Genomic DNA, 64580 nt, shown 5'->3' with positions numbered 1-64580 from the left:
ACCCCCCCCCCGGGGCCCCTGGCGAGTCCCGCCACCCCCTCCCCCACCAAACACCCCCCCCCGGGGCGCCTGGCGAGCCCCGCCACCCCCTCCCCCACCAACCCCCCCCCCCGGGGGCGCCTGGCGAGCCCCGCCACCCCTCCCCCACCAAACACCCCCCCCCGGGGCGCCTGGCGAGCCCTGCCACCCCCTCCCCCACCAAAACGCCCCCCCCCGGGGCGCCTGGCGAGCCCCGCCACCCCCTCCCCCACCAAACCCACACACACCCCCGGGGCGCCGGGCGCGCCCCGCCACCCCCGCCCCCACCAACCCCCCACCCCCGGGGCGCCTGGCGAGCCCCGCCACCCCCGCCCCCACCAAACACACACACACACCCCCCCCCCGGGGCGCCTGGCGAGTCCCGCCACCCCCTCCCCCACCAAACACACACCCCCCCCGGGGCGCCTGGCGAGTCCCGCCACCCCTCCCCCACCAAACACACACACCCCCGGGGCGCCTGGCGAGCCCCGCCACCCCTCCCCCACCAAACACACACCCCCCCCCGGGGCACCTGGCGAGCCCCGCCACCCCCTCCCCCACCAAACACACACACCTCCCCGGGGCCCCTGGCGAGCCCCGCCACCCCCTCCCCCACCAAACACACACCCACCCCCGGGGCGCCTGGCGAGCCCCGCCACCCCATCCCCCACCAAACACACACACCTCCCCGGGGCGCCTGGCAAGCCCCGCCACCCCCTCCCCCACCAAACACACACACACCCCCGGGGCGCTTGGCGAGCCCGGCCCCCCCATCCTCCACCAAACACACACCCCGGAGCGCCTGGCGAGCCCCGCCACCCCTCCCCCACCAAACACACACACGCCTGGCGAGTCTCCCCACCAAACACACACACACCGGGGTGTCTGACGAGCCCGGCCACCCCTCCCCTACCAAACACATCCCCTTTAGTGCCTGCTCCTGGGGCAGGCCCTGCCGCACACACACCTCTATGGCCCTTGTGTGCCCCTACATTCTGGTGCGAACCCAGGCACTCCCCCACCCGCTTTGGGCCCCCAGGTCCTGGTACGTGCCTGGCCTTTAGCACCACCGCCTTTACTTGGCCACCCTGCCACCTATTCTGTTCTTTTCTCTCTCCCGCATACACTGTATATTGTTCTGCTCCCTTCTTGCCTCTTTTCCCTGTTTATAAATGAAATTTGGATCTAAACACATAAGTGGTTGGTTTGTTTTTTTGAAAAAAGAAAATGTGGTCTGTGGGGTTCTTTGTTTTGATCTCTCAGTCCAGTCAATAAACATTAATTAGAGAATGCTGATGCCTAAAATGGTACAGCTCAGAATTCCAGCTTGGATGATTTTAGATGTCAGCTGTTCTGAGAAACTAGGTTCCCAGCCAGTGGAGCTCAAAGAGCCAGGGTCCTTGCTCACACTCAACTTTTGACTTTGACAGGGCATGCCCCTTATAACCACTACTGGCTCTTGGCCCTATTAGCCTGTGTATTTCTATTGAGTTTCATGGAACTACTGTAACAGTAGTGCTGACACTATATTGGTAGTGTTTGCAGGTTTTGGCCCATAGCTTGTCAAATCAAAGAAACACTTGACATTATATAATCTTTGTATTGCTCATTTCAATAAAGACGTTTTAAAAAATGTGGAAGTAATATTTTTACATAAATAGTGGAAATGACCAGTTAAGATAATTTAGTGCTGAGGCTTGACACTTGTTTCAGGGAGGCTGAGTTACAGTTCTGTGATAAATGAAAGGTGGTGGTGGTGGGGAAATAGCTCCCTTTTATGAAAATCCATCCAGTCAGTTAGCTATAAAATCCCTCTTAGTAGTTTTCTGTACTTGCTTTACCTGTAAAGGGTTAAAAAGTCCCCCTGCATAGGTAAAAGGAAGGGAATGGACACCTGACCAAAAGAGCCAATGGGAAGGCTAGAATTTTTAAAATTGGGGAAAAAACTTCCCCTTTGTCTGTGTATTGTTCTCCGGGAGAAGCAGAAACAGGGCTGGAACTATGCTGTAAGAAGCTTGGGGCCAGGTATGAAAAATCATCTGACTCATACCTAGAAACCCCTAGATGTGTAAGTAGATCAGGAAATGTCTAGGAAGACGTGATTAGGGTTATTTCTTTTTATTTCTTTATGGCTTGTGGACTCCTGTGCTAACCCCAAATGCTTTTGTTTTGCTTGTAACCTGTAAGCTGGACCTCAAGAAGGTTATTCTCTGTGCTTCATTCTTGTGGGTTTTTTAAATCTAGCAATAGCCTGAGTTTTCAAATGTATTTTCTTCCTTTTTGTTTTTAATAAAATTTACTGTTTTTAAGAACAGGATTGGATTTTGTATCCTAAGATGCATGTTTAATTAGCTGGTGGCAACAGCTGATTTCCTTTCTTTTTTTCTTCCTCAGCTCTTCCCTGGAGGGAGGATGAAAGGGCTTGAGGGTACCCCACAGGAAGGAATTCCCAAGTGCTCCTTCCTGGGCTCTCAAAGGGGTTTTGCACTTGGGTGGTGGTAGCATCTACCCATCCAAGGTCAGATAAAAGCTGCAACCTTGGGAGTTTAATACCAGCCTGGAGTGGCCAGTATTAATATTTAGAATCCTTGCCGGCCTCCACCTTCTGCACTCAAAGTGCCAGAGTGGGGAATCAGCCTTGTCAAGTTTCCTTTCCATTAAGAATCTGTGAAGGCAGTTTTGCATGGCAGAAAAGTAGGTTACTTATAACCAACCAGTATTCTCTGAAAATATTGCCTTCCACAGAGAAACACCCATCCTCTCTACTTCTTTGCTTCTCCATAGTGTCTACGTTGAGCAGGTCAATAGAAACTAGGGATTCAGTCTGTGATCATTAGGCAATGAACCAGGACACCCCAAGTTAGCTGACTGCTTTTAAAATTGGTCCAAGTGTCTCTCAACACAGTTTGTGGATTCATGAGGACAGCATATTCATAGAAATTATTACTAGTAAGTAATATAGTTTGGGAATGTGGGAGTGGCTTTTTAAAGGAGGAATTTCAGATATTTTTCTCATTCTTAACATTGCTTTCTATCTTCTTGATTAAGTCTTGTTTATCCACATTGAATTCCTGTTTATCCACAGAATAGGTAATATACAGGCAGTGACTGAGTTCTTCCCCACCCTGTCTACCCAACATGCTTCAACTCTGCACTGGGTGGGGGCAGTATGTAGAGGGGTGAGTGGGAAGTTCAGTCTCAGTAACCAGTTGAATCCTTGGCCTGTCTGCTGAGCTAGCCAGCAAGGATGTCAATTACAATGGCTTATGCAATGTGGATGCCCTGTTAGCTAGGAATTGGACTGAAACTGGTTTTGTCTGTCTGCTGCAAGCTATCTGCAGAATTTCACCCATACAATGAGAGAGGTGTCTTTCTGTTCTAACAAAATGTTTTAGTTCTGTAGTATCTTCCCTCAGAGATTCAGTTTGAATCCCTGAGAGGTAAGTGCCTTTGAAACTCTTCTTAGGCTTTGGCTACACTTACACTTCAAAGCGCTGCCGCGGCAGCGCTTTGAAGCGCTAAGTGTAGTCAAAGCGCCAGCGCTGGGAGAAAGCTCTCCCAGCGCTGTCCGTACTCCACCTCCCTGTGGGGAATAACGGACAGCGCTGGGAGCAGCGCTGGGGCTTTGACCACACTGGCGCTTTGCAGCGCCGCAATTTGCAGCGCTGGAGAGGGTGTGTTTTCACACCCTGCTGCAGCGCTGCAAATTTGTAAGTGTAGCCAAGCCCTTATAGAGGAAGGGGTGTTTGTACCCTGCAACATTTTCACCCTCTGAAGTATCTCTCCCCCAGCAGGAGAGTAATACTTACTTTCTTCTTTCTCCTTTAGGAAAAGATGTTTTCCAGAGGCTACTGACCCCAGACTTCCCAAAGACCTGCTTCAGCAGGTAAATATATGGAATTGTCAGTCCTAAGAGTTTTTACATGAAAGCAAAGGACACTTTCCCAGTAAAACTGGTCTTGCAGAGCTGAAGAACCTCAGCTTTTCGGGAAAATTTCCAAAATTTCGGGAAAGCTACCAAGACTGTAAAGGTCTCTTTCACAAGTACACTGAGTTCAGGGGTCAGTGGGAATCTGAGACTGGTAGAGGCTCTAAGAACAGTTGATCATCCCTTGAGTGAGTGTTTCACATGGATGATGGTGACAGCATGGTTGCCAGTGACACCAAAAGGCCTGGGTATAGATTTGATTGCACCAGCTGAGATGACTTGTTTAATACTGTAATGTCAGAAGTATTGTAGCTGTACCTCTAAAGTAGTTACCCAGTAATGTTGATCCTGTTAATACTCACTGCTTGATCACTTAACAACACACCATTCGAATAAACGGTATTCTTTTATTTTATCCTTCCCCCAGAATTTATCTTGGTAATGAATATCTTCTTTTAAAAATTGATCTCCTTGCTTGTCTGTTCAGATGTTGTCCTTCCTCCTTTTAGTTTGACTACCTGCAGTTTTTATTAAGTATAATAAAAATTAACAAAATAGTCTTTAATATTGAAGCTTATTCATATTATTTTTACTTAAATGTGTAAACACGTGCCTTGTATGCAAACATCTCATCATGTTTACATAATCAAAATCAACAAATCCTACTTCCTATGATATAGACAGCATCAGTTGGCATCTTTAGAGAATGGAGGGTTGTCATTTGCCAGAATTCTTGCTCATGGGTTTTAGCTCCAGCAGCACTTTCTCAGCTCTTAAAGAATGTTCACCATGAAGGAAGTGGCAAAGTGTGAGCCAGGGATATTAGGCAGCTTATTTACATATCATGAACTACTGGAAGATAGGCCAGCGTCTCTGCAGCCCCTTGGCATCAGATTCATGCAAGGTTTGATACTTTTAAAACTTCTCATTAAGACTGCATGACATAGGGGTTTTTTTAATGTAGTTTTGACAAGCTGATGAAAGTTCCTTTTAAATCATTTCTGTGAATTTTAATCTCTAACATGGAATTTCCTTTGGTAGTAGTGATGCAAGCTTGTCAAGTAAGTTTCAGGGCCTAATGCTTGATCTGTCTGACACCAGATTATACAAGCAATAGGTGTGCTAGAGTCTCCTCTGAGATTCCTCTGCAAGGTAGTGCTGGGGTTCCTGTCCTGCTAGTGTTTCTCCTATGCCCACTTGCTCATCCCAGTGATGCCCTTCTCTATGCATTAATTGTTGAAAGGTCCTTGGGATTCTGCATGAAACGGACAAAGGGAGCATAGAAATTGTCTGACTAGATCAGACCAATGGTCTGTCTAGTCTAGTATCCTACTTTTGACAGTGACCAGTGCTTCACAGGAAGAAACCTTGCAGTAGGAAGATGTGGGATAATCTGGCACCAAGTAAAGTTTCCACCTGTCCCCCAATATTTAAAGGGTAGTTTATGCCCCCAAAGTTTGAGGGCTCATCTACATAGTAAAAGGAACCAAAATAACTACATCAGTTGTAGGTCACATCTTTAATTATATCAGTGCAAGTCCATATGTGCATATTCTTATTTTGGAAAAAGTTCCCTACTGTCCATAAAAATTGACATAAATTATGTAAAAATAGAAAATAAAAGTATCCATGCACACACTTGCACTATAAGTAATTATAGTTGTGACTTGAACCTTATTTTCGTTCCATTTACCGTTTAGATAAACCCTGTGGGATAATATTCTTTCCAAAACTCTTGTTTATTTTTTAATCCTATTATGAGGATAACAAGAGTTAATGTCCAGTTCTTTTTTGGATTAGTCACTCTTTCCATTATCTGGGTACATTTTTCTTTGGGATGTATTTTTTTAGTCATGATAAATCATTTTGCATTGGCTTATCCTGGGAGCTTCATCTCCTTTGAAACCAAAGACACTGACTAGCACTTTTAGAGGACAGCATTTATCCTGGCAGGAGTTGGCATGCAACAGCCAGTAGGGGCCTGGGCTTGTGCTTATGTAAATTGTTTAAGATCCAAGGGTATTCCACCAGTCTCGCACTAAGAAGCAAAAGCCCAGGAGCAAGAATCCTCTCAGAATATTCTCTTCTGAGAAACAGAATTTCAAGAAATTAATTTCCCCTTATTCACCCCCTAACAAATCCTTAAAAGGACACTCTCAATTCAAATCTCTCTTTAAGTAAGGGATTTGCGCAAACTGATGAGCCTTGTACTATGCCTTGAAATTCCACAGATGTATGTGACCTCCTAATTTCTTGGTTACTCGTTTTTCATGTCATCTCAATTTGTCATTTCTAGACCACCTAGAGCCATAATAAGGTCCTTTATTTTTCCTATACCTATGTGACTCTTGTGTCTAAGATCTTTGTAATCTCTCTTGGGAGTATAATAGCAGATAAGACATCCCCAGCAGATAAGTAAGAGGCATTCAGATACACCTCTACCTCGATATAACGCTGTCTTCGGGAGCCAAAAAATCTTACCGTGTTATAGGTGAAACTGCGTTATATCGAACTTGCTTTGATCCGCTGGAGCATGCAGCCCCGCCCGCCCCCCCGGAGCGCTGCTTTACCGCGTTATATCCTAATTCATGTTATATCGGGTGGCGTTATAACAGGGTAGAGGTGTATATGGAAAATGTAGAAAATCATGAATATTCTGGTCAGGCTAGCCAGCAATAATTATTTCACCTACTATGGCAAGCACTGGTTCATTTTTAGTGTCCTTCTAAATGATGGTATCTGGGATTGTTCTAGCTGTGCGATATGAAACAGAATCTTGATAGTATTTCTCTTGTTAGCTGGCAGTTCAGAAGCATGATGAGGTAATACATCTGCATTAACATGCCCCTTTGTGCGCTTAAATTTCAATGTCCTCTGTGTGCGCTTCCAAGAATAAAAGCCACTGTTGTAATTTAAGATGCTGTTATTTGTGATATTCCTTTATTGGGAAAGAAGCAATGGAGATTAAGTAGATAACTTGTGACCAATGTGAATTTTTAACCTGACAGTAATTAAATCAGCCTTGAAAAATTCTACTTGCCTACAGCAAATAATTCTTTGTTGATAAGAGAGTAAATTATCATTAGTTTTACTATCATCAATCTGAGTCACCATGATAAAGAGCAGGCAAGAATTTGTGCCTGAGCTGGTTACTTGTAATGACAATTTTGCCCAGATAAATTACATTTCTTAGAATCATAGAATATCAGGGTTGGAAGGGACCTCAGGAGGTCATCTAGTCCAACCCCCTGCTCAAAGCAGGACGAATTCCCAACTAAATCATCCCAGCCAGGGCTTTGTCTAGCCTGACCTTAAAAACCTCTAAGGAAGGGGATTCCACCACCTCCCTAGGTAACCCATTCCAGTACTTCACCACTCTTCATACCTTCTACCACCCCCAGTCCCTACCAATCTGCCTGTGTATAGTTCCATTCCATAGTCATTGAGAATCATGATGCAAATGCATCTGGTATCAGCTTGTCTGCTATTTAACCAAGTCCTGATCATACCAATTGTGACATAGTTGGGTCTCAGTGCAAAAGATAAGGTAATTCTTTCTTTTCTTTTTCTCACTGAAGAGCTCTGATATTTTGTATTAGAAACACCAGGAGATTAAAGAGGACTGGCAATTAAAAATCTGGTTAGTGTCCTTTTTGCTGCTTTTTTGATGTTTAAAAAGGGACTGAAATTTTTTGCTATTTAAAAAAAATGGCTGGTTTTTGTTTTCTTTTTTTTGTCTTTTGTAAGTTGATTTTGCTGGAGGATTGTGAGCTTTCTCATTTCTTAACTGAAAGGCAGTGTGGGAATGAAACTTTGTTAAAGAGAGAGTCTCCCAACTGATTATTCAGTTGGATGGATGTCAAGAAAAAACAAGTTCTTAAAAGTCTGAGTAAAAGTTACCTCTCCTCTGAATTAATAGTTTCACTCTCTTGTTTTTTTTCTGAAGTAATTTTATCAGTCATCCATAGTCTTCCATGAAAACTAGCATAAACAAGAATTTGTAGTATAAAAGAGAAGGAACAAATTAAAAAACTTTCTATCCTCCTTTATACATCATAAAGAAACAATGAGCACACATTCTTAACTCCGAGAAGGAAGAATGTCTTTTAAATGGATTATTCGGCATCTGAAAAACACATGGTCTTGCAGTTAGGTTGATTCAACTAAAATTGTTAAGATGAAAAGGTTAGGTAAATATAATTTAAAAAAAATAATTTGCATAAATAATGGAGCACGGCAAGAATTTCATAAAGTAGTTGAATACAAACCTTATTTACTTATGTCAACTCATTGTTGATTCTCTAGGAGAGCCCTGAGACACTTCAGTAAAAATAAATAAGTAGGAAGACAGAAATCCAAATTTAATTCAGTCTCCTACATACCCTTAATCCTTACCCACATCTATCTCCAATAACATACATACCTCACCTCCAAACAACATGTTAGTTTTAACTTGGACCATGTGGCGTTTAGAAATGGATGTTTCTCAGTTCCCTTCGTGTCAGCCAGTCTTCACAATGGGCAAACCCCTTCTGTATGGCAACTGGAGGCAACCAAGATCTTTGCTCTGAGCTTGGCTTTAAGGATGCCCCTCCAGAAGATCTCCACAGAATTTTTTGCCATCCAAGCAGTACATACAGCAGAATTCAAGTGTCTCTTTGAAGCAGAGCTTTCACAAGATTTTTGAAGTGTTCTTAACTAAACATGTGGCTTCTTCAGTGGCTTCAAGACTTTTCGGCTCAAAACTGCTGAACTTAGAAAATCTTTTGGCTTTCAGAAGAGGGTCTGAAGGACGTAATCTCTCCTCACCTCTGAGAAATGGCAGATGGACAGCAGGCCACAGAAACCCAGCTCCACAGCAAGACAGTTGAGCAGTCCTCAGTGAAGCTTCCTTCCTTGACACCTGGCCAGAATCAGTGGCATGGAACTAGAGGTTAAGATTTTCAAAGCCTCCCTGCTGCTCCCCCTGAATCCCACAGCTTGTAGAGCAAGCAGGAAAGTTTCACTGGAGTCTCCTGAATCTTGGGAGAAGGAATGATTTCCACCGTAGCAACCAGGACGAAGAAATGCCTGTTCCTGGCCAACATGTAGGCAAGGTCCATGCTGAAGTTGTTGAGAAGGCTGTAAAACAAGCCCATCCCACAAGCTGTTTTACCTGCAAGGCCACAGCTGCCTGAAAGATGCCAGTTACTGCCACCTTTCTGATGCCAGGTAGTCGCTAGTGGCTGCCGCGCAACACTTATTCTGTGCAATTGGTCCCTGCTCAGCCCAGACACAGCAGCAGGGAGCAGGGAGTGAAATAATTCAGATCCTTTTCCTTGTGAGATGGACTTACCTCCTCTCCTCGTCCAACTTCTCAGGGTCTCACAGAAGGTCACAGATTGGCTACTGTTTTCCTTAAGGACATATGCAGGATACAAGGATGTCCTTTTCGCTCGGGTCCTTTCATGCACACCCTAATTTTTCTCTCGGGAGTTTTTCCCCATTCTTACAGTCCTTAAAAATATCATCACTCATCCACTTACTGGGATGGCAGAATGCATTGGCTTCTCTTTCTTCACTGCTGCACAGAAACTGAAATAGGCAGCTCCCACAAATATAATGGAGAATAGCTCCCACAAATATAATGGCGACTAGCCTGTAAATTCCCCACAGTGATAGAAGACCAGACCTTCATGATCCACGTTGAGTTTTGGTGAAAAGATGTTTTTTGAGACTATCAGTAGTAGACTAGTGGAAATTTTGCCACAATAATGGGTATGCTTTCCTCTAAGTGTAATCGTATCATTACTGGTGTACACTAATCTCCATGACTTTGGTGTTCTTTCTTTCCATTTAGTGTATATTTAGGGCTAATTAATAACTTCCTGGCTGGCATTTTTCAAACATTAAGGGACAAATTCTGAAATGATTTATTATATAAGGAGGTATCAGCGAGTCCTAAAATGGTGGTGTGTGTACTGAGGGGGGTGGAGAGAGAGGTAGAAGATTATATAAATTATACAAATTTAGATTAGTCTCATATTTTGTCTCCAAGAGTCCATATTTATCATCAAGGAAAAATATTTTTAAAACTTTAATTGTGATGGAACACAGTTTCAGCATGATATTTTGTAAACATGTCACTCCTTTCCCAAAGCCAGCTTCATTTTCTCTGGTTGATTTCATAATGTTCACAGCTGTGATTCAGAGCCCTTCTTGATTGCCACAGGAGCCCTTTAACAGCTGGTTGCAGCCAATTTTATTTGGTTTACCTCTCCCGCTCCCGTAGTTTAGCCAACGTTATCTGATATTTGCCGATATGAAGTTAACAAAAAACCAAATGTTATGTTAAAGGTTAGAATGGGGTAGGCAACCTATGGCATGCGTGCCAAAGGCGGCACGCGAGCTGATTTTCAGTGGCACTCACACTGCCCAGGTCCTGGCCATCGATCCAGAGGGCTCTGCATTTTAATTTAATTTTAAATGAAACTCCTTAAACATTTAAAAAACCTTATTTACTTTACATACAACAATAGTTTAGTTCTATATTATAGACTTTTAGAAAGAGACCTTCTAAAAACATTAAAATGTATTACTGGCACGCAAAACCTTAAATCAGAGTGAATAAATGAGGACTCAGCACACCACTTATGAAAAGTTGCCAACACCTGGGTTAGAACAAGAAGTAATCTGAAAATGATCTTTTCCTTCAAGGCTTAGCCCAGAGGCTTCCAAACTGTGCCCTGAGGAGCACTTGCTGTTTGTCTGAGGAAAGTGGCTGGGTGTGCTGTGCTAAATCTCTGTTTCCAGCAGATGGAAATGGAACATGTAGGAAGGGCAGATACAATGAAAAGCAAGAGTAGGAGGCATGATTATCTTTTCCCCTATCCCCCATTAATACTTCTTAAATATTCTTTTGTGTAAGTAAATGCTATAGGGTGGATTTCTCAAAAACTCCCATTGACTTCAATAGTAGCAACGTTAGGCTAACATTTATCGCTTACGAAAATCCCACCTGTAGTTGCCACAGATAGGGGATGGTCCAAAAGACTGTTACAATGTGGTCTACACTATGAAAAAGTTTTAGAATCCCTAGCACTTCAGACCGTGGATGCATACTCGATGTAGATAGGCTGTATTTGGAACACGTGTCAAATCAAGCAGTGTCTCCTGTCAAGGATCCCCAGGTAGTATATCTGACAGAGTCAAAAAAATCTTGTTTAATTTTAACACTTCAGGCAGCAGCCAATCATTTAAAACTTTTGCTGGTATTATAATGATATTAGTTCCACCCCCTACAACAAGCTGTGTATATATGGTCAAATTCAACTTCTTTTTCCCACTTTGTTTTTTTTAGTATATATTCCAACCAATAAATTATATATAGCTTCAAGAGTTGTGTGTGTGTGTATATATGTGCATATATATTATATATATGTTCTTTTTACGTTTTAGACCTGGAATGGCCAGTCAACAAGCAGAAGTTCAGAGTTTGAAACTAGATAATGATTCGGTTATAGAAGGAATAAGTGACCAGGTACTGGTGGCTGTTGTGCTCAGTTTCACTTTCATTGCTGCTCTGGTGTATATGCTTTTAAGGTGAGACAATGTTGATAGGAATTGATCAATACATGCATTCCAACATTACTGTGAAGTTTTAACTTTTTCTATTAAATTGAGTAGTTGCATTAAGGTGCAAAGTAATTATGGTTCCATGCTGTTGAAATAAATTGTTGACATCTCAGTCTAGATATCTTGTTATTTAATTGAAGATTGCTTGACACGGTTTGATGTTTAGTCCATAACCATAATGAAATGACAAGTTTTCCAGGGATGATGCCAAACTCTTTTCTGGATCTTCAGCTGGTCAAACTGAATATGGTCCAACATTCCCTGAGAATGGAAATGACTGAATTCATGGCCTGCATAGTTAATATCACAATCACTTGCTACTTATACAGATGTTAATAGTGACTCTGTAGTTCAGGTTGCAGTTACACTTCTGTTATAAATCCTAGTTTTAGTTCCCTTAAACTTTTGAATGGATTGACTGATTTGTTTGTAAATAGTTGGTTTGCAAATATGTTTCAAATACTATAGGACAGGAGGAGATTTTTTTTGAAAAAAAAATACACCTCTACCCTGCTATAACGCGGTCGTGGGGAACCAAAAATCCGTACTGCATTATAGCTGAAACCCCGTTATATCGGGGTAGGGGCAGCAGGGCTCCGGCGGTGATTTAAAGAGCTCTGGGCTCCAGCCGCTGTGAGGAGCCCCAGGCCCTTTAAATTGCCGGCGAGCCCCGCTGCCGCAGCCTCGGGGTAGCAGCAGCAGGATTCCAGCAGTGATTTAAAGGGCCCAGGGCTCCCTGCGGCAGCCGGAGCCCTGGACCCTTTAAAGCGCTGCCAGAGCCCTGCTGCTACTGCACTATATGCGAACCCGTGTTATATCGGGTCGCGTTATAGCGGGGTAGAGGTGTGTCTATACATTTAAGATGAAAGAATTTTGTGCGCCAGGTAATCAAAATGTATCGATTTTCAAAATTGCTCTATTCAAAGTAATGAAGTTGTTATTGATTCTTCAGCAAATTAATTGTCTACGATTCAGATTGCATGCCATTATGCAGGTTTGTAGACATTTGAACATAGCAGATGTTTCACAGCCATGGAAATGTAGGAGAAGAATTTTAAATAAACTTAATCGTGCACTGGATTTCCATCATTGAATTCTGCATAAAAATATGTGCATGCTGGCAAGGGAAGCTGTCTGAGGGGCCAAGCTGGAAGTAGGGACACCTATGGAGCATGCCTTAGAGGAACCTGAAAGAACTAAGGGAGTAGACTAGATGGTGGGGCTTAGCAGTTCTGCAGTAGCACATGGGGTAGAACAGGCACTCTACAGTCTCCTATATCAAAGGAATTCTAGAAGAGGGGTGCATTTTAGCTCTGCGTCCCTCCTGCAAAGGTTAGCTCTTGCTCCTCAGACCCCCGAAAGACACTCTCTTGTCTTCATCCTGTGTCTCCTCAGTTTCCTTTTTCCCAGTCCCTTTGGCCTCTTCTGTGACTTGCCCTATTTAAGTTTTTAGTTTTAGAAATTAAATGTATAAACATATAAATATGGCTTCTGTTTTGGGGATTTTTTAAATTTCATTTTTCAGGGTTTATTTTTAGCAATTTTTGAGTTTTATGTAGATGTCCAAAATTGGGGGGGGTTCTGGGATTTGTTTTTATGTATACTGTAATGATCATCCAACAAAGTGGGTATTCACCCACGAAAGCTCATGCTCCAATACATCTGTTAGTCTATAAGGTGCCACAGAACTCTTTGCTGCTTGTAATGAGTATATACTGTTAGTAATCTCTTTGTAATATTCCTTAGTGTGCTTTCACATAGTACTGTTTCAAACAGCACTGCATTAAAGCGCACTAGGGAACATTTAGTGTGCACCAGCAGGGTCTACATGGACCAATTGATGTGTGGCTCATTACTGTGATTTAAAAGTCTCACCCCCGTAGTCCTCATTACTCCTTCATTGGGGATAAGCCCTTAGAGACAAGTCACTGTTTCCTGTGTTTACTGGATAAACACCATTTTTATTTATTTATTTTGTGTGTGTTTACTGGGTGTCTTTTCAGTGTTTATTGTTTAAAATCTAAAATCAGAAATCCTACATATAAACAAATATTTAAATGTTTAACACCTAAAAGGTTTATATTTAATAAATTAAACATTTTGATAAGTTTAATTTGGAAATGTTTTTAACTTTAAAAAGGAAGGTAATAGGAGTATGAAGGAGGAAAGAAGAATGGAAGCATAAGGAGGCATGCATAGAATAAGGGATTTTGATGAGCAATATTGGAGCAGGCAGAGTTTTCTTGGAGTTGGAGCTTCAGGGATACATGGCTACAATGAGGGTTGCTGATGGCCTGGGTAAGGGAGCTAGTCAGCTTGATACCTTTTACAGAGCAAAGGGCTACGTACAGAACGCACACACTGGATCTGCCTTCATGTCCTAAATGGTTATTTGCTGGAGAAGCGAACTGGATTGAAACATAGAGCAATTCAGTGCTTTTGTGCTTAAGGTTGTCTTTAAGACAACATAACTCTTTAAAGGGTGAATCATAGAACTGGAAGGGACTCATGGCAAGACTAAGTATTATCTAGACGAGGGGTCGGCAGCCTTTCAGAAGTGGTATGCCAAGTCTTCATTTATTCACTCTAATTCAAGGTTTCGCGTGCCAGTAATACATTTTAATGTTTTTAGAAGGTCTCTTTCTATAAGTTTATAATATATAAGTAATCTATTGTATGTAAGGTAAATAAGATTTTTAAAATGTTTAAGAAGCTTCATTTTAAAATTAAACTAAAATGCAGAGCCCCCCAGACTGGTGGCTAGGATCCGGGCAGTGAGAGTGCCACTGAAAATCAGCTTGCGTGCCGCCTATGACACACGTGCCATAGGTTGCCTACCCCTGATCTAGATCATCTCTGACAGGTGTTTGTCTAACCTGCACTTAAAAATCTCCAATTATGGTGATTTCACAACCTCCCTAGGCAATTTATTTCAGTGCTTAACCACCCTGACAGTTAAGAAGTTTTTCCAATGTCCAACCTAAACCTTCCTTCCTGCAATTTAAGCCTATCCTTGTCCTATCCTCAGAGGTTAAATAAGAAAAACAATTTTTCTCCCTCCTCCTTGTAACAAGCTTTTATGTATTTGAAAACTGTTATGTCCCCTCTCAATCTTCTCTTTTCCAGACTAAACAAACTCAATTTTTTCAATCTTCCCTAATAGGTCATGTTTTCTAGACCTTTAATCATTTTTGTAGAAGCAGCAAAGAATCCTGTGGCACTATGCTGCTTCTACAGAACCAGACTAACACGGCTACCCCTCTGATACTTAATCATTTTTGTTGCTCTTCTCTGGACTTTCTCCAATTTGTCTACATCTTTCCTGAAATGTGGCACCCAAAACTGGACATAATACTCCAGTTGAGGCCTAATCAGCGTGGAGTAGAGCAGAAGAATTACTTCTTGTGTCTTGCTTACTACACTCCCGCTGATACATCCCAAAATGATGTTTGCTTTTTTTTTTTTTTTTTTTTTTTTCAACAGCATTACACTGTTGCCTTATATTTAGCTTGTGGTCCACTATGACCCCCAGATCTTTTTCCGCAGTGCTCCTTCCTAGGCAATCTTTTCCCATTTTGTATGTGTGCAACTGGTTGTTCCTTTCTAATTGGACTACTTTGCATTTGTCCTTATTGAATTTCCTCCTATTTACTTCAGACCATTTCTCTAGTTTGTCCAGATGATTCTGAATTTTAATCCTATCCTCCAAAGCACTTGCAACCCCTCCCAACTTGGTATTGTCCGCAAACTTTGTAAGTGTTCTCTCTATGCCATTATCTAAATCAGTGGTGAAGATATTGAACAGAACTGGACCCAGAATGGATCCCTGGGGGATCCCACTCATTATGCCATTCCAGCATGACTGTGAACCACTGATAACTACTCTCTGGTACCGGTTTTCCAACCAGTTATGCACCCACCTCATAGTAGCTCCATCTAGGGTTGCATTGCCTTAGTTTATGAGAAGGTCATGTGAGACAGTATCAAAAGCTTTACTAAAGTTGTTATACCATGTCTACCGCTTCCCCCCAGCCACAAGGCTTGTTACCCTGTCAAAGAACGCTATAAGGTTGATTTGACACGATTTGTTCTTCACAAATCCATGCTGATTATTACTTATCTTATTATTTTCTAGATGTTTGCAAATTGATGGCTTCATTATTTGCTCCATTATTTTTCTGGGTACAGTAGTTAAGCTTATTTCTTTATTGTCCTTATTTTCTTTTTTATAGATAGGTACTATATTTGCCCTTTTCCGGTTTTCTGGAATCTCTCCCGTCTTCCATGATTTTTCAGAGATAATCACTAATGGCTCAGATATCTCCTCAGTCAGCTCCTTGGGTATTCTAGGATGCATTTCATTAAGCAGCATCCTTGGCTGATTCAGTTCCTGAGCTTGAAGGATAGTAGGCACCCAACTCCCTTACCCAGACTCCAGCATTGTCCCCACCTAAATCTGTAAACCTCTTGGATACCACTCTCCTTATCCACCAAATACTGGAGGGGAGGAGGAGCATGAGCCTCGTATTCTTTCACATGTGTCTCAACACCATACCCCTCCATGTTGCCATACCATGCATCTGTTCCCCTCCCCACAGTCTCCTTCTCATCCATACCTCTGTCTCATGCACCTATCCAGTTTTACAGATTTTATTTTAAAATATTTAAAACTGGGTATAGGCATGTGGCAAGTATAGAATGAGAAAGAGGAGACTGGGAAGCTTGGAGTGTGGTTCATGACTGTTAAAGAGGGGTGCCAGGGAAGAACAGCAGACAGTAGGAAGCAGTACAGGATGGGGAGCAACAGTGTGTTTGAGTGTGGCCTTGAGGGCAGAAATGGAATGTGAAGTGGAATGTGAAGGGGAGGGTCTATTGAACTTAAGGGATGTGGTGGTTTCCCACTTTTTATTAAAGAAAAACAAATCACAGTTCAGAATCAATGCATGAATTCAAAGTCTGAGTTGTTGAAGAAGCTATTAACAGTAAAAGATTAAAAAAAATTAAAATCTTCCAAGAGTTGCAGCTATTTAATTCAATCATTATAATGACACTTTTGTTAAGTCACTTTGCCTTTATAAGTAACTAAATCTTGACAAATTAGTCAGTTTGCTGCCATCCTCTTTAAAAGCTGAGAGTTAGTTGTCACAATAGACAGAGCTGAGATGGTGAAATCTTAGCTCATCTAACAAGTTAAAAGGAGCCAAACAATCTAGAATATATCAGAAACTACCTAATTGTCCCTCATTGCTTATCTAACCTGCTTTCCAGTATCTTCGTTATCTAGTCATTGCACATCAGTAGTCTAGTCTGTCGCACACTTTTCACTTTGATAGGTACATCAGTGTTTCCAAAAGAGGTGAAACCTACAAGGAGACTTACTTTTTAACAGTGGAGATTACAGTGTTACCATATAGGTAAATTAAATTCCATATGAGCATTTTCTCATTTTCATTGGAGGAAAGTGCATGTTGAATGAAGCAGGAGCTCTTACCTCATTTAGATCCACACTTCGTTTTGTGAGTCATGACATTTGGTGGTGGCTACTGAATCATTCCAGATTATGGGCATTTTTTAAAACAAAATAAGGTTAAAGCTGTTGTGTGGTGAAGCACTCAAAATTCAAGAAATTTAAAAGTAAAGATTGTACATCTAATCTTCACTCTGCTTCCTTGTATGCATACATTATAACAGGCTTTAATTACATAGTCACATACAATTTCTTGTCTATTCCAATATAATAGACATGTTTTTTCCTGTGCTCTTATAAGGCATGCTGTGAACAAAGCAGGCTCCTCAGGAGCTCTTGATGTATTTTCTGTGGACATTGCACAGTGAATGTCCTTTTTCTTATGCACTGAGCATCTTGTGTATAAGGGACAATAGGCTATATATGTATATCTGATGTTGTAAAACAATACATTATTGTATATTGCCAAGCATGCAAGTACTCTGCAAGCCATTTTCATTTATTTTTTAAAGAATACATAAGCTATTAAATGCTAAAAACTACACTAATAAGATGCTAAAATTGCAGTCAGGTATGCAAAACTGCAAAAGTTCATAGCGCCATTGGGGAAATGTCCACTTTAAAGAAATATAAATAAAAATTAGAGTTCCAGAATGAGTATTTCCTGGGGAAAAAAATTGGGTGTATAATTATATTGTAAACTATTCATAGATTCCAAGCCCAGAAGGGACCATTGTGATCATCTAGTCTGACCTCCTCTGTAACACAGGCCATAGAACTTCCTCAAAATAATTCCTACAGCATATATTTAGGAAAAACAGCCAATCTTGATTTTAAAATGGTCAGTGATGGAGAATCCACCAAAACCCTTAATAAATTGATCTAATGGTTAATTACCCTCGCTGTTAAAAATGTATGCTTTATTTCCAGTCTGAATTTGTCTAGCTTCAACTTCCAGCCATTGGTTCTCTGCTGGATTGAAGAGCCCATTATTAAATATTTGTTCCCTATGTAGATATTTATCGATTGTAATCACGTCACCCTCAACCTTCTCTTTGTTAACCTAACTAGACCGCGCTCTTTAAGTCTATCACAATAAGGCAGGTTCTTTAATCCTTTAATCATTCTCTTGACTCTTCTGTGAATCTTCTCTAATTTACCAACATCCTTCTTGAATTGTTGGCATCAGAACTGGACACAGTATTACAGCAGCAGTCACACCAGTAACAAATATAGAGGTAAATTAATCTCTACTCCCACTCAAAGTTGCCCTGTTTATATGTCCCAGAACACGTTAGCTCTTTTGTCAAGAATCACACTGGGAGCTCCTATTCAGCTCCATAATCATGCCAGATTCAATTATTTTGATAATTTATTTCAAAATACCTGTCAGCAAGTATGTCTGTAACAATACAGACACACACAAATTCCCCCAGGAGTAGAGCGTTAAAGAAACGTCTCTGACAACCCAGTTCCTGTTTCTCTTTCCCTTCCCCCCCTGCCCCCTCCAGAGTCCAGCCGGGGAGCCAGACATCCACAACCCCTTTTCCCCAGAGCCCAACCGCAGGGGCTCCCCAGCCCAGATACCTGCATCCCATCTTCCCCCAGAGCCCAGCCGTGGGACCCCCTTTGCTCAGACACCTGCTCCCTCCCTGCCAGAGCCCAGGGATCGAGAGGGAGAAACAGCTTGATACTCGGTCCCAGGCTTGCAGGGAGTTTCCTGCGCTGCACTTGCCTTCCCTCAAGGTATGCTGAGAACGGCAGCTGCTGGGAACCCTCTATCTCCCCCTCCTCTCACCGACAGTGTCTTCTACATGCAAGTTAGGTTCGGCCAAGTTCAGTGGCCCCTAGTGGCGGCTAGCAGCTAACCCCATTTCTGTGGGGGAAAGGTAATTCTGCACACACAATGTTAATTTCTGCAAGATTCTGCATTGTGCAGTGGTGCAGAATTCCCCAGGAGTATCATAGGACAATAGTCCTGTCCCTTCCAGCCCATTGTGCAGGGAGAATAGCAGTTCTGCCAGGCCCCTCGGCTGGGTGATGGTGCACTAAGGTGTCAGAGATGGAGTAGCTCTTTGTTAGGCTCAGCTAAAAATCTTAGCAGATTCCTATGTAGCATGTTCACTAGCAATATTTCAGTTGCTTAGATTTTAGTTTGCTTTAATTTTTCATCTTTTTCCAAAACCAAGCAAAGGCACTACTAAAATGGGATAAGTGTGTTGTTTTTCAACATGGCCAAACTTAAAAAAAAAACACACCCACAACTGAGAGAATTTTGCTCAAACTTTCAAGAAAAAATTCACCTTTGAGTTAATACCAAACATGTCAGTTTCATCCCAAAAGGTAATTGTTTTAGAAAATACGGAGCAAATGAAAACAGACTTATAATGGAACTTCTTTGCAACTTCAACAATACTCAATATAATACTGAAAATTCTGTTATCTCTTGTAGAAGATTTTTAGCTGAGCTTAATGACACCACATTGATACAGAAAGATTTCCATGTGGCCTGCTCAAGTCTGGGAAAAAGTGATAAATGTTTATCTCCACCCATTTCTCATCAGTGCTCAGTGCAGCCCTTTCTTCTGATTCTCATTTTAAGTATCGTATATACTCAATCATAAGCTGGTTCATTTATAAGCTGACACCTCCCCACCCAAGATGGATAAGTAAAAATGGAAATTTTTTATAACCCGTTCATAAGCCGACCCTATAATTCAGAGGTCAGCAAACTTTGGCTCCTGGGCCATCAGAATAAGCCACTGGTGGGCTGTGATGGCTTGTTTACCTCAAGTGTCTGCAGGCACGGAGGTAAACCTAAGTAAACAGTGTCCTGGTGCCGGCTGCTTACCCTGATGGGCCTGGACAGCAACAGGTGGGGAAATTGGGGGGCGGGGGGAAGAAGCTGGGAGTCAAGGGAGTAACCCCCCACATGACCCTAGCCCGGGACCCCCACACTCTCCCTATCCCATCCCTTCCCACCTTATCTGGGGAGGGCCAGGGGAGGATGTCTCTGGTCTGGTTGGAGCTGCTCCGGCAGGCTGGGCAGCGCGGCCGCAGCCTGCTCCAATGGGCCAGACTGGGTGGCGCGGCGTGGCCACAGCCTGCTCTGGGGGGCGGGGCCGAGCAGCACGGCTGCAGTCTGCCAGCCCCGGAGCTGCAGTTGCTTCGGAGGCTGGGGGGAGAGCAGCGTGGCCAGAAGCGGAGAGACTCTGGCCCCGCCTCTTCCCTTCTGGCTCTGCTGACTGTGCAGCCTCTCCTTGCTCCCTCTGTTGGGGGGAGGGGCTCTGTCCCACCTCTCCTCTCTATACCCGTTCATAAGCCGACCCCCTTCTCTGGTGCTTCCCTTTTTTATTTAAAAAAAAAAAATTCGGCTTATGAACGAGTATAAACAGTAATCTGTCTTTTTATCATGTCTGACCGCTACTCTTGTTGCCACTGGGGTCCTCAAAGGTTTATGTTTTTAATGCTGGGAGTAAGTTATATAAGATCAGTGTTCATAAACAAAGGAAAAGCCTGCTATTTCTTCTCTTGAGTGTTATTTCATAATCCTTCAGATAGCAAATAAAATAGATTTAAAAAAAAAGATACTTCAACTCTACAATAATAAGTGAGTATATGCATGCAGCGAAGGAAAAAATAATTGTCATAATTATGTTTCCAGCAACAAAGGACTTTCCAATGGAAAGAAAAAAATATTATAACTCTTCTGAGTTAACTAACATATATTTACAAGTAACTTGATTTTTTACACAATAATGATTTTGATTTCATTTATTAAAACTGATAATTTTCAGCCAAAGCTATTCTTGACAATTGGTCATAAGAAGGAAGTTTTCCTTTGACGAAAGATCACAGTGCCACATGGCTTTAAAATATCAGTGAAACCTTTTGAAACATATTAATCATGCAGTTTCCTTAATTATGTTAGAATTTTCTTTAAAATCCATTATACTGAGAGTGAATGATTTTTTTCCCCCCTCAGTTTCAGGTTTTATTTTTTAAATCACTTTGTTTTTAAAACTTTGTTCTTCTGTGTTCTGGCAGTCATTGTTCTTTCACTTTTTTTCCCTCTCACAGAAATGAGCACCAGAACATTCATCCAGACAACCAAGAGCTAGTGAGGGCACTTCGGCAGCAGCTTCAAACAGACCAGGTACCGTACTAGATGTTGGAAATGTCCATCTGTGTAATAATATGTGGTGTAGATCTATTGTTCTTTTACTGCTAAAGTTTAAAAAAATTCTGAAAGAGGTCATCTAGAAAAAGAAAATGTGTTCATGTCCATTGCATAAACTCCATTCGCTGCAGATGGACTTATTAAAACTAACTTCAGCTACTGGTGAAGTGACAGATTTCTTGTATGGATATCATGATATCCCCTTACAATTTTAGGTCATAGATAAATTTGAAAGGGCCTGTCAGATCTATCCCCGTGTTTCTCAAACTGGAATCCATAATCTCTTTCAGAAGAGCCTTAAAGAATCACAGGCAGGACCGGCTCTAGGCACCAGCATGCTTTCTTGCTTGTTTGCTTAGGCATTTACGCTCTTGGAGCTTGGGGCGGCAAAAAACCTAGAGCCAGCCCTGAGCACAGGACAGTTCCAAGTTTCCCCACCGGGGAACGTAAGTTAGATTACAGTGCGTGCTCCCTGCACAGTAACATAGAGCCTGGCAGTAGGGGGTCAGGAACTCAAATGTGGAGTCCAATTGGCAGCTATAGAGCAGGGACCAGAAGCATTTAGACTAACAAGCTAAGCTTCCTAGAAAATAGCACAGCAGCCAAGGCCCAGTGAGCTGTGGTTATGAGCCACTCAGGCCAGCTAAAGGCATTGGCCCCTTCCCTGGCACATATGGGGACAAGAGATTCTAGGCTGCGATGCCTGTGCTAGAACCATGGAAGGAATCCAAGGATTAGCCAAGCAGTCATCAACATGCTGGAATTGTTCAGCTTCAAAGTTAACTATCCACTGTCTGAGCTTGTCATGAAGAGGTACACAGACCCCTTCTACAACAGGGCCCAGGCCAAAATTTCTTCTTATAGCTAACGCTGATGCATTGCCTCTTGCCTAGTATAGACAGGCTTTTGTGAGTAGTGAATTGGAAGCTAGTTTTTGAGCGTCACTCTCACTTCAGTGCACCTAAACTAAAGGGTTCTGTTTGTTAAATATAGGATCGTAAGGTTTTATTTTCATTGTCCTTAATTAGATTGAAGTGTATGCTATATAGAACAGATGGAAGAAAATAATGTGCTTGTTACACAAGCACCTGCTTACTGAATTAATTTTTCTATTTAAATATTATTCTATTTCTGCTCTTATTTAGTTTTAAGTTTGAGTCATCTGTGTCTGACTTCTAGCAAGTGGAGAATATATCCTGGGTTTTTTAAAACTCAAGTAGTCTTCTAAATTGAAGTTAATTCCTGAACAATTTGTATCTCTTTTTTGTCCCAACAGGATGCATCTGCTGGTGATAGACATCATTTCTATACTGACATGTCCTGTCCAGTCTGTTTACAGCAGGCTACGTTTCCCATTGAAACAAACTGTGGACATCTTTTCTGTGGTAAGTAAAAATGATCAGCAGAGAAAATTAAAAATTCTGACATTTAAACTACTATTATCACCACTAGGTTAGAGAGTTAACATCCCATTGAGATGATCAGAGCAGATCACACCTCTCTGAGGACAGAACCTCCCCTTCCTTCATCATTTCAAAGCCCCTGATGCGGAGTTGCTGCCCCTGCAGTTCCCATTGGCCATGGTTCCCAGCCAGTGGGAGCTGCGGAGACGGTGCACAGGGAGGGGGAGAGTACGGAGCCCCCGTGGCTGTCCCTGCACCTAGGAGCTGGAGGAACATGTTGCAGCTTTCCAGGAGCTGGGTAAGGAGCCTGCCAACTGGACTTTTAACAGGGCTGACCGGAGCCACCAGGGGCCCTTTTTAATCGGGTGTTCCAGTCAAAAACTGGACATCTGGCAACCCTATGTGAAATTTTTCACAGCCCTGAGCAGCGTATCAAGGTCAACGTAAGTTTTAAGTGTAGACCAGCCCTTAGTCCACAGCAAGCTGGGGAGTTAATTTACCCCTCATTAGTGTGTCACGTAGTGTCCATCTGGTCACTACTGCCGTGCCCTAACAGTTCCCTAGTCTAGTCCACATTGATCTACCGTTGTTTCAGAGCGGGGTAGATCGGAAACACTAGGGAATTGTTAGTGCACGGCTGCAGCGGCCAGACAGATACTTAGTGTGCAGCACGCTAGTACAGGGTAGATTTACACTTCAGCTTGCTGCAAACTTAGTGTCCATGTAGACAAGCCCTAAGACTTGGTTTTGAGTAGAAATAGTCGAGTTTAAGTACATTATTCCAGCTGTGTTCTTATCAGAGCCACGTAGGGCTTGTCTGCACCTGAAATGTAGGTCAATCTAGCTACCTTGTTCCTGAGTGTGAAAAATGTCATGCTCTGTGCAATGTAGTGAGGTCGGCGTCCCTCCATGATAGATGCAACCTAACTGTCAACCTAGCTACCGCCTCTTGAAGAGATGGATTTATTACAGTGACAGCCCCTTCCGTTGCTGTAGTGTCCATGCTACAGCAGCACAGCTTGTAGACATACCCCTAGAGAGGGGCTACTGCCATCCTCCTTGAGGCCTTTGCGTACATATACGTATATAGCACAGACATATTACACTTTTCCTCCTTAACATGTTGCAAACTCATGCCTGATTTGTCACGGGTCTTGTTTAGTTATGGAGAGGCAGAAGGAAAGAGGCAATGGGGAAGGGTAACCCAACTCATATGTAGTACTCCAAAAGTTAATGAAAATTACTCTCCCAGTGACTTATTTCTGAAGAATATTTGTAAACTGAGGTTCTTGGGTAACAGTGTAGTGCATGAAGTTGTCTTGTTCACCTTAGTTTATTAGAAACCTTCTAGAAAGAAATTGTGATTGAGATTTTATTTGACATGCTTTAGAAGTAAAAGTTTGTCACTCACCATCTCTTCTGAATAGCCTCAGAACCTATGGGTTCTTCTTCGAGGAGTGTCCCTATGGGTGCTCCGCCGTAGGTGCACTAGCACCCCCCCGAGCCTTTGATCAGAGATTTCTCATAACTGTGTCTATTCGGCCTGTGCATGCGTGCTAGTCACCTTGTGTCCTTGTTGTATAACACTGCACAGGCGAACTGCCCTCAGTTCCTTCTCAACCGCTTCAGCCTGAGACGGAGCTCTGGCAGTTGTCCCCATTGAGGTTCCTCAACTTTGTCTTCATTTCTTATTCTAGTAGCTATTTGTAATAGTTCTTAGCAATAGTGTAATTAGTTAGTAAGTAGTAGTAGCTTTAGCTTCCTAGTCAAAAAAAATATTCTTATATATTTAGATAGATATTGGTTAGTAGATAAGGTAGTTCTTGTGCACTGGGAGCTTGAGTCTGGTTCTCCCAGTTTCAGACATGGTCTGTTGTGCCAGGAGGCAATCCCAGTAAGCAATGGGCACTCCCACTGCATCTGTTGCCTAGTGGAATTACTCATCACCCAGAAGTGGAAGTTCTGCCTGGAACTGAAATTCAGAGCCAGAAAAAAGAGAGATAAAACTTCATCTCCTCATGACGGAGAGCTCTCGATGCCCAACTTCTGACCCATGCCCAGGAGACCCCCAGTCCGCCAGTCTCCCAGCAATTCTATTGCCTCCTTTCTGTCTGAGCCACACTCCTCCAGGGCATCTACGAGGAAGACACAAGACCCATCTCATAAGTCCTCCAAGAACCATGTCTGAGGCTCACCAGGTAAAAAGCTGAGGTGGTTGGTGTCTTCAGCCACTTCACCACCATCTGCTCTCCAATCACGTACCCACAAGGCTTCTGGTTCCTCAAGTACCCAGGGCATCACTAGACCAAAAGACAGCAAAGCCTTGGGCCTGGAGAAATCATTGGTACCATTAGCATACCAAGGTGGCAAGAAGAGCTCTTCCTCTGCTTGATTGGAATCAAAGAAGCCCATTCGGGCTCCAACCACACTTCTCTCAGAGTGCCCAAGACCTATGGTACTGTTAGCAGCCTCAGCCACCATCAGCTCAGTGCAGATTACAGGCTTGGTACCGACAGCATGCTTGGTGCTGCAGGACTTCCATTTTCCCCAGGACCTGGCTGCATCTGAGATGCCCGATTCTCTGTTGCTCGGGTCCTATGTTCTTTTGGTACCGAGGACATCGAGATACCAACAGTTTCACCTCAGATGTCTTCAGGCACTCCACCATTCCAGAGTGGGTTTGAGGATGAGGATTCTGATGAAGACTTTGCCTTGGTGTCCCAAATATCAGTTCAGGGCTCTCCCCTCGCTTTTGTAGAGGCCCCTTTCCAGTGGTCTCTGATGAGCCTATAACCACTCGTGGCACAAGATTGCAAGCACCATCTTTCTGGTATGAGCACCCATGGGTGCTGTCTATGCCTCATGCACCACCACATTGGGACCCTTGGGCAGCCTATCATCAACAATATTCCAAGACATCAAGCACCACCCGTTGCAGAGAGGCAACCTGCATCGCCTGCTCCCTCTAGGAGACCTGACCCTCAAGAAGAAGCCTTTGAGGAGCAGGAAGCTCGATCTGATGATGAAGTCTCTCCTGTGGCCAATATCTCCTCTTCCTGTCCAGATGAAGCTATCGTTTGTCATCCTCCTTCCTTGGTGGATAATTTAAGCAGTTCTAGGATCTGGTCAAGAGAATTGCTGACTCCTTGAAATTAACTCGAGGAAGTTAAAGAACCTCATCATATGGTGCTTGGTATCCTTCGTTCGCCCTCATCTGCCCACATAGCTTTGTCTGTGAACGAAGCCCTTCTGTACCAGGTGCTCCTTTTTGGCTTGTCATCTGCCCCGACTTCTGAGGTTATAGATCTCTTCAAGTCGGGCCTGCAATTGAACGTTCAAAAATCCATTTTGACCACTGTGCAAAACTTAAAATTTATAGGAGCTTATCTTGATTCAGTAGCAGCAAGAGTCTACATTCCTCTGGATAGGTTTGTGTCCCTTTCCAAAAAAGCCAGTACAATTCAACTCAGCCCCCATACTGATCAAGCCCCCTGATCAAGAACTGTTTTCAGTTGTTAGGGCACATGGCAGCCAGTACAGTAACTCCCCACTTAATGCCCTCTCACTTAACGTTTTCAATCTTATGTCCCTGCTCAATTACAGAACATGCTCCGTTTAAAGTTGTGCAATGCTTTGCTATAATGTCGTTTGGCTGCCTGCTTTGTCCACAGCCGGCAGCCCCCCATCAGCTCCCCTACACCCCGTGCCCCCCCAGTGCCTCCCACCCACCAGCACACCCCACGTATCAGCGCCTTCCCTCTCCTCCCCCCGCCTCCTGCCCGCAGTGATCAGCTGGCTTGCGGTGTTCAGGAGGGAGGGGGAGGAGCGAGGACTCAGCGCGCAGGCTTCCCCTGCCTCCTGCCTGCAGCAATCAGCTGGCTTGCGGTGCTCAAGAGGCAAACTGGGTCACAGATCTCTTTAGGCATTTTTCACCTTCATTGATCGTTGACTCTCTTGTACGTATTCTCACCAATTCTGCTAGTTCTCCTCAAAGTAAAAAAAAAAAGACAAAACCAGAGTCATCCTAATAGTTCCAGCCTGTCCTAGACGAACATGTTTTCCTAGCCTGATACAGCTGGCATTTGCTCTCCGATCACTCTCCATGCTGCTCCTCATCTCCTCTCCCAGGAAGGCAGGATGATCCTTTACCCCGTCTTGCAGTCCTTTGTCTCAAAGCGTGGTTGGCCCATGGTTCATGGGACTAGAGGCAACCTGCTCAGAGGAAGTAAAAAGAATTCTATAACACTGCAGGAAAGAGTCTGCCTGCTACACATACTTTCAGAAATGGACAAGATTTCTTTCTTGGTGTGACCATAGACATATTCCACCAATGACCTCATCGCTGCTAGATTTATTGGACTAGATCCTAAAACTAAAAAGTTTGGAACTATTGCTGAGCTCTATTAGAGCCCATCTGGTCGCCATCATGGCTTTCCACTCTCCAATACAGGGTTATTCCATTTTTCCCCATCCCACGACAGCAAGATTTATCCGGGGACTAGGAAATCTCTATCTGCCAGTCAAACACCCTGCTCCTGTTTGGGACCTCCACCTGGTCCTTAAATGCCTTTCAAGACCACTGTTTGAACCGATGGCTACCTGCTCACAGCTCCATTTATCAAGGAAAGTGGCATTCCTGAAAGCCATCACATCAGTGCAATGGGTTTGGGAAATAGGGGCCCTTATGACATTCCCCCCCTTTCACAGTATTTTTTAAAGACAATGTCATGCTGTGACCCCATCCAAAATTTTTTACCTAAAGTTTCTTCCAAGTTCCATATTAACCAATCCATTCACCTGCCAGTTTTCCACCCTGAACCTCACCTAGATAATCAAGAAGCATTGTTGCACACCCTTGATGTCAGGCCTTCTGTCTGGTTAGGACTAAACCCTTCAGAAAGACCCTCAAATTGTTTGTCTCACTTGCAGATAGATCAAAACAGTCTTCAGTTTGTAGTCAAAGACTTTCTAAGTAGCTATCTGGCTGCAGTAATTCTTGCTACAAATCTTGTAATATTCAAACACTTTGAACATAGGTACTCACTCAAGGTCCATTTCCATCTCTGCAGCATTCCTCAAAAACGTGCCCATTATTGAAATATGTAAGGCTGCTACTTGGGTGTCTATACATATATTTGCCGAACACTACACAGTAACTTACAACTCTGCTTCTAATACTGTTTGGCTCAGCTGTACTTTCTTCTGTGCTAAATTTGACTGTGAAGCCCCTCGCCCAATGCTGCCTTAGAGGGAACTGCTTGGCAGTCACCTAGAGTGGTTGGCAGTCACCTAGAGTGGAGCACCCATAGGGACACTATTGGAAGAAGAAAAAATGATTATTCTCAGTATGCAGTAACTGAGGTTCTTCAAGATTTGTATCCTTATAAGTGCTCCAGTACCAGCCCTCCTTCCCCTCTACTTTGGAGTTCTCTGCTGTGGCGCTTGGTGGTAGAGAAGGAACTGAGGGCGGTTCACCCACCCAGTGCTATATAACAATGGCACAGGGCACGGGGCTGAGTAGCACACATGCGCGGGCCAAACAGACACTGCTATGAGAAATCTCTGATCAAAGGCACAGGGTGCACTAGCGCACCTCCAGTGGAGCACCATAGGGGGACACGTCTCGAAGAACCACAGTTACTATACAGGGTGAGTAACCATTCCTAAAGTATCCTTAACTTGATCTGAAGAGAAAAACTGTTTTTTGTAGAATAACACTATTAAAAACAAATAACTTTATGTATAACTTCTTGAGAAAGTATCTGGTAATAGGTTTCAGAGCAGTAGCCATGTTAGTCTATATCAGCAAAAACAATGACAAGCAGTGTCTAAAATTACATTCTAAAGTATTTTTTTCTTTGCTACCAGATTTGAAATCAAAATTTCCACTCATCTGCAAATATATTTGACTCTGTATCCTTAAAGTTTCTAAACTTGGGAAAAACAGAATTAACTGAAAACATTTTTTAAAATAAAACGAGGCGCTGAGGTGACAGTTTTGTAAACTGTAGTTTTCCCAGCTAAACTTTATCTTGGTAAAGGCTTTTAAAACTAATCATTTTCCAATTACAATGATGCAGAAGCTTTTTGACTTCTCAATTAAGAGATATGCTCTTGACCAGGATGGATTGATTTAAGTCAGTGCAATTTCAATGACCCTGTTTAATCATAATTCAAATCAGTAAGCTGAAAACCTTTACTGTCTATACTAATTGTGTTCTGCATTTGTACTTTTTAGTTATTTTCCTAAAGAAAAGCTGATTTTCATTGGTTGTTAGCTATTAAAACTTGTGAGGTAACTCCCTTCTCTTCATGTGTCAGTATAATAATGCCTGCATCTGTAATTTTCACTCCATGCATCTGAAGAAGTGCGTTTTTTACCCATGAAAGCTTATGCCCAAATAAATCTATTACTCTTTAAGGTGCCACCGGACTCCTTATTGTTTTTGTGGATACAGACTAACATGGCTACCCCCGATAATAAAACATGTTGATTTTCAGTTAACCATAGCCTTTACACTAAGGCCTTGTCTACACTGCTGCTTTACAGCACTGAAACTTTCTCAAGGGTGTGAAAAAACACCCCCCGAGCGATGCAAGTTTCAGCGATTTAAAGTGACAGTGTAGACAGTGCACCAGCACTGGGAGCTACTCCCCTCGTGGAGGTGGGGGTTTTTTTTTTGTTTGTTTGTTTTTACAGTACTGGGAGAGCTGTCTCCTAGCGACAGGGCCGCGACTACACAGCCACATTAAAGCACTGCTACAGCTTCCGGGAGAGCACCGGAGCGGAGCTCAAGGGTCGGCTTAAAATAGCTGGCGGGCCGGCACTTCGCCCACGCGGCTTAGCCAGTGACTTCCACAGTTCTGTGGTTTTACTTTCTTCAAAAAGTGGCAGCAAACGTACTGCTTAATATTATTTTTATGTTTGTTTTAAATGATTTTTAAAAGTTTGGAGTTGTCAATTTCAAATTTAATTTTAAACAGGTTTATTTTTAAAATATAAACTCAATTTTTTTATTTGTTTGTCCACCCTGCTATTGAAGTTAATGTTGAAATTGAATTGGATCAGAATTTATTAATTGAATTTGGAATTTGGATACATTTGGTTTTAGTTTCTGAAGTTAATAATATATAAAAACAGCCAGTTATGCCTAAAATACTTGAGCCTAATATTTTAATATTATATTACCGTTTTTCTTGCTGAAATAATTGTTTTAAATCAAAAATGTCTAACAATCTAAAATTTAAATCATTACAGCTTTTGATATTTACCTCCATTAGGTGCCTGCATTATTGCGTACTGGAGGTATGGCTCGTGGCTCGGTGCTATCCGTTGCCCAATCTGCAGACAAACGGTAACACTTCATATCATCAAAGACCCAATAGTTCTGATTCTAAATTTAGGCCTGGATTCTGAAAACATGCATGCTCATGCTTATCTCTAAAACTAAGTAAGGGATGGCAGAGAGGGAAAGTATGAATGGTAAGACTCTATAAGGGGAAGGGGAGGGATATAGGCAGGCAAGTGAGGGACAGAAGAACTGGTGGTGGGGAGTGTGGAGGGAGAATGTGAGTGGGACAAGAGTCTTAGTAGGGAAGTGAGAGGGAGACCAGGAAGGGGGTGGGGGGGCGAGGAGGCAGAATAGCTATAAGGGGAACGGAGGAGAGACAGACAGGATAGCAATAAGGTAGGGGGGAAGTGAAAGTCTTCTGTCAGCTAGACACACATCCACACCACCACCCAAGAGATTGGAAAGGGTTAGCAGAGTGTCTTTCTGAGCAACCAGCGGGGAGGTCTGCATTTCTGCATGTGCTTTAAGTTTGAATTTTGAACATGAAATGATCACTTATATTTTTGGTGGCAAATGCTTCCTCCAAAGGCTCAAAAACAAGAAAGCAAATTTTAAAAAAGCAACACAAGTCTAATGCTTTTTTTTTTTTTTTTTTTTTAATCTCACGATTTTTGGATGGTCTGACTCATGATTTTAAATGGTTAGGGTTATATTGCATACTTAAAGTTAGGCTTATAAAGTGTTTAAAAGTTCAGGGCCTTTCATTATTACAGACATGATGCTGTGGTATTTTTTAACATCCTGAGTTTGAGATGGCTGCACTACTCATGAGCTACGAGTGAGTTATATGGGTCATCCCAAACCAGTGCCAGTAAAATCTTTACAGCGTTTCACTATGTATTCTGTTTAGGGTGCATACTTTTCACAAAAATTGTCAGAAATATTTTAGAGAAGTTTTCAAGTATTATTTTGAGTATTTGTTGTATTCCTTCACCTGTTAAGCCAAAATGCCTCCATTACCATGAGTCCAATTATTTATCTTATTAGTGTTTCAGTGCTTCCCAAATACTGAGGTATTTATCCTCACCCCTGTGTTTGGGAAGTGATGAGATCCTCACTTCACATGTGGGGAGCTAAAGCACAAAGGCTTGCTGAAGGTCACATAGGAGGTCTGTGGCAGGGCAGGAATTGAATCCCCAAGTTTCCTGAGTACGAGGCCAGGACTGGAAGATTTTAACAGATTTGTTTTTAAAAACCTCTAACAGTGCCCTAAAAATGATTTCCCATTTGACTGTTTTAAGATCCAGTATCCTGAGCCCTTCCAGGGCTAGTAGCAAGTATTACATTACGTCACAAAACCTGGGAATCTCCTTATCATAGAGCAGCTCCACCTAGAGTGCCCACCCCCCATGCAAGCCATGGCATGTGTGCCCTGCCTCAGTTTCCCCTCTCAGGTAACGAAATAACTTCACTTCTAAGGCTCTTCTCTCTCAATAACACCCCTCCTTGGGATTGATTGATTTATTAAACCATGTGCAAAATAAAATCCATTCATTATTCCCAGTGCACATAATCATTATGATCACCCGACATCTCATCTCCTGATGCCCCATGTACCACACCACGGCATCTTCAGCCATATCCAGACACTGTCCTGTTTTGTCTCTGGACAGCCACTCCTGCCTTTCCAGCTGGAGTGCAACCCTGCTCTTCCCAGTGGGAACCCTCACAGCCTGACTGCTGAGAGATGGTCTTTACCAGGAGAGCATCCCTCACTCCTGCTGGCCATCTCACACTTCCTGTGGGTCCAGCTCTCCACCTCTGGAGATTACAGTAGATAAGCTTCTCTGGCGCTCCCCCACCATCAGCCCTCTCTGGCCCTTGGCTATGGCACTCTGGCTTAGAGGCAACTCCTTCTGCTGTTCCCTGGCCTTCAGGCACCTCTAGCCCTGCCTCTGACTTGGGGTTACCAGCCAGCTAACCCCTCTTGCTGCTTTTCTGCCTTCAGCCTTCTCCCAGAGCCATAATCAGTCTCCTGGCTCTGGCCCTTCATCTCAGGAAGGTCAGTCAGCCAGTCTTCCCAGGTCTCCACCCTTTTCAGCCTCCTGGCACTGGCTAACCCCTCCACTGGCTCCCTGATAATTCCTCCCTTGTTCCAGGGAGGGCTGCAGAGAGCTCTCTCACCAGATCTCTTTCTTCCCCAGGCATCCTCTTTTATAGCTCAAAGGGCCAGGATTATCCTGTATACTTCTCTTTCCAATGGACTAAAGCACCCATATCTAGCCATGGAAAGTGATGATCTATTTCATCTTAAGCAGGGATCTGAAACTCACGGCCCGTGGGCCATTTGTGGCCCGCAAACCTCCCCAATGTGGCCTGCAGGGCTCCAGCAGTTTTGGGGCTGGGTCTCTCCCTTGGCCCCACCTGCCACCCCCAGGAGCTCCCCCGCCCCCCAGGTGATTTAAAGCCTGGGGCCCCAGCAGTGCAGCAGAGCTGACCGGCGTCTGCCTTCTCACTCCGTGTGTCTACTGGCCCCTCCCTGCAGCCCCCGGGGCGGGGTGGGGCTGTGCCTCCACGTGCTGCCCCCACCCCAAGTGCCCCTGTGGCTAATGGGAAGCTGCGGGGACGGTGCCTGGGGGCAGCAGCGCACGGAGGCTCCCCATTCTGTCCCACCCTCTGACCCCCCACCCCAAACTCCCTCCCGAAGCCTGCACCCCTTCCCTATACCCCTCCCACTCCCAAACTCCCTCCCAGAGCCTGCACCCCCCCACACACACCCCCAACACCCAAACTCCCTCCCAGAGCCTGCACCCCTTCCTCACATACCCCCTCCCACCCCCAAACTCCCTCCCAGAGCCTGCACCCCTTCCTCACATTCCCACTCCCACCCCCAACCTCCCACCCAGAGCCTGCACCCCCCCCCCCACACCCCCCACACCCAAACTCCCTCCCAGAGCCTGCACCCCTTCCTCACATACCCCCTCCCACCCCCAAACTCCCTCCCAGAGTCTGCACCCCCACACACACACACACCCACCACCCAAACTCCCTTCCAGAAGCTGCACCCCTTTCCCACACACACACCCTGCCCCCAAACTCCCTCCCAGAGCCTGCAAACCACCCCCACCCCTGCCCCAGCCCAGAGCCTGCACCCAGCACCCAAACTCCCTCCCAGAGCCTGCACCCCTTCCTCACATACCCCCTCCCACCCCCAAACTCCCTCCCAGAGCCCCACTTCTCACCCTTTCTGCACCCAAACTCCCTCCCAGAGCCTGCACCCCAATCCCCTACCCCATAAGAACATAAGAATGGCCATACTGGGTCAGACAAAAGGTCCATCCAGTGGCTACTGACAATGGCCAATGCCAGGTGCCCCAGAGAGACTCAACCACATCAGCCACACCATCAAGGGCTCATTCACCTGCACGTCTACTAATGTGATATATGCCATCATGTGCCAGCCATGCCCCTCTGCCATGTACATTGGCCAAACTGGACAGTCTCTACAAAAAAGAATAAACGGACACAATCGGACATCAGGAATGGTAACATACAAAAGCCAGGAGGAGAACACTTCCATCTCCCTGGACATTCTATAACAGATTTAAAAGTAGCCATACTTGAACAAAAAAACTTCAGAAACAGACTTCAAAAAGAAACAGCCAAACTAAAATTCATTTGCAAATTTAACACCATTAATTTGGGCTTGAATAGGGACTGGGAGTGGCTGGCTCATTACAGAAGCAGCTTTGTCTCTCCTGGAATTGACACCACCTCATCTATTATTGGGAGTGGACTACATCCACCCTGATTGAATTGGCCCTGTCAACACTGGTTCTCCACTTGTGAGGTAACTCCTTTCTCTTCATGTGTCATTATATAATGCCTGCATCTGTAATTTTCACTCCATGCATCTGAAGAAGTGAGGTTTTTTACCCCGAAATCTTATGCCCGAATAAATCTGTTAGTCTTTAAGGTGCCACCGGAATCCTTGTTGTTTTCCTAACATCCTGTTTGCTTTTTTAATGGCCGCTGCACACTTCATGGATGTCTTCAGAGAACTATCCACGATGACTCCAAGATCTCTTTCCTGATTAGTTGTAGCTAAATTAGCCCCCATCATATTGTATGTATAGTTGGGGTTATTTTTCCCAATGTGCAATACTTTACACTTATCTACATTAAATTTCATTTGCCATTTTGTTGCCCAATCACTTACTTTTGTGAGATCTTTTTGAAGTTCTTCACAGTCTGCTTTGGTCTTAACTACTTGAGCAGTTTAGTATCATCTGAAAACTTTGCCACCTCACTGTTTACCCCTTTCTCCAGATCATTTATGAATAAGTTGAATAGGATTGGTCCTAGGACTGACCCTTGGGGAACACCACTAGTTACCCCCTCCATTCTGAAAATTTACCATTTATTCCTACCCTTTGTTCCATGTCTTTTAACCAGTTCTCAGTCCAGACCTCCTCTCCAGCCCAAACTCCCAGAGCCTTAGGCAGGTTGGGGGCGGAGTTTTGGGGGTCGGTTTTGGGTGGCATGAGTGACGTTATTGGCCTGCTGGGAGGATTTGAGGACTGGCACTGGCCCTTAAGCCTGTCATTGATCTGGGACTGAGTGTTGCTCAGCCTATGCAGTGGAAGGAGGATTTCATTTGGGGAGCAGGGGAGCAAACGGTCCTTTGGCAAGTTGCTGTTTTAAAAAAAGGAGGGGAAGTAGGTGTTTCCAACTGCTCGATGGATTAGTGGCAGAGTACAAGGTAAGGTTTCAAAGATGAAAAATTGCAAAGCAATGTGATACACTTTAGCATAAGGTTCTGCAGTTTATCACATGAATATCATCACCACATATGGGTAAAATTACAATAGTTTTCTGTATATAGATAAAATGTACACATGCGTATGTATGTTATATTGTGTAGTTTTAGATATTTGTAGCAGAATTAATTCCCCAAACTATATTTTTCTGTAGGAGGAGAATCCTCCATTCATTACTATTGCAAAAGCCAAGACTGTCCTTTTTTCTTGTCCTGCCCACTTTTTCTCCAGTTTAATCACCTTACCCTCAAAGCTTCCCATTGTCGCCACCAGCTTTCCAGTCAAGGGGAACCTTAATGAGATAGGGCTTGGAGACTCACTCTGAGCATTGCCATGATCACGAAGCAGGTGGCAGCGGACTCCCCCTAGGCTGGTGCACTTTGGAGGAACAGGGTTGGTGAAGGCACTCAGCCACTGTGCTGTAAGTGGATATACGAGCTCAAACTTTGTTGCTTTTATGCTTCAATGCAAGATCATCAGTAATGATGACAGAAGCATTTGTCTGATTTTTGGGATGAAAGTTTTAAAACCCCCAAGCATCTAAATGCCTAAGTCACCTCTGAAAATGGGACTTGAGTTCCTAAGTCACTTATGCAATTTTGAAAACTTTACCTCTGATCTACTTCAAAGACTGAGTTCTTGTACTTTGTCCTTAGTAAAATATTCTTGAAAATAGCTTTCTATATCCTTTTTATAGTATCTTAAAGTGTTAATTTTTAAAGACTTGGGAGCTGTATCTAAGTAAATACAGGGCAAATATTAAATACTGGCTTTTAGGTTAATACTTAGAAACAAGGCCATATATATCTAAAGTTGTACCAAGTTTGGTCTACAGTAATGAATTGTACTTAAAGAATGAGGTTTAGCACTGAATTACTATTGTTTCATTTATGAATTTGCAATTTCATATTCGTAAGAACTGTCAGGCATGAAGTGACTTCTTGCTGTTGTGCACAGGTAACATTGTTTTTACCACTCTTTGGTGAAGATCAGCAGGATGCAGCACAAGTGCTTCAAGATGTTAATGATTACAACCGGAGATTCTCAGGACAGCCCAGATCTGTAAGTAAGGTTGTGGATGCGTGGAGAGTCAATAAACTAGCAAAAGACTAACGCTGTTTTATACTGTGTGATTTTCTTGTAGGTGTTTATTTTCTGTTTATAATTCACGGGAACTACACAAGTTTTGTTTAGTAAATACAAGTTCCTGCATCTTAAGCATAAAAACATTTATTTTTAACTATTCCTTTAACCTTGCATTTCTGTTGTAATGACATGGTACTGATTAAAGCCCTGATTCAGAAGAGCATCCTTTATTCAGGAAGGGTGGTTAAACGTGTACTTATGTGCTTTCCTGATTCAGCGCCTAACTTGTTCATAATTAACAAGTAAAGAAATATGTGGCTTATTTTTCTTTACATTTCCCTTTTTGCTCCCAGTATATAAAGACCCAGAACTGGTTTGAGCATTGGCCTGCTAAACCCAGGGTTGTCAGTTCAATCCTTGAGGGGGGCCATTTAGGCAACTGGGGTAAAAATCTGGGCATTGGTCCTGCTTTGAGCAGGGGGTTGGACTAGATGACCTCCTGAGGTCCCTTCCAACCCTGATATTCTATGATTCTGTGAACTGATCAGGAGAATTTAGCTTTGTTTTTTTGTGTTGATATTGCTCCCTTTCTTTTGAAAATGTATTTTAAGTTCTACACTCCCTTGATTTCCTAATGAGTTGTGTGCCTTCTCTATTTTGTTTTTTAAACTTTTCTCTCTGAGAGTGTTATTTCTATAACTGAGGCCTTGGCTACACTTGAGAATTACAGCGCTGGTGGTGGCTTTATAGCACTGTAACTCACTCCCCGTCCACACTGGCAAGGCACATACAGCACTGTATCTCCGTGGCTACAGCGCTGCTTGTACTCCACCTCCCTGAGAGGAATAAAGAATATAGCGCTGCTGCTGCAGCGCTGGGGTGCCAGTGTAAACAGGGAATAATCTTAGTACGCTGTGACTGACCTCCGGAAGCTTCCCATAATCCTTTTAAGTGTAGATTATTCTCTTTGTTTTCTTGTGATGCCTCTCTTTGTTTTGTTGTGAAGTCCGGGCTCCGAAGCTGGTTATCAAAAAAAACAAACACAGCTACTGTTTGCTGTGAATGAGCAGAGGCAGGGGGCTCCCTTTGGAATGCCCACAGCTAGTGTTTACTTGAAGAGAGGGGGAGGAAGGGGGCTTGAGGAGAGAAGCAGCGCGGCGGGCAGAGGAGGGGGGGTCCGTTTCAGTGCGGCTGTTTATCTGGTCTGTGAGGGAGGAAAAACAGCTGCTGTTTGCTTTCAGTGAGTGAGAGAGGGGTGGGGGAGGGGGTCGGAACTTGCAAGGCAGCTGCTGACAGAGTGTCGGCTCCAAAAATCCACACTCTCTCTCCCCCACGCTCCCTGTCACACTCCACCCCACCCTTTTGAAAAGCACGTTGCAGCCACTTGAACGCTGGGATAGCTGCCCATAATGCACCGCTCCCAATGCCGCTGCAGATGCTGCAAATGTGGCCACAACAGTGCACTGGTAGCTGTCAGTGTGGCCAGACTGCAGCGCTTTCCCTACTCAGCTCTACGAAGACAGGTTTAACTCCCAGCGCTGTACAGCTGCAAGTGTAGCCATACCTTGAGTGTCATAATTAGAGTTGTAAGAACTTTAGAATGTGCACCTTGCAAGCTACTGTTGTCACACTTGCTAGGCACGGTTCGTAAACGCAGACCCTGATTCTACAAATGAGATGTGCCCAGGCAAATCCCAGTGATTTCAGTGGGGTCTTTCCTGCACATATCTCATTTGTTTCTTACTAGGGACCCTACCCCAAAGAGTTTACAATCTAAATAGACAACCCTGACAATATGAGAGAAAGGAAGAATTATCCCCATTTTACAGGTACAGAGATTGAAAGCCTGGTCCAAAGGCCATTGAAATTAAGAGACTCCCATTAACTTCAGTGGGCTTTGGATTAGGCCCTCAACGACTTGCCCAAGGTCACACAGGAAGTCCGTGGCGGACCCAGGAATTGAACCTAGACATCCTGCCTGTGGATGTTGAACACAGTCCATTGCCTTAATCACAAGACTACCCTTACTCTCTAAAGTATTTTTTTAAGTTCGGTCCATGTTTCCTTTTAGTCTTCTATTCTGTGGCTCTGTCTGTTTTGGGAAAGGAGCCATTATTGAAACAGTGCTAAAATTAAAAAATGGCTCCCACTGAACCATGGCTAATTAGTGTGGATGAAGCCACGGAATAAAAAATAAGAAGGAGCCATGACTGGATTTATTTTGTTTTCTAATCTTAAAGCTTGAACAGTCCCTTGAAAAGCCACATTTAGCCACAGCTTGTATATTGCATTATTCTTTTTCAGAGGAAATGTAATCTGTTGCAGCTTGATTATGGCATCTCATAGGAATTCCCAGTTTTCTTCCATATTCTTAGATTTTTCCATACTTTCTTCCATTGCATTCTGCTTTCCTGAAATCTGTTTTTGTTGATTTACCTTTTCTTAAATATATACCGCTGCATTCTGTGAGCCTTCTCTTTGCTATAATGAGTTCAAGCCCCTTTCTTTATTGTACTGAACTAATATAACTTGTAACGATTGATTCCAAACTTCTCTATTATTGTTATATCCTCAATCAGTTACTACTTATCTGTAAGAAATGGATCCAGAATAGTTTCTCCACTGCTTGCTCTTGCTACTTGGTGAATCATAAGTTATCTTCTGTGTCAATTAAGAACCTCTTTGATGCTAGTTTTGCTGTGTTTCTTGCCCAATAGGTGTCTTGGCAGTCAAAATCTTTCATGCATTTGTTATACTGTGGTTTCAAGTACCAGGTCTATAAACTTTGTTATGTGACATAATGGATTCCAAAACTGGTGAATGTGATAGTATCAATGTTGTGCTTTAAACAAAAACAAACAAAAAAAATCCCATTTAAGAAGTATTTATGTTGGCATTTTGTATGATGTTGCAAAGATTAATTATTTCTGTTTTGTTTGTTCATAGATTATGGAAAGAATTATGGATTTACCCACTTTACTGCGGCATGCTTTCAGGGAGATGTTTACTGTAGGGGGCCTTTTCTGGATGTTCCGTATCAGAATATTCCTCTGCCTTCTAGGAGCTCTGCTCTATCTGGCTTCACCTCTGGATTTTCTTCCTGAAGCCCTCTTTGGAATTCTGGGATTTTTAGATGATTTCTTTGTCATCTTTCTGCTGCTGATATACATCTCTATCATGTACCGAGAAGTGATAACGCAGAGACTAAATAGATAATGAGTGGAAACAACCATGACTCAGACGTTTGTGTAGAAAGCTGAACAAAGGGACCCATGACACAGTATGACGTAGTAAAGCACCTGTATAAACTTTCAGTTTTTGCAATTTAATAGCTTATAATCAATTATTTTATGCAAATGTGAGGGGTTAAAATGTGGTGATGCTTAACTGGAATTTTTAATTTGTGTGTTACATACGCTTAAATATTGAAGAGGTTAGATTTATGATGTAATAAATTACCTACATCTGCTTACACTCAATGAGCAATTGTATGTAATGCAGGATAATGCTAGTTATAAAACACCTCTTCATGTGTGGTTTGTGAAAGGGAAGTTCTATTTAAGTGATGTCAGGACTTAAAACAAAAAAGAATTCAGATTAGCTTGACGCATTAAGACACTTCAATATATAGTTTATCAAATTGCTTAATTCTCACTGTGGTGGGTCAGAGTATTTTTAAATAACAATAGTTTTTCATATCTGTCTATGCAGGAAGAAACCCAAAGACAGCATTACAGTTAACACAGTGAATTTTACTGCTGTACACAATTCATATTGCACAAATAGAGGAAAAAACACTTCAGTATTGCTTTAACTGCACTATGTATAATGATATATATTTCCAACTATTTTACTTTTCAGTTTTGGGAAAAAAGGCTTTCCATTAGGGTCAAGATGAAGAAACCAGGAACAGTCAACACTTTGGTGACCGGCGCTGAGTAATAATTTTTCACATACGTTTTGTGTACATTAGCAGTATTTGAACGTCAAGTAAGTTGCACTGTTGTAAGCCCTACTTTATGTACCCGTGCAACACATTTAAACGGGGGGTTTGCATCAGTGCAGCTACATCAAAGTAATTTACCACTGCAAAAAAAACCCTTAGGTTTTTAGTAGCAATTTGTTTAAAAGTGGAAATCCAAAGTGTATGTCATAACTGGATAATTTTTACACTTAAAATTTTACCTGAATATGGATGGTAATTAAAGTATTTAGATGAAACCAGTAACTATTCTTTCTCACAAGTTTGTACCCAATAAGTTTAAAACAAAACAGTAACATGGGGACATAAAAATCTGCTGGAAAATTCAAAATCTGTATGATTTTTTTTACCCCAAATGTTTGGAATTTGTGGATATTTTTAACACCAGATATCACAAGCTACAAGGTGAATTATTTGAAAATATTTTCATTGTATAAAATCAGTGCTGCTAGAAAACTCAAAATCCTCAAGCCATTCTGTGGGAATTCAGTACTTTCTACTTGGAGGAAAAATATTTTTGAAGCAAAATAGCAAACATTCTAACTTTCTGAATACTTGAAAATAAAATGAATAGAATAAGCGATCCTTCGTATGTTCACATAATGTGGGTTGGGACATATTTTGAAATAGCCTCCATTAATATAGTCTCCATTTTCTGATCATGCAAATATATGTGCATACAATTTTGAGTGCTTATACATGTGTAGGAAGATGATGGGATTTTTTCATTGAATGCTTTTGGTTAATGGGTTTTGCAGAGTCTGTCAGTTTTGTGTTGTTGTATCAGTGCTTAAAGTGCACATCACTGGTTTTGCCTTTATAAATATAAGATAGGGTTGGGTTTTGGGGGTGGCGGGTGTTGGCTTTTTTTAAATTTGCCCTTGAATATCCAAAGTCATGTTATGATTTAACTGGATTGTTGAACCTTTCTTCGCACGTATCTTCCATTTGAGATGGGTGAAAAGAGAAAATGGAGGCGATAAAAACAAAAAAATTAAAAAAGAAAAAGACATAGTGTATGCTACTGGCTTTGGCTGCCTTTAGTGTTTTTTAGCACCTCATCTTTTCCCTTCATTTTGTCATCACTAATATACGATGACAACTTGCTGGCTACCTCAGTTAAATGTCAACATGCTGATACTACAGTATGTGAATCTTGCTTGATATTCAAGGAACTTAAATCCTGCCTGATATATGCACATTTAAGATGACAGAGCAAGGTATTATAGAGAGTCAGGTGCACAGATCTGCGCATTGCTGCTGTAGGCAGAGCTCTCCAAGAGGTCCCACCTGCTCTTTTTAGCTGGTGGCAATATTGAAAAGATGATTGTAGGACTGATAAACTTATCCTCGTACATCTTTTGGAGCTTGGCCATCATGAGTCCTGTCGTCACAAATAACTTCCTCTTTATTTCCTGAGAGAACAGTCCAGACTAGTCATTCTGGTAAGAATGTCATCCTTTCCTAACCTTGATATCCCATTTCTCTGTTTCTCCCACAGATGTCTTCACATTTTTGCCCGTGCCACTCTTTACACCTAGAATGCCCTCCCTCCCTCTGATCCACAAGACACTCCCTGAATCTCCTCATTCAAAGCCCTCCTTAGACCCACTTCTGCCATGATGCCTATGCAAAATTATCCAACTAAGGAGTCTGTTCATAAACACTCTCTTTAGTATGTGAGCTCATGCTCAAGCTGTCACTGAGTAAGTGCATAATCTTATTGATGTTACTCTGTTTCCTCCCCTGCCCCTTCCTGTCTGTCTTGCCAGGCCGTGCCTAATTTTAAGCTCTCTGGGGCCAAGGATCCTGTCATCTTTCTGAGTGGGAGGCACTCAGCTCACCTTTGGGTGCCGATAGAAATAATATAGGCTTCAGTCCAGCAAAGCACTTAAGGATGTGTGTGTATGTGCTTGGCTGAATTTGGACTGCCTATTCTACCTGTAAAAACTAGGCCAATTGATGATATTCTCATGTGTAGTATGGACATTTTAAGTATGTAGTTTGACTGACAGTTTTCAGTGCTCTGTATGGTTAAGGAAGCAAGTGCTGTGCTCAGCTTGGTTATACAGGAGCAAAGGATGAGGCCAGTATGCTGAATTTGCTCATTTACTTTGCGTCCATGCATTCCTGCATAGATACCTTCCTTGTCGAGGAGAAAATTCTTCACCAAACCACCGATTATCAGTATTTATGGAAAGAATGATTGGATCATGCTGCCCTTATTTCAGATGATTCTGTTGTTGTGTGACAATGTGTGTATATAGAAGCAATGTATTTTTCATGCACTCAGTGCTGTGGTATCTGAGCACCTATATGGATGCTTCTGTAATTCTTCACAGTAAATGTAAATTGCACTTACAAAACAATGCTTAACAATCCTCCTCCTTTGACTAGATGCAGACCTGTGTTCCACTTAGGTGTGTGCATGCCCAGTGCACCGGAACCAGAGACTTTTGCCTAGCCTGTGGCAGTGGCTCCTCCTCTGGTGATATAAGGTGAGGTCAATCTGAGCCCCCTCAGTTCCTTCTCACTGCCAGTTGCTGGAGTCTTTGCTCCACTCCCTCTGTCTCCTTGTCCCTTTGGGTGTTGGCTGGTCCACTTTTACAATGCTTGGGACTCAATTACCTCCGACAGCTGAGTCCTAGATACTATCAGATCAGGCTACACAATCCAGTTCCTGTCCACGCCCCGTTCCCACCTCCCTTCCCCGTACCTCCTTGAGGATCCGTCTCACAAGACACTGCTCACCAAGCTGGTCAGCTCTCTGTTGAAGTTGGGAGTGGTGGAGAAAGTTCCACAAAAACATTGAGGCGATGGCTTTGACTCCCGGTACTATCTGATTCCTAAATCCCAGGGCAGGATGAGAGCCTTTCTCAACCTTTGTGGCCTCAATAAATTCATCAAGTACATGAGATTCCGCATTGTTACTCTATCGGCAATCCTTCCCATGCTGTCTCAGAATGACTGGTTTGCTGCTCTGGACCATCAGGATGCTTACTTTCAGATGGTGATTCTGCTGGGCCTTAGGAAGTTTCCGCATTTTGTGGTAGGAGAACACCACTTTCAGTGTACAGTTCTCCCATTCGGCCTCTCTTCTGCCCACTGATCTTCACCAAATGCATGGCGATGGTCTTGGCATATTTCAGGAAGAAGGGAATCCACACCTTTCTGTACCTCGGTGACTGGTTGCTGAAGGGTGGCTCCAGAGAGGAGGTTCTCAACCACATGGGCACAGTGTTGTGTTTGCTCGACCATCTGGGACTCATTTTAAATACTGCAAAGTCAACCTTGTCTCCCACTCTGAAAATTGAGTCCTTTGGTGCCCTGTTAGATTCAATGAGGTCGAGGGCTTTGAGGCAGTACAACAGATGTGCCTCAGTCTGCAATCTATAATAATAATTGGAGATATACCTATCTCCTAGAACTGGAAGGGACCTCGAAAGGTCATTGAGTCCAGCCCCCTGCCTTCACTAGCAGGACCAATTTTTGCCCCAGATCCCTAAGTGGCCTCCTCAAGGATTGAACTCACAACCCTGGGTTTAGCAGGCCAATGCTCAAACCACTGAGCTATCCCTCCCCCCATGACTGTCATGTGTGTCTGAGCCTGCTGAGCCACATGTCTGCTTCCACGCAGGTAGTCCACTTCACCAGGTTGCATCTTCTCCCTCTTCAAATGTGGTTCAGAAGAGCGTACCACCCTGAATTCTCTAGACAGGTTGGTGCGCTTTTCTTCAACAGTCCTAGATTCCTTGTGCTAGTGAGAGTCCCCACACGGTGTGTGCCAAGGAATCCCCTTCACTCGGCCCTCTCCGACCAAGTCAGTGGTTACCGACACTTCCCTTCTGGGTTGGAGGGCACATCTGGACTTGTTGAGGGTGCAGGACCTGGGGTTGGAACAGGAAGCCTCACTGTATATCAATGTGTTGGAACTTCAGGCCATCCACAGTGCATGTCATGCCTTCCAAGACCGCATCCAGACACTCAGTGTTTCACATACTCACCGACAATACCACCACAATGTACTATGTGAATAAGCAAGGAGGGGCACATTCTAGGTTACTCTTCCTGGAGATGATCAACCTATGGCAATTTTTCATCGAAGAAGACATCACCCCCATAGCAGTCCATTTACTGGGTATGTAAAATCGTCTCACGGACCATTCCAGCAGTTTTCTCCCAGAGCCTCAAGTGGTCCCTGAAGGGGAGTGTTCTCTGGGTCATCTTTGCAACATGGGGCATCCCTGCAATTAACCTGTTTGCAACGAGGGATAACAGGAAATGTCAACTATTCTGTTCTTGAGGGGGCCTCAGCCTGAGCTCCCTCTCCAGCACCTTCCACTGCACCTGGCAGTTGACTCTTCTGTATGCCTGTCCACCTATTCCGGTCATTCCACAAGTCATTCTCAAGCTCAAAGCCAATCGAGCCAAGTTCATCCTCGTTGCTCCTGCGAGACATTGCTGGTTCTCAGATCTCCTTGCTCTGTCAATTCAACCTCCCATTTCACTTCCTTTCCATCCTGACCTGCTCATGCAGAGCCACAGCCAAACCTTCCATCCTGCAATCAGTTCCCTGCACCTCACAGCATGGCTGCTGCATGCCTAATGAAGAGGAAGAGTGGTGCTCAGAGGCTGTCCAGCAAGTTGTACTCAGCAGTAAGTAGTTCTCCACTCGGATGATCTACTTAGCAAAATGGAAGAGGTTCGATCTGGTCCATGGTTCGCGGGACCCAACCAAAAGAGGTTTCCATCCAGGACATCTTGGAGTTACCTGCAACATCTTCAGAAATCAGACCTTGTGCTGTGCTCAGTTCACTGAGAGCGCATTTGGCAGCGATATCAGGGTTCCATTCCCTGATTCAAGGGAAGTTAATTTTTCCCACTGCCATGGTGATGAGATTTCTGAAGGGGCATCTCCCCTTACATTCTCCTGTCTGAGAATCGGTTCCCTGGTGGGACCTAAACTCGGTTCTGACAGCTCTGATGGACCCGCTGTTTGAACCCCTTGTGTCCTGTCTGCTGCCTCTCCTGTCTCGGAAAACCGCGTTCCTGATAGCCATCACTTCAGCAAGAAGGTGTGTGAGTTGCAGGCCCTAAAGGCTGAGCTGTCTTACACTCAGTTCTCCAAAGACAAGGTAACACTGTGACCCCACACACAGTTTTTATTCAAGGGGGTCTCTCTGGTTTATCTAAATCAGGCAGCGTATTTACCTGTATTTTTTTCCCTAAACCACTCTCTTCCCTGGAAGAACTGTGCCTCCACACTGTGGATGTCTGGCGATGTGTAGCCTTTTTCTAAATAGGACTAAACCGTTGCATGCTTCACCTCGCCTGTTCAAGTCATGTGGGCTGCATGAAGGGGCAGTCCTCTCTGCACAGACCATCTCTAGATGGGCAATACCCTGTGTCAAGACTGCGTATGAGAGCGCTTCGGTCACACCTCCCCAGCGGATACGGGCTCACTCCATGAGAGCGCAAGTGACTTCAGCAGTGTTCCTCAGGGACATTTCCATACTGGATATTTGCAGGGCTGCCACGTGGCCATCCATACTTACGTTTAGGGACCACTATGCTATTATCGCCTCTTCCAGAGCAGATGCAGGCCTTGGAAAGATGGTCCTGCAGTCCCTATTGCAGTAGACTCTGAGCCCCACCTCCCGATTGGGGTACTGCTTGCGAGTCACCTAAGTGGAATATACACAGCTGCATCTACTCGAAGAAGAAACGGTTACTGACTATAACTGTGGTTCCTTGGGATGTGATGCAGACATGTATTCCACAGCCCACCCTCCCTCAGCATCAGTCTCTCCTCTCAGGGGCTTCCAGTGCAAAGGAACTGAGGGGGGTCAAGGTGCTGCCACCTCATGTAGCCAGGGAGGGGCCGCAGCCATGAAGCACAAGTACTGCCCCTCTACAGGCAATGCTAGACAAGTCTCCGGTTCTGGCGCACCAGGCACGCACCCCTAGTGGAATACATGTCTGCATCTCAATTTGAAGAGCCACCATTACAGTTTTTTTCAAAACAACCACCAGTAGCCCATCAGTAGAGGGGAGTCTTTTTGTGAAGGACCCCAGCATGAACAGAGCCCTCACCCCCAAAGAAAGGGATGCACTGTTAACATTATTCATAGGGATTTTTCTCTCAAAAAGTCCTGGGCCCATGTAGATAAAAATCTGAAAGACTGGCAGCAGCAAAGCGCCAATGGAAAAAATGACAAGCCCTGAAAGATTTTCATAGCTTTCCAATAAGCCATGAACATTAACAAGGGAACAGCCAAAACAGCATGTCCTAGCTCCCATAAAATATCCTGCAGCATCCCTAGGCCTCACAATGACCCTTATCACAAGTACTGTATAGAATTGCTTGTTGCCGAGTTGGTTGTGACTTGCAGCATTGATGTCATTGGTAACAAGGGACTGGGCTAGAAGTTGGGATAAGAATATAGCCAAAGGTCTCCCAACAGCTGTTTGGGTCTAGGGTCTGTGTGCTGCACTAAATAAAGCCTCTAAAGCAAACACAATTCTAAACTGTCTGTTTTTTACTGATAATAAATCACTGTTAAAACAAGAGTCTCCTTGCTGATTTTTTTTTTTACTGGTTTTGTGGGTTCGACTCTGTCAAGTTTCCTTCCCCACTCTGAACTTTAGGGTACAGATGTGGGGACCTGCATGGACACTTCTAAGCTTAAATTACCAGCTTAGAGCTGGTATCGCTGCCACCACCCCCAAGCACTACTTCTTCCCTGGGTAGCCTTGAGAGACTTCACCAATTTCCTGGTGAACACAGATCCAAACCCCTTGGATCTTAAAACAAGGAGAAATTAACCATCCCCCCTCCTTTCTCCTACCAACTCCTGGTGGATCCAGATCCAACCCCCTTGGATCTAAAAAACAAGGAAAAATCTATCAGGTATTAAGAAAAAGGCTTTTAATAAAAGAAGGGTAAAAGAAAACCCTCTGGGAGAGATGAGCATACCAGCTACTCTCACAGACAACAGATTCAAAACACAGAGGATGTTCCCCTGGGCAAAAATCTTAATACACACAAGAATACCCAAATTTGATAATTCCCTTAATGGTACCAAGACAAGTTACAAAGAAAATAAACATAAGCCTATTTATCCCTTTCTAAAACTTACTACTCTGATAAGAGGCTGGTTCCTTGATCTTTTTCACTCCGGCTGAAACTGAAACTCTCAACAAAGGAAAACTTCCCTCCTTCCTTTTGAAACATCTTGTCCCCCCATTGGTTCCTCTGGTCAGGTGTCAGCTAGGCTAGGTGAACTTCTTAACCCTTTACAGGTAAAAGAGGCGTTAACCCTTAACTATCTGTTTATGACAGACTCTCTTCTGTTTTCTCCCCTCAAACTTGGTTACAGACACTTTTCTTTAAAAATACAGTCTTCCAAAGTTGTTCTTATTGGGTGTTAGGTCCTTAGGGCAAGACAGCGGGAGCTTGCTCTTAGTGGTGGTTTTGTTGTTTTTTAACCTTGGAGGGCAGTAGCAGTAGGATAAAATGTGGACCAGGTCACCCTCACTGAGCATAAACACTGCCCTCTGTGTGTTCCAGCCAGTTCCTTCAGTCAGACAGGAAGCAAAGCTCCCAGAATAAGCCAATACAGATGGTCAATTTTCGTTTTAAAAAAATGCCCAAAGTAAAATAGGAAAAAGGTGCTGGTCCTACACAACTTAAAAGAAGAAAATCCTCAAACTTGGCAGGCAGGCAGGTGAGTGAGAATCCTGTTGAGTGACTCAGACAAGTTGAAGGTAGCATCATAGTTGCTGTAGGGAGTCAAGCAAAGACAACCCCCTGGGTGTGATTGTACCACACTGCAACCCATTTCCACTTGGACTTATAAGTCGTGCTGGATGGTTTCTGAGATTCTAGGAAGACATGAACCACCTGCTGAGAGATACCAGGCCTATGACTGCACCCTGTCAGGAGCTCCTGGGCTGGGACAGAGTCAGGTGCCCTGGTTACAGCACTCATCCAGGATGCGGGAGACAGGTTCAAATCCACTGGGCTATGTGATGTTCTGAGGTGGGGCTCTCAATCTTTCCTGGTGAAGCTGTGTGGATGCCCACCTGCAAACATTTAGCCACCTAAGGAACTTTAAAAGTAGAAATATAGGCACCAAGGGACTTGAAACACCTCCAGTGTTAGATGGCAGTTGGGGTTTTGAGGATCGATATTTTGGATGCAGGCATCCTGATTCCTGTGTGAATCTAACCCATAGTTTACAAGAGCAGATGTAGAGGCATGAAAAAGAGGCAGCTCTTCCCAGAGCTTTGTAGATCAGCACAAAGAGCATGAACTTGACAGAAGGAGGCAGGAGGCCGCTGGAGGGATTTGAGCAGTGGTCTGATGTACAGATCCGTTGTCCCCTTTTATCAAGGCTAATAAGTTACAAATTTGGTCCTGCCAAAATGCACTTTACTAATACTGACTAATGCAACCATTGTTTCATTCTGTCACTTGGCAGATGAACCAATTAGCCAGTGAAGCTCATTGCCACAAGATATTACTGAGGCCAAGATCTCAGCAGGATTCAGAAAAGGACTGAACGTTTACATGGAGAACAAAAAATAATCAGAGTATAATAGTAAGTGGCAAAATGTAACGAGGTTGCGTAGAGTTATAAATCCTTAAGCTTCAGGTATAAGCCAACCTCTGGCTATTGGGGGAGTGGAAAGAAACTTTCCCTGAAGCCAATTCTCTCTCAGCTACTACTCAGGGTTTCTTGCATCTTCCTCCAAAGCATCCAGTGCTGGCTACCGTCGGAGACGTAATACTGGGTGAATGGGCCTGGTCTGATCCAGTCTCTTATGTCCTATATTTCTAATCCATGTTAATGTTATGTACCAGTCAATATTGCTGACTTGTTTCCCTCTCCCCAGCATTTTTAATAGATAGCTAAACTTTAAAAAAAACAAAAACAAAAAAAACCCCACAACTAACTTTTTCAGGGCATCTTACTGATTATTTACAATGTTCCATTTTATTACAAAATCTCAATGTTTGTCCCTTGTTTTCCAAGAGGATGATTTGTTTCTCATGATTAACAGATGCTTAATTGGTGGGAGGAAAGAGAGTAGCAAGTGCTAATATGAAGCCAATTGCTCATTGCTGGCAGGTGACTAATGAGGAGCAGTGGGTATATCAGGTGTTACTAATCATTTGGCTAGAATATGTGGTGCAGAAAGCTGTTCAGCTTCACAGTGACATATGTTCTGCTTCATATTCAAAATCTTATCTCCCCCTCCCCCCTTCTGGAAATGTACTTGCTACATTTGCAATAGACAGAGCTAGGAAGGGCTTCCATTTCAACTTGTACATTGTCACATTTTATACTGGAAAGTAACAACCATTTACTGCAAGCCCTCTGGAGTAAATAGCTTTTGGCTGCGGAAGTGGCTCCTGCGTACCCTGAGGATACATTCCTAGTTCTGATAGTTCAAAATCATGCCTCCAGCTTGGGCACTAGAAATTAGGACACTTGGTCAAAATCTGTTGCATTTGTTCTCCAAGTCATATAGAAAATTTGTGAGTTTTTAATGTCGATTTACTCAAAATACATATGAAAAGCACGCAATAAACTCTTTAGCAAAGTATCAGAGTGGCAGCCTTGTTAGTCTGTATCAGCAAAGAGAACGAGGAGTCCTTGTGGCACCTTAGAGACTGACACATTTATTTAGGCATAAGTTTTTGTGGGCTAAAACCCAAATCAATTTGTTAGTCTCTAAGGTGCCACAAGGACTCCTCATTCTTTTAGCAAAGTATGTGTCACTAATGAGCTGCTTTAAATCAAGTGGATGGTTATTTTTTTTAATACAGCTTTTTTTTTTAAAAAAAACAATCAACCTGAAATCTTTCAGCTCCCTGCTTTGATGTTTTCTCCGGGGATCTTCCTATTCTGCTTTTTCCCTTGCCCCTTCCCTGCCTGAGTACAATGCTGAGGACCAAAAGAAAAATGAATAAAAATCACAACTTTGATAGGATAGTTGAAGATTTACATCTTTCTGAAATTTGCACCCTGATTTCAAGGGAATGTCTTTTCCAGTAAATCCAATTGCCCTGGATAAATACATGAGCCGGAAGTGCCTGTAAAGAGAATCGGCAGTTCAGCTAAATCATCAAGTCTTGGAGTTGTTAACCCACTGATGGTAGGTAGTTCCTATGCACAGCAAACTGGAAAAACCCTTCAGTGGCTTTGTTCCTCTCCTTCCCCTGGTCCTGTATCCCATGTGAATGGGGGCAAACAGTGCTTTGGTGTAGGGTATTGCCTTTCTTGAAGCTAGTGTCTTTTGGTTTGATAATTGTTTATATATGTCAATGAGAATACCAGGCATGGAATTCAAGTGGCACAACCTGATGCACTGGGCTACAAAAGCCATGGTTATATCCACACCAGGTTATATTCACACCATAGTCTATTTATATGAGGCTGGAGCCATACCTGGAGAAGCTAATCAGTGTGACCAGAAGTGCCAGCCACAAGCATCATCTCAAAAACCCTGGGACTTTTAAAATCATCAGTGTTGGGTTCTTTTTCATTTGGCTCCTGGCTTTTTGAGCCTTTAAGGTTCATGTTCTCAAGCTTTCCTTCACAACCCCGAGGGCTAGACACATCCTTTTAAAAAAATGAAATCTGAGATCCTTACATGAGTCCAGGAGCCAGGGATTCAAAAACACCACCAAATATCATGAGACCTGCAATAAAACCACCAGAGTTGGCAACCCTAAGTCATTGATACTCAGACTTGGAAAATCCCAGTCAGGATAGCCTTCAGATTCTGGCAAACCCTGCTCTGGCCTGAAATCTCTCCTGATGACTCACTTCATCCTCAGGACTCACAAGAAGCAAGCGAGTCAATAATGACGACACTTTCCGTGTCAGCAGCTAGAAGTGCACACAAAGAAAGTGAGTAACCTCATGGGTTTATTTCTGTAACCCTTGTCCTGCCTGACCTCATGCTCCCCTGCTGTTTAACTCCTGCTCCTTTAGCAAGTGAGCAATGTGTGGAGTGTGGATGGTGTCTTTCTTTTTGTACTGCAAGAACCTGATTTTCAAAAGAGCTCAGTCTTTGTCCTCAATAGGAGCTGCTGAGTGCTGAGCTATTTTAAAAATCTGGCACTTCTGAATGCCATACAAGCCATTTCTTATAGTAACAGGTGATGAGGTCCTGGAGGCTCAGTCCATCAATGGCTATTAGCAAAAATGGGCAGGGATAAAACCCCATGCTCTGGGTGTCCTTAAACCTCCGACAGCCAGGAGCTGGGACTGGACAACAGGATGGATCACTTAATGATTTCCCTGTTCTGTTCATTCCCTCTGAAGCACCTGGCATTAACCACTATCCAAGACAGGATACTGGGCTAGATGAACCATTTGTCTGACTCTGTATGGCCGTTCTTATGAATATGAGGCAGAGGTGCATGAGAGGGGAGCTGTGTTGGAACAAAGGAGCCAAGACTCAACACTACAGATCCTTAAATGTCTTGCCTTCCTCCTGGTCAGACTCTGCTCTGAGACCCACCAATGTAAATCTGGAATAAATCTATTGATTTCAGAGCTGTTACTCCTGAGTGACACTGATGTACCTCAGAACAGAATTTGTACAGAATAAGTACCAGAGTAATAAGAAATTAACTGAAATTTCCTTGATAATGTCTGTTGCACGCCTGGTAGTTTATCAACAAGGATAATTCTGAGTAATATATGGACAACTGCCTCTCTGTAACAATAATAACTAATAGCTAGAGCTGGTCAAACATTGTCTGATGAAGGTTTTTAGTTGAAAATAGGATTGAGTTGAAAATGAATATTTTTGTGGAAAAATAATTTTTGACTAACTTTGCCATTTCCCAGATCTTTTTGAATTTTGGGGGGAATAACCATTTTTTTCTAAATGTAAACATTTGTGGGGGAGCCTGAAAATGTTCAGAATATTTGAAAATTTTAATTTCAAATCTGTGGGTTTCCCTCCCACTATCTGACTGTTTCTCAACTGGCAAAAGTTGGATAACTGGGAGAAAGTGTGGCCAAATCTACTTTTTTCCAATTTCCTAACTCTTTTTTTCCTGTTGGGAAACAGGAAGAAAGTATTGATAGTATAAATTTCAGAGAGAAAATAACATTAATACTTGAAAGTTACATTTAACAGCGAAACATGAGGAAGGGGAACCTACTTTCCCACAGCTTTGAAATTTCCCATGGGAAAATTGGCATTTTCCAACAGTAAAAATTCAAAGGGGGATTTTTCCCATGAAAATTCAAATGGGAAAAATCCCAGTTTTGCAGCCAGTTCTATATATCATTAGAAAAAGAAAACTACCATACTGAACCCAAACAGGGCAGTGTGACCTCTCCAGTGCTGCTGCAGCTTTGAAACTGGAAGAGAATAAATAAATAAATACAACTATGACATTGTTAGCATCACCGAAACTTGGTGGGATAATACACATGATTGGAATGTTGGTGTGGATGGGTACAGCTTGCTCAGGAAGGACAGACAGGGGAAAAAGGGAGGAGGTGTTGCCTTATATATTAAAAATGTACACATTTAGACTGAGGTGGAGATGGACATAGGAGACAGAAGTGTTGAGAGTCTCTGGGTTAGGCTAAAAGGGGTAAAAAAAAACAAGGGTGATGTCATGCTAGGGGTCTACTGCAGGCTACCTAACAAGGTGGAAGAGGTGGATGAGGCTTTTTTTTAAACAACTAACAAAATAATCCAAAGCCCAAGATCTGGTGGTGATGGGGGACTTCAACTATCCAGATATATGTTGGGAAAATAACACAGCGGGGCACAGACTCTCCAATAAGTTCTTGGACTGCATTGCAGACAACTTTTTATTTCAGAAGGTTGAAAAAGCTACTGGGGGGAAGCTGTTCTAGATTTGATTTTAACAAATAGGGAGGAACTCGTTGAGAATTACGAAGGATGAATATAAGCAAACAGCACAGGAATGCAGGGGCAAGATTAGAAAGGCAAAGGCACAAAATGAGCTCAAACTAGCTATGAGAATAAAGGGAAACAAGACGACTTTTTATCAATACATTAGAAGCAAGAGGAAGACCAAGGACAGGGCAGGCCCACTGCTCAGTGAGGAGGGAGAAACAGTAACAGGAAACTTGGAAATGGCAGAGATGCTTAATGACTTCTTTGTTTCGGTCTTCACTGAGAAGTCTGAAGGAATGCCTAACATAGTGAATGCTAATGGGAAGGGGGTAGGTTTAGAAGATAAAATAAAAAAAGAACAAGTTAAAAATCACTTAGAAAAGTTAGATGCCTGCAAGTCACCAGGGCCTGATGAAATGCATCCTAGAATACTCAAGGAGCTAATAGAGGAGGTATCTGAGTCTCTAGCTATTATCTTTGGAAAATCATGGGAGACAGGAGAGATTCCAGAAGACTGGAAAAGGGCAAACATAGTGCCCATGTATAAAAAGGGAAATAAAAACAACCCAGGAAACTACAGACCAGTTAGTTTAACTTCTGCGCCAGGGAAGATAATGGAGCAAGTAATTAAGGAAATCATCTGCAAGCACTTGGAAGGTGATAGGGAATAACCAGCATGGATTTGTAAAGAATAAATCATGTCAAACCAATCTGATAGATTTCTTTGATAGGATAACAAGTCTTGTGGATAAGGGAGAAGTGGTGGATGTTGTATACCTAGACTTTAGTAAGGAATATGATACGCTCTCATGTGATATTATCAATAAACTAGGCAAATACAACTTAGATGGAGCTACTATAAGGTGGGTGCATAACTGGCTGGATAACCGTACTCAGAGAGTAGTTATTAATGGTTCCCAAGCCTGCTGGAAAGGTATAATGAGTGGGGTTCCGCAGGGGTCTGTTTTGGGACTGGCTCTGTTCAATATCTTCAATAAGAGAAATGCAAAATGCTCCACTTAGGAAGGAACAATCAGTTTCACACATACAGAATGGGAGAGACTGTCTAGGAAGGAGTACAGCAGAAAGGGATCTAGGGGTTACACAAGCTAAATATGAGTCAACAGTGTGATGCTGTTGCTAAAAAAGCAAACATGATTCTGGGATGCATTAACAGGTGTGTTGTGAGCAAGACACGAGAAGTCATTCTTCCGCTCTACTCTGCACTGGTTAGGCCTCAACTGGAGTATTGTGTCCAGTTCTGGGCACCACATTTCAAGAAAGATGTGGAGAAATTGGAGAGGGTCCAGAGAAGAGCAACAAGAATGATTAAAGGTCTTGAGAACATGACCTATGAAGGAAGGCTGAAAGAATTGGATTTGTTTAGTTTGGAAAAGAGAAGACTGAGAGGGGACATGATAGCAGTTTTCAGGTATCTAAAAGGGTGTCATAAGGAGGAGGGAGAAAACTTGTTCACCTTCGCCTCTAAGGATAGAACAAGAAGCAATGGGCTTAAACTGCAGCAAGGGAGGTTTAGGTTGGACATCAGGAAAAACTTCCTAACTGTCAGGGTGGTTAAACACTGGAATAAATTGCCTAGGGAGGTTGTGGAATCTCCATCTCTGGAGATATTTAAGAGTAGGTTAGATAAATGTCTATCAGGGATGGTCTAGACAGTATTTGGTCCTGCCATGAGGGCAGGGGACTGGACTCAATGACCTCTCAAGGTCCCTTCCAGTCCTAGAATCTATGAATGCCACTGTGCTCAGCTGAACCTCTTCCTCTTAGGCAATTGGATTTCTCTGAGGGTGAAACTATTGGAAGTGGGAAGTGGCCATCTCCTATGGGCAGGAGAGAAGTTCTCTAGCCGTGGGAGGAGAAAAGGAGGCCACAGGAATCAAGCCCAGGTCAGGAGAGGCCTGAATAAATAGTCCTGAGTTAAGGAGTTCTGGCCTTGGGACAGGCACTAAGAAAGGACCTGGGAGAAGGAGCCTGAAAGGGAGTACTCCAAGGAAGTCTCGGGGGAATCCTGCTAAGGGCCAGAGGTGGTTAAGGAGCTGGGACAGGGCTTGGGCTCAGGATGGCTTGAGGAGTCCAAGCCGTGAAGCTGCAGCCGGGGGAATGAGTTCCAACCTAGAGAGAGAGCCAGTTGCCGGCAGCCTCAGAGCAGGGAGTTGGAATGACAAGGACCACAGTGAAGAGATGGCTGCCTGCCCAGATCCCACATGGCGTCACCACAGGATGGGAAAGCAGGTAGGTCAGGATCACAGCTCGTTGAGAGCAGTGGTGAGGAAGTGCAGGATTAGCTCTGCTAGTTGCATGAGTGGCACTTAAGTGAAGTAGCCCACATTCTCACCTGCCAGTGAAGTTGTCCAGAATTTGAGGGAAGGACCTTCTCAGGCTGTAAGCCTTGCCTCTGAGTGCCATTCTCCAAGGGACCCACTGAGAGCTGGACACCCGCCATGTTTGCCTACAGGATTTTGGTGCAGGTGTCCCATCTACCCCCTTTCCCACATTTCTGTGCTGTCTGGGCCCAAGCCTATCTTGGCCAAGAGGGAGCTGGTAGCTCCTCGTACTGCTAGTGATGTTTGGAATTAGGTTGATGAAGTTTCTCTCAGACTGCCAAGCTTTCTGGATCATTCCATACTGGGTTCTCCTTGGCAGAATCATTTCTGGGTGTGAAGATTTTTCACTGCTTGTGGACATTTACTTTGCCCTACACAATCCACTGCCACTTCTGGAAGCTTCACAAAATGAACCCAGTGTACAATGAAACAAGGAGCGTTACCTCACCAGTCTGCAGTGCATAACGTACCTACTGTAGGTTATTTTCCTTCTTATTCAGACGTTACCTATCATTTCTTTTGCATTTTCTATTTTCTTTTATGCATTATGTTTGTGTGAGTTTCATCTGTCTAGGGTCATTATAACAAAATAATTTGTCTTTGAGAGCAATGATAATACAAATCTGACTATCAAGATAAAAATAATTATTTCATTTGTGTTATATTGCCCTGTGCCTCGGGCAATAGACCGGAATCTCAGGAATTGTTTTCACATTTGGGCAATATTTTTGGCACCACCTTAGAGCCAGCCAATGTATATACAATATATTATATGCCCAGCACATAGTCTGCAAATGGTTAATCTGAATTAAATACTAAAATCTGGTGAAAATAAAATGCTCCAAATGGGAAAGGTGAATCAATTTGGGATTAGTCACCGCTGAGTAGGCTTTACAGAGGAGTAAAACCAATGTGAAAATGTAAACTAGCTTTCCATCCACCCACCATGCCATCAGTAAAGAGAGATGTTTGCTTGCTAGAAACATAAAGCAATAACCAATAGGCAAATCACCAGATTTACTGCAGAGAAGGTCAACAGGTTAGATTTATCTAATTAATGTGAATATGGATTCTCAGCCTTCACATCATACCAGTTTGAGCTGGGGAAAACTTATTAAATACCCAGGCTTTCACTGGTCCACCAGCCACTACGTTATGTAATGTTTGGTCCACTGTAATGTTAAATATCACAAGGGATAGGGTGTATGCACATTCCCTTGGGTGACTATTCTATAGTCTAATAGCTCACGGTCAGAAATATTTTCCTGATACTGAGCCTAAAAATATACCCTTCATTTCATCCCTGTATTCCTGTGCATACATTCTTGCACCTCTGTAACTATTTCATCTATTATTATTATTATTTGTTTGTATTACAGAAACACCCGGCTTCTCCAGTCAGCAGCAGGACCCCCAGGGTGCTAGGCACTGTACATACACATAAGGTATGTCTGCACTGCAGAGGTAACTCAGGAGCCTACTCAGGTGTTATCCCTAATCCCGCCTCACATCCACACACAAAAAGCTCATACCCAAGTTTGGCAGAGTTTTCAGCCCAGACTAGCTGACCCAGCTGGGGGGCTTGGGTTAGAACCCGGTTGCTGCTCTAACATTCCCCCTGCAGTTAGGATGCAGCTAAATCACTCAAGTGCAGAGCGTCCTCCAATACCTTCCCACAAGTCCTCATGTGCCAGAAGACCGGGCAGGTTCCCTGGGAGGGAATGACAGGATGCTTGGGTTACTGCAGCACAAAGGATGTTGGGATGTCCTAGCGACACACATGGGTTTGTGCAGTGCCAGGGAGGAGACAGCAATGTGGGCAGGGCTTTGCAGGATGGCTGCTCCCCAATTACCTCGGTTAGCTCTGCAGCAAAGATGTACCTCTCCCTGACCAGAAGAGCTTTCCATTTAAATGAACAAGATGAAGGGGAATCCTAGGCACGGAGGTGAAAAGTCCTGCCCTGGGTCTCTCAGATGGTCAATGGCAGAGATGGGAGACTCAGGTCTCCTGAATTCCAGCCCAGTGCCTTGTACATTGGGGCCTCGCTGCCTCTCTTCCCTCCTGTTCATGCCTTCAGCAAGCCTGGCTGTTTAGAAGAAGGAGCTTTTGGTGCTGCAGCCCAAATGGGAAGAGGAAAGCCATGTCAGAAACGGACTGGTTTGGAGGGCTTTTTAATTAATCTGTAAATATACACTCTTAGGAGCTGGCCCTAAAACCTGGGCCATACCAGAGAAACACAAATCAACCTTCTCCAAGGTGAGACACTTCCTGGGGCTTTATTTTCCTCCTCAGTTTGTTTTATTTCCCACTTTAATTCCCCCCGTTTGCTGTCTACTGTCATATTCTCTTCTCTTCCTCTGTCTTGCCCTGGCGGCATGTTAGCCTCCCTTCTCCAGGTTCCCCCTGCATTTCTTTGAATCCCAGCCTTGTCTTTTCCCCTCCCTGGCTCTTCATTCCCCTACACTCTCTCTCCCCTCCCCTCCCCCGACTGGGGCTTTCCTGACCCTGCAAACTCTGTCCTTTCAACCCCAGCTTCTTTCTCTTCCTTCCAATATCTTCTCCTGTCTCTGCTTGGGGCTTCCCATCCTCTCTAACCCAGATGTGGCCTTGTCTCCCTTACAGGGATGATGCCCATAGTTTCCTTCACTCAGTTGAAAAGCATCTTGCATCTCTGCCCAAAGGTGCTTCCGTTGACAGTTGAGAGTGGCAACAATCGTCCCAATATCCCCCACCACTGAATAGAGTAATGACAGGGCTAACCTGAACCAGCTCAGGCTCAGTAGATGGTGCATTAGAGTGGATGCAGTGCACTGACACAGCTGGTGCACTGTCACCCTGGACAGTGGCCAGACGTGACGGCTCCCTCAGCTCAGAACATTCTTAGTTCACTAACTGGAAGTCCCTTCTCACTTACCCCCCGACCATGCCACCCCTACCCCCCAGCTCTGGTCCCCACCCTCACCATCTTCATCCAGGAGTGCAGAGGTCTTGCATATCTCCTCTGCACAAGGGCAACTTTTGCCTTTAGCTGTTTGTGCCTCCGTGACGGGTTGGACCCCCTCCATCCGGGATGGCACCAGATGTGCTGGGGTCCCACTGGTTCTGCCCATTCCACTAGCCTGGGATTCCTCACCCTGTTATGCTGTGCCAGGCCCTCAAGCTTTCTCCAGCACGCACATACACATACAAGTAGAGACAGACCCAACTGCAGATGGACACAGAGACACGGAGATCAGCTCTGTGTGGGAGGAATAAGCTCAGGGATTCACCCAGTACTCACATGCACACCCCCTTTGGGGAGTAAACCCAAAATAATATTGTCTTGTGCTGCATAGAAAGATCTGCACAGCGCAAGCTCATAGAAATTCGCCCTCTCCCTCAATGTGGAGAGAAATATGCACAGCTTGTTGCCCCTCCCCCCAGATATGAATTGCACAAACTGGGTTTGAAATAAACAAGAAATAAGTTTAACAACTACAAAAGGCAAATTTTCAGTGATTATAAGGGGTAGCAAACAGAACAAAGCAGATTACTGAGCAAATAAAACACAACGTGCAAGCTAAGCTCAATGCACTCAACGAACAGATTACAAAATGTAATTTCTCACCCTCAATGTTGTTTTAGGCAAGTTGCACAGTTTCTGTAGCTCAGAGTTCCAGTTATTTCTCTTTACAGACTGGACTCCTGTCTCAGCCTGGACTCAACCCTGCCTTTCCCTTCAGGTGTTTTTAGCAGTCTTTCTTCTTGGGCAGGCAATGGAGGAAAGTCCTGACTGCCTTCCTTCCCAGCCTTAAATAGAATGTACATAAGGCAGGAAGCCTTTGTTTCCAGTAGAAAAGTACCAGCAGTGTCCAACGTGGCATTTTGTACCAGGTGACATTATCACATGACCTTGCAGTCTCAGGGCAACCATAAGACAAGGTTTATTTGCAAGGCCCACAGGAAGGAACTCCTGGGAAGATGGGGGAGCCACATCTTCGAAGACTCGTTGTCTTTTCCGATTGGCCCATTAAGGCTGATTGCTTACTATCTGATGGCAATTTCCCAAGCATGTACCCACACAGTTGTAATTGTTACATAGACAATATTCCTAACTTCAGATACAGAAATGATACATGAATACAAATTGGATAAAGACATTCAGTAAATCAGAACCTTTCCAATGATACCTCACATGACCCATCTTGCATAAAACATATCCCACTTATGCCATATTCATATCATAATATTTCTATGAAGAATATGGAGTGTAACATCACAGCCTCTTCTTCATGCCCTTATTATTCAAATATCTTTAGCTTTCTTGAAGAGGATGGACTGAAGAAGGGTCTCGAGCCATCATTAATTTCATCCTCTTCCCTTTACGAAAGGACCTAAATTTCTTCTTAGTACATCAGCCTTGTGATTTTATTGCAAATCTCACATTATCTGATTTCTTACGTGAAATCCCAGCACCTGGAGTCATGTGATAATCTAAGAATCTCAGCTTTTATTTAAAATAGAGCAAGTGCCCCTTGTGGCTATGGGAAAAAGCTTGACACTGTGACATCAGTGTGACTGAAAGGCTCAGAAAGCAGAAGGAAAAGAAAGAGAAACGAACATTTATTATTATTTGTTAAGCCTCATGGTTTTAAGCCAGACTCACAATATGTGGGACCTGACTCACAATTTTTGAAGATTTGGTGTTGCCAGTACTAGCCCATTTCTCTCCCTCCCTCCCCTTCTGATATATATATGCCCTTGTTATTCTCTGTAGCCCCTTTCACTAGCCGCACATAATTTTACTTTAGTGTTGTCTTTGCTTATATTTTCCTGTGAGCCTTACCTGAGTTCCCCCACTACAGAAAGGATGTGGACAAATTGGAGAGGGCAATGAAAATGATCAGGGGGCTGGGGCACATGACTTATGTGGATGAGGGAACTGGGCTTGTTTAGTCTGCAGAAGAGAAGAATGAGGGGGGATTTGATAGCCGTCTTCAACTACCTGAAGGGGGGTTCCAAAGAGGATGGAGCTCGGCTGTTCTCAGTGGTGGCAGATGACAGAACAAGGAGCAATGGTCTCAAGTTGCTGTGGGGGAGGTCTAGGTTGGATATTAGGAAACACTATTTCACTAGGAGGGTGGTGAAGCACTGGAATGGGTTACCTAGGGAGGTGATGGAATCTCCATCTTACAGGTTTTTAAGGCCCGGCTTGACAAAGCCTTGGCTGGGATGATTTAGTGGGTGTTGGTCCTGCTTTGAGCAGGGGATTGGACTAGATGACCTCCTGAGGTCTCTTCCAATCGTAAGAAGTCTATGAAATGGGGAGGGAGCCATGTTGAGAAGGATAGAGAGTCCCTCCCTGCAGGTAACATGGGGTGTGGAGAGCATTGTGGCCTTGAGCTGGGTGTGTGTGGGGTCACTGGGCAGGGGAGATGTGGGATGGTTGTGTGTCCTCCCAGTATGGGGAGGTACCAGTTGTCTAGCCCAGTTCTGTTGAGCTGAGGATCCCTGCCCTGGAACCTGGAGTAGAGAGTGGGTTTGGGTTCCCCTCCTGGCCCCAGGAGCACTGAGGCAGTGAATGGGCAGACTGCCTAGGACTGTTGGCAGACTGAACCATGGAAGAGGGAACACTTACTGTCCTAGCTAGAAGGCGAAGTCACAAAGAGGACGCTGCAGTCCTGGAGTGAGAGGGGCTGCAGACTAGAGTAAGAGAACCAGCGTGTGCACTGCAGGCAGTTGGCCTCAAGAGCTACTCCCCAGAGTGACCAGGAGGAGGCACCAGTACAGTGGTGAGTCGTGCGCCCTGAGACAGAATATTTTTGTTTGATTACCAAAATTCTGTTCTCTTCAGTCTTTACTCAGGCAGCCTTTCCCCTGAATATATATATATATATAATATATACGAAGTAAGTAAGTGTGTGTGTGCGCGCACACATAAGCATATGGTCCCACAAGAGTATAACTGTGGGTCCAGGAAAATAATGTTAAAGTCTGGGTATCTTCTTGTTTTTATTTTAAAAAAGTAATTATGCCAAGCCATCTGTGACTAATGTAAAAAAAGATGTAAATAGATGATGCATAGTGTACAGTATGTCACATGAGCCCTCCATCTGCCATGGGGAATGTCAACATTCTTCAGCAACAACGCTGGAGACTGAGGAGTGATCTATGGTATAGAGCAGCATGCCCAAGACTCTTGGTAATGCTGAGCACCATTTCTGGAAAATGTAACCAGTCGTGCCTCCCTTTGGTGCCCCCTCTACCGCCCCACCCTGTGCTGTTAAAGAGCTGCCCCCAAATGAGTGGCCACGCAGAATCAGTGGTGTAGATTTCCACATGATGATGCTTCCTCTCTTTTCTGACCTGCTTTGAAGAGCAGGGAAATAGTTAACAGTGTTGATACTTAGCCCCCATTGAGATGCACAAAGGCAATTCATATCTCAGCTCTTGTTTCAGGCTCTCTTCAAAGTCAGGCAGACATGGCTGAAGTGGTTACACTCAAGTTGTGTTTTCAAGCTTTTCTTTGCAAACCTATCAGCTACACGTTTCCTTTTTTTAATTTGCTGAAAGCTGAGACTCTGGGGAACAATTGAGAGGCCTGTCTGCTTTCCCTCCTTCGTCCTCCACATACCCTGTTTAGAGACACTGGTATAGACTGAAGGACGCACTTGAGTGTGGTATTATAGACACCCAAGTGTCCCTCTGGACCCGTCGGAAGCCCATGTCCCACATCACAAAATATGATGTGCTGCTCCATTTAGGAAATGGCTGGTGGGGACCCCCAACTCCACATGCCCCTGGAGGTATCCCTACCCCCGCAAGCCCTGATTCATTAGGGTTGGGACAGAAAGGGGAGTGGTCCCCAGAAGCCAGGGAGGATATCCCACCCTGGCTACCCGCTGCCAGCCTGCCTTCCACTGGAGGAAGGGAATGTCACTCCAGAGGACACCTGTTGCTGCTGCTCGAAATGCAGCCCAGACTTGGGGCTCAGGAAGGCCAGGAAGCAGGCTGGGGCATGGGCAGGTTACCACCAGGACCTGGAGCTGCAGCAGAGAGTGGGATTCACCACTCCAAGCTCGCACCCCACCCAAACACCATCGCTCATTGCAAAGGGGGAGCTTTGAGACTCGGGGCTGGGGGCTGTATGGGCTCTAGGTCGGGTCAGGTGAGTGGTGGGGACTCGCACAGTTGTACTGTTGCTGGGGATCCAGCCATGACTCTCCATAGGGGCCCCAGAATCATCCCTGACACTGTCTGAGGTTTTGTGTCTGTTCATGTGAAATCACTGGTGCTATACCGGAGTGTGTTGATTTCTGGGGTTAAGTCTGGCCTCTCCACGCGTTGTGGAAGGGAACCAAGGGGTTTGGGCCAGGTGGGAGGCAAGCAGGGCTCTCCACTGCCTGGGCATGAGAATTACAATTTGGGGACTACACCACTAGCTGTGGAGAAGGCCCCATGGACTGAACATAATGTTGGGATGGGTCATGACCGTGCTACTGTAACAAGCCAGGCTAGGGTGCCAATCGTACGCTACTAATGCGCCCCTTGTGGGTGGTGATAGTTGCCCCATAAAGACGTCAGGAGCCTGTGTTGTCGGCCTGGCCTGGCTCGGTGCCTGTCATTGCCTGGCCTGGCCTGGCATCTAAATATGGACTTTCACAGTAGAAGGATGAGGTGCTACATTGTGGTGAGGTCTATGGCAATCAGCCGGGGTAAGGGGTGACTTACAATGGAGTAAATCCTCAAGCTGACTTTATAAAAGAGAGTGAGAATTGAAAGAAGCCAGCAGGCCACAAACTGCAGCAAATTCATGGGGGACCTCCAAACTGCTGCTGCTCCTCCTTCTCCAGCTGCCTTTTATCCTCTATCTTCCCCTCCTCACCTCCAAGCTACCTCTTTTGAGGGCAGCCAGGGTCCTTATCTTTGGAAAGGCTCACAACCAACTGCCAACTCTGCCCAGTTCAGTTAGGATGACTAAATATTGTTGAGGTGCAATGAAGGGGCCTTTTCCTTTGATGCGCTGCCTGGAGTAGTGTTCATGTCAGTGCTTGCAAAAGGAAGTTGGCGCTTGTCCTTGTAGTCTGGCCTTAGTGCTAAAGACAACCTGGCGGGTTGGAGAGGGAATAAAGCTGAGGTTTCTGTCCTGTGTTGCTCCTTCATTTTGTGTATAAAGAAGGACTGAGAAGGTTAAAGCAGAAAAGTGCATAAGTTCTGCTTTTTCTTTACATTTGAAATTCAGGATCTGTCAAAATCCTCTCTAGCCTGATTCACACCATAAAAAACCTACCCATTGCTGGCAAAGGGAAAACACAGTTCTTCTGCAAGGGTAGACAAGGACAAACCGTGTTCAGTGCTGTTTAAGGAACCATAGTTAAAACCTGTTCCAGTTTTAAACCCAGTTTCTGAAACTGTGCCAAACATGATTCATCCTTGCCTACACTATTTGCAGCTAATGTGTGTTCAGCTACACCCCAAGAGACTGGAAAAAACCTGAACAAGTGTGAGGAGAAGGGATACTGAGGAATGATGCTTAAATCTCTGATTTTTTGCTGATATTGATTTAACTCCAAGGTTAACTAACACATTGGACAAGTGAAGCTTTTGTTAAAGCCTTTCCATTAAGATTTCAGAGCTCAGTATGCATCTCTGGCCCCTCCCAGACCTTCTCCAGCAAAACAAAGTGAGACCCGATTTAATATTCCTAATACAGTATTTCTAAGAGCTTGTCTGTAGTCGAAAATTAATTTGGATGAAATGGGTGTGAATTTAAAGCACAGTAGCTATTTCTGAGTAACCCATATGTAGACAAGCCCTAAAGTAAAAGTTAAGCAGGAAAAAAATGGTTAAAATCATTTCAGGCTTTCTTTACGAAACATAAATCAGAAAAAAGGGACACATGCCATTCCTTGAATACCTTTGAAAGTCATCTCACAGAATAGCTGAGAAGGAGCTGGACTGAATTTACCTGATATATATGGACTAGGGAGCTGGTTTGGTCCTCAGCTCCCAATTCAGCCTCTCATAACAAAGGTGAGTAGTTTAAAGGATCACAACTGGTGGACTAAGGCAGTGGTTCTCAACCAGGGTCATGCAGAGATCTTCCGGGGATACATCAACCCATCTAGATATTTGCCTAGTTTTACAACAAGCTACATAATAAGCACTAGTGAAGTCAGTACAAACTAAAATTTCTTATAGTGACTTGTTTATACTTCTCTGTACACTGTATCAGTGTTTCTCAACCTGAGGGTTGTGATTTATTTTATAATGATATGGTAAAAATGAGAAAGTCAGACATTGTTCAGTTCCAGTGTGGCTGTCAGGGGCGGCTCCAGGCCCCAGCGCGCCAAGCGCGTACTTGGGGCGGCATGCTGTGGGGGGCGCTCTGCCGGTCGCCAGGAGGGCGGCAGGCAGGGTGCCTTCGGCGGCATGCCTGCAGAGGGTCCGCTGGTCCCGCGGCTCCGGTAGACCTCCCGCAGGTGTGCCTGCGGAGGGTCCGCTGGTCCCGCAGCTCCACCGAAGCTGCGGGACCGGCGAGCAGCAGAGCGCCCCTCACGGC

General features: G+C 44.0%; 1 protein-coding gene across 3 annotated transcripts; it reads left to right on the top strand.

Moving 5' to 3' along the window:
- Window positions 1-3850: 3850 nt before the first annotated feature.
- LOC123357012 (E3 ubiquitin-protein ligase RNF170-like) lies at window positions 3851-40371 on the top strand. 3 transcript variants are annotated; one of them, XM_045000269.1, is made up of 8 exons: window positions 3870-3904; window positions 7525-7586; window positions 11384-11527; window positions 21108-21183; window positions 22484-22592; window positions 29892-29965; window positions 35680-35784; window positions 38755-40371. In XM_045000269.1, exons 3-8 carry the CDS (start codon window positions 11391-11393, stop codon window positions 39022-39024), a joined length of 771 nt encoding a protein of 256 aa, XP_044856204.1. In that variant the 5' UTR covers window positions 3870-3904; window positions 7525-7586; window positions 11384-11390; the 3' UTR covers window positions 39025-40371. The 3 variants fall into 3 exon arrangements, with proteins under 3 accessions (XP_044856203.1, XP_044856205.1, XP_044856204.1); XM_045000268.1 differs by lacking the exon at window positions 7525-7586 and having other exon boundaries at window positions 3851-3904; XM_045000270.1 differs by lacking the exons at window positions 7525-7586; window positions 11384-11527 and having other exon boundaries at window positions 3851-3904.
- Window positions 40372-64580: the final 24209 nt, after the last annotated feature.

This window comes from Mauremys mutica, unplaced genomic scaffold (genome assembly GCF_020497125.1).
Source record: "Mauremys mutica isolate MM-2020 ecotype Southern unplaced genomic scaffold, ASM2049712v1 000202F_np12_subseq_1:126871_obj, whole genome shotgun sequence".
Classification (NCBI taxonomy): Eukaryota; Metazoa; Chordata; order Testudines; family Geoemydidae; genus Mauremys; species Mauremys mutica.
Note: the sequence above shows the minus strand (reverse complement) of the source record. Positions and strands in the feature narration are given on the sequence as shown.

What these genes read in the sequence shown, in the direction of transcription:
- LOC123357012 (XM_045000268.1), top strand. Translation starts at nt 11,391, where the DNA reads ATGGCCAGTCAACAAGCAGAAGTTCAGAGTTTGAAACTAGATAATGAT. An exon ending in CTGGTGTATATGCTTTTAAG is followed by an intron (nt 11,528 to 21,107) that starts GTGAGACAATGT and finishes TCCCTCTCACAG; the next exon opens with AAATGAGCACCAGAACATTC. An exon ending in TCTCAGGACAGCCCAGATCT is followed by an intron (nt 35,785 to 38,754) that starts GTAAGTAAGGTT and finishes GTTTGTTCATAG; the next exon opens with ATTATGGAAAGAATTATGGA.